General features: G+C 44.0%; 1 pseudogene; it reads right to left on the bottom strand.

The window, feature by feature from the left end:
• Positions 1-29,155: 29,155 nt before the first annotated feature.
• On the bottom strand, positions 29,156-51,473 carry LOC122665667 (annotated as a pseudogene).
• Positions 51,474-72,089: the final 20,616 nt, after the last annotated feature.

The raw sequence follows: 72,089 nt of genomic DNA, 5'->3' as shown, positions 1-72,089 counted from the left end.
TAGTCCACAGCAAGTAATATGTACAGGTTACCAAAAGAGTTAGGGAAAGGCCCTATGAAATCAATACCCCATATATCAAACACCTCAACCACCAGAATTGAATTGAGGGGCATCATATTTCTCCTAGTGAGACACCCTATAGCATGAAGGAAAAAGCGTCTTTAAATAGACTAGGCCAATAAAATCTACACTGTAAAACCTTGGCCGCAGTCTTATTAGGCCCAAAGTGGCCTCCACAAGCCTGATCATGGCAAAAAGATAAGACAGATGGTTGCTCATGATCAGGAACACATCTTCGGATTAGTTGATCCGGACAAGTCTTAAAGAGATAAGGATCGTCCCAAAAGAAATATTTTACCTGTGAAAAGAAACGATTCTTATCTTGGGTGGACCAATGTGCAGATGTCACACCCATAACTAGATAATTGACAATGTCAGTAAACCAAGGTTCACTAGACACTGCCATCAGATACTCATCAGGGAAGTTCTCGTTGACTGGAGAATCAACAGTCAAGAAATTAGGCAGCTAGGATAGATGGTCTGTAACCAAATTTTCACTACCTTTCTTATCCCTAATTTTCAGATCAAATTCCTACAACAAAAGGGCCCACCTAATGAGGCGAGCCTTGGCATCTTTCTGCTGCACAAGATATTTGATAGCTACATGGTCAGTGTAAACAATAACATGTGATCCAACTAAGTAGGGCCTAAATTTCTCTAAAGCTAACACAACAGTTAAAAATTCTTTCTCAGTGATTGTATAATTAAGTTGTGCATCATCAAGAGTCCTACTAGCATAATAAATCATATAGGGCAAGTTGCTGATTCTTTGCCCAAGAACAGCCCCTATAGCAAAATCAGAGGCATCACACATAAGCTCAAATGGCACTGTCCATTTTGGAGCTTGCATAATGGGGGCTGAGGTCAATGCTCTTTTCAATTGCTCAAAACTCTTATGACACTTAGGAGAAAAATCAAATGGACAATCCTTTGCTAAAAGGGAAGTGAGAGGTCTAGCTATCTGGCTAAAATCCTTGATGAATCTTCTGTAAAAACCTGCATAGCCAAGAAAAGATCTAATGTCCTTCACACTCTTGGGTGGTGATAAATTGGCAATGAGGTCCACCTTACATCTATCAACCTTAATCCCCTCTTTAGACACAATGTGACCAAGAACTATGCATTGCTTCACCATGAAGTGGCACTTCTCCCAATTCAAAACCAAGTTCTCTTCTATGCATCTTTTGAGAACCAAAGAGAGATGATGCAAGCAATTATAAAAGGTAGAGCTGTGAATAGAAAAATCATCCATAAACACCTCTAAGAAGTGCTCTACCATATCAGAAAAGATACTCATCATGCACCTTTGGAATGTAGCAGTGGCATTGCAAAGCCCAAAAGGCATACGCCGGTAATCAAAAGTTTCATAAGGGCATGTGAAAGTGGTCTTGTGTTGGTCCTCTAAAGCGATAGGGATTTGGTTATAGCCTAAATAACCATAAAGAAAATAATAATATTCATAGCCAGCTAGTCTCTCTAACATCTGATCAATAACAGACAAGGGAAAATGATCCTTCCATGTTGCCGCATTCAATTTTCTGTAGTCAATGCACACTCTCCATCCCATTTGGATACGGGTTGGAATAAACTCATTATTGGCATTCTCAACTACAGTGACTCCACCTTTCTTAGGCACAATGCACAGGACTCATCCATTGGCTATCAGAAATAGAATAATAATGTCATGATCCAAGTACTTTAGGATCTCTTTCTTGATTACCTCTTTCATCACAGGATTAGACCTTCTTTGGGGTTCCCTTGAAGGTTTGAAACTCTCCATTAGATGAATATGATGTTGAACAATGGAAGGGCTAATACCTTTGATGTCCCTATGGCTTCCTTATGGTCCTTTAAAAGCTTAATCAACTCTTCTTCCTCAATAGAAGTCAAATCAGAAGCAATAATAACAGGGAGAGTATGATCTGGCCCTAAGAAGGCATACTTGAGGGTGGAGGACAATGCCTTCAACTCTAATGTGGGGGCTCAATAATAGAGGGTTTGGGAATAGAGGTGGGTAGGGGTCCAAGGGGCTCCAAAGGTGGTTGGATGCTCCAAACCTCAGATAAGGGGGTATCATCAACACCCTCCAATTCCTACATACATTCTTGAATCTCGAATCAAAATCAATCTCAAAGAAAGTAGCAATATCATCGGGAAATCCTTGAAGCATATACACCTCTTCATCCATATCAGGCTGCTTGCCCAACCTGAACACATTGAAGTCAACAGAAGTATTGCCAAAAGATAATTTCATGAGACCATTCCTACAATTGATTAAAGCATTACTGGTAGCTAGGAATGACCTACCCAAGATGATAGGGATCTGGTCCTTGAAGTTGGCAGTAGGTTGGGTATCTAAAACAATAAAATCCACAGAAAAAATAAATTCCCCAACCTTCAACAGGACATCCTTAATCATTCCTTTAGAAACTTTAATCGACCGATTTGCAAGCTGAAGAGTGATTTTGGTGGGTTTCAGTTCTCCCAATCCCAGTTGTTGGTAGACATGAAAGGGTAAGAGGTTCACACTTGCACCAAGGTCCAATAAGGCATGATCAATAGTGGTATTGCCTATAGTGCAAGAGATGGTGGGGCTACCAAGATCCTTATGCTTGGCTCCTACTAGCTGTGAGATGAGAGAACTAATGTTAGCAGCCAAGAATGCCTTTTTGGGCACATTGGTGGTCCACTTTTGGGTGCATAAGTCTTTAAGGACTTTAGCATAAGCGGGGATCTGGACAATGGCATCCAACAAGGGGATATTTACCTGAACCTGTTTGAACATATCCAATATCTTCTCCACAGAAGGAGACTTCTTGCTAACCAACCTATTTGGGAAAGGGACAGGTGGGGTATAAATTCTTTTAGGGTTTATCTTTTTAACTTTCTCAACAGAATTATGTTTGGTTTTCTCCACCAAATCATCTGAAATTTCTTCAGGTTCATCAGATGAACCTGGAACAGTAGGCACTACAACGACCTCTTTAGAAGGGGGAGAGTCAACAGGAGTATGAGATGGTAAAGACTGAAGTGTACTAGCCTATTGATACTCACGGTCACTCCTTAAACCATATACAACATTAACTTTGCTGGAGAGCCCTTAAAGCTATTAGCCTTGTACAGCATTGAGTGGAGGAGCTTGGGTACCTTGTTGAATATGAACATGATGCCTAGGATTTGGCTCAGGTTGGCTAGGTAGCTTCCCTGTTTCCCTCTCATGCAAGATTGTGACAAGTTGGGTGAATTGCTTTTCCATGTTATTATGGTTTGTCATGAGAAGGATCATGTTTTTCTCCAGCTCAATTATTCTTGTTGTCTCTCTTGTATTGGTAAACCCTGGGGGTTGCTGATAAGGGGCAAGGAGAGGAGGCCTAGCAGAATTCATAATGGGTCCTAAATGAGGATGAGGGGGAAAGGGGTTAGGAGACATCCCTTGGTTTTGTGATGCAAAGTTGGGCCTTTGGACACCAAGTTGGTCTTGATGGTTAAAGTTGGATGGGCCTGCTTGGTTCCCTTGATTCCAAGAGAAATTGGGGTAATTTCTCCATCCTGGATTGTAAGTATTGCTATATGAGTTATTTTGGTAGAGAGCACTCACATTCTCAATGTTGGAATTACCCACAAAGGTGTTGGGGCATTCCTCCAAAAGATGTCCAGGTGTATGACACCAACTGCATATTGACACATGGTTGACCTGGTGAACTGGCATAGGCTATTTAGGGATTATGGACTCCAACCTTTTGATGAGGTTATCAAATTTGGCCTCTTTGGCTAGCACACCCTCAATGAGATACCCCTTTGTGGTTCTTTCAGCCTCTTGGGAAGATTCCCACTCCCTAGTCTTGTCAGCCAAATTGGTCAAGAATGTCCAGGCATCATTATCATTAGAAAAAGAGATAAAGCCTGCAGGACACATGGACTCTAAAAGTTGCTTGGTCTGAAAGTCAATGCCCTCATAAATAATTTGGCATAGCTACCACAAGTCAAAACCATGGTGAGGGCATTCTAAAAGGAGGTCCTTGAATCTCTCCATGAACTTAGAGAAGGACTCATGTGGTTTCTGCCTGAACTGGAGGATGTCACTCTTAAGCTTATTGGTCTTGTGAAGAGGGAAGAATTTTCTGAAGAAGACAATGGTGAACTCATCTCAAGTATTAATGGAGTTTGTTGGCAGTCCATAGAGCCACTTCTTAGCTTGGTCTTTCAGGGAAAAAGGTATAAACCTAAGCCTAACTGCATCATCAGTCAAATTTTGGACCTTAATTAGAACACAGACCTCCTCAAATTCCCTAAGAAAGAGATATGCATCTTTATTGGTCATCCCATGGAAGTGGGGTATCATGCTAATGAAGTTGGTCTTGAGTTCATAATTGTTTCCTGTAACAGGTGGTAAGTTGATGCAAGAAGGCTGTGCAGCTCTAGTAGGGTAAAACCTATCCTTAAGAGTCTTGGGTTGTTGGTCGCCCATGGTCAAAGGTGAGGTTAAGGGTAGTGGAGAAGGTGATATTCTAATAAGATGATTAGATGAATCACGAGTCCACACCGTAGCCACCTAAACAGATATGAGGTCTCCTTTAAAAAAATTAAAGAAAATAATAAAAGACTTAAGAAAAAACTACTAAAAACAAGAGGGAGCCCAAGGTAGATAATGCATCTATCCCTCAAGAATCGAAACAATGGTTCCAAAGCTGTAAGGATGCCATATAAGTTGATAGCAAAGGAATCCATATAGTCTTCTATAGCCACTTACGTGCGACTCCAAGTGGATTCTAATGTAGGGTGGAGGACTACTATACGTTTTTGTCTCTAAAATCTCTCACTATGTCGCTTTCCTGTTATCAAGAGTGGTCACCTCCAAAGATAAGTCACATGCCAAACCACCCAACCAAGTCAAGATGTAGCGTCATAGGTAACTTAATCCTATGAGGGACACCAAAAGATGGAGGGTTGGAGCATATGAAGGACTTTAGATTGGGCGCACACTATTTGAAACAGAAGAGAAACAAGAAGAGGTTTTCAAAAACTGGTTTTTTTTTTGTTTTTAGAAAAGAGGAAGAGAAAGAGAGTAAATTAAAGCACATCGAACTACTTAAAAATCAAAAAAATAAAGTGGTCAATAATCTCCCCGGCAACGGTGCCAAAAACTTGTTTGAGTTAAAATATTACAGCAAGCGTACGGGTCGAAGAAGCTACGGGTCGAACACAAGGAGATATACGCCACTCTATTTAACTAACTTGAAAGTAAAGCAAAGTGAACCGAATTAATTAAAGTATTAAATTAAACTAATGGCAATTAAACTAACGGATCCTAACTCACAAGCATCTAACCTATCAAACTAAAGCGAATTGAAAGCAATAAAAATGCAGCCACATATAATAACTACATAAAAATAATTAAGGGAATAAAAGTACATCCACAAACCACAACCATATATAAAAAAAAAATAAAAGAAACAGAGGGAGAAGAAGAAGAAGATAGAGAGAGATAGAGGAGAGGGAGAATGAGATTAAGGGTTTAGAGAATGAGATACCTTGATGTGCTTGAATATTTGAATAAACTTACCATGGCCTCTTCTTTTAAATCTCCAAGTCTTGTCATCAACATATGAACTTAGACTAGGAAGCTTTAAACTAAAACTATTACAACCATTAAACTAGACTTATGAAATCAAAACTATGAACTTGAAAGAACTAATCTTATGAAATCAAAACTAAAAACTAGAAAGCTAAAAATCACAATTTAAAAGGAAAAGAAGAGAAGAAATCTCACTAAGTAAATGAGCAACATTACAAAGGAGAGGGTAGGGGTATTTATATGGGGAAGAGAGGAGAAGAGAGAAGAGGGAAGTGTAAAAGAAATATTCCCTAAGAAAACAAAATATTCTCTTCTTCTTCCTCCTTTACATTGCCTTGAATCCCAAGAAAAAAGAAAAAAAATAGAAAGAGGGAGAGAAAAGAATCCTAGATACATAAACCTTCTATTTATTAAAAAGTAACTTTCTAATTCTAACTTTTGCTTCCTTTTCTTTGTAAATATCTTCTCCAAGCTATGAGATCAAGGCATCTTTGACCTTACAACCTTTCATAGGTGAGAAAATATCTTTCAAAATAAATCTATCCCAAGTAGAATTCCAAAAGTGCCCTTGAAAAGTTGGAGGACAGAGAGAGAGTGATGACTAGGATAGTGATGACTAGGATTCCACTCAACCAAATAACAAAATCCCCAATGTGTCCTCTAAAAATCGTAGGCATTAAATGCAGCCCAATAAATCGTGGACAGTAGTAGGCCTTCAAAAATAATGGAATCTAATGGCAGTGTGGGTTCCTCCATGTGGGTAGCAGTCCTTCTCTCTCTTCAAGAATGCAAAATTATAGAAACGGCCCTGTACTTGCAGTAGATCTCCACCATTGCTTAGAAATATCTTCTACAATGTCAAAAATGTCCTTAAACAGTGGTAGAATGACTATGGGCTTGCATTACAACTCCTTTGTGACCCATTATCCTTTCTTGGGCTGAAAAGAATAATTAACTGTATGGTGGGCTAGACGAATGCGTACTTGCATTTCGTCACGTCCAACTTGCTCTAAATTTAGTCCTCTTTACAGCTATGGAAAGAAAAATGGCAACTTTACGTGTAACTTGGGACATGCAGCTCCCGATAGTCCAGAATAGCCCAAAATAGCCCAAAACCTGAAAAGCACAAGAAAGCACCAAAGTAACTCTGTCCAATGTGGTAAAATGTATGCTTTATGCCCTAAGATTTCACACATAAATGTGCTCATCAAACATCGGTTCTCTAATGATAACACATAGTACAATTTCCATAAATATAACCATTCAATCTCTCTTTATAATTAAACATACAGTTTATACATGATTGTGGAATGAATACAGAAATTAAATAATAAATAATTACCACAAGGGCACCATTCTTGGGTGTACATCTACATCCAAGTCATAGCCACTGGCTCCACTTGATTCGCATCCAACGGTGCTCATCAAGAGTAGTACCTCCTGCATATGAACTAAAAAGGGATTGTGCAACGGGGTTAGCTACACCAGCTAGTAAGGGAGCAAGGGGGAATGCACATACATACACACAAGCAATTTCAATATCAGAATGATGCATGCTAATGTTAGATTCATTTTTCACCTAGCACACAAATTCTATCGGTCAAGTATATGCTACTGTGATAACTAGTGAGACACTGAGGGTCACTTAACCTATCGCCCCAGTGGTAACCTCAATTATCATAAGGGGACCTACACCTGTAGAAGCCATCAGACCACCCAGTGGCAAACCCCGATAGCCCTTACTACCCCTGACCTAGCCTCTCCCGTCTCCACAGACATCAGGTGCGCAGACTATCGAACACATAAACCCTTGTTGGCAAGGATCGTAACATAAGGGAACAAGCATCCTAGCTGCAGATATACTATATGCAAGTTCTACCATCCTGAGAGGTATTCTGGGTGCATCAATGTCCCATTCCATCTAGTACCCGGGTACCAGCACGGCATGGCACATACAGATCAGGATGGCATATAACAGTTTTCATAATTAAATAAATTGGGGTTCCGATACCGGTACACCCGGCACCGTAGCCCGATACAATGGTGAGCATAATATTATCACATTCATAACAGTTCACATTTGAGATAAATAATGCAATGCGCACAATGCTTATATTTTATATAATAGCATGCTTAAGATTTGTATATTATATATATTCAAACCTAACAAAATCACCTAGAACCCACTCACAGAATATCGGGTGCCACCCGACGTGGTTGACATGAATCTCATCGGTGCACCAGCTATCCATCGAGTTAGGTAGCCTAAAAATACAAAAGCAATCATTAAAGCATGTATAGAGGGGTCCCATGTGTTTGAGTTTAAAAATTATACCGCAAGCGTACGGGTCAATCGTAGCTACGGGTTGAACACGAGAAGATATACGCCACTCTATTTAACTAACTTAAAAGTAATGCAAAGTGAACCAAATTAAAGTGTTAAATTAAACTAATGAAACTAATGAAAATTAATGCATCCTAACTCATAAGCATCTAACAAAATTAAGGGATTAAGTTGGCGTCCTAACACATGAGCATCTAACCTATCAAACTAAAGTAAATTGGAAGGGATAACAAAAACGTAGCCACACTTCATAATCACATAAAAAGAAATAAGGGAATAAAAGTGCATCCACATACCACAACCATATAAAAAAAATAAAAGAAATAGAGGGAGAAGAAGAAGAAGATAGAGAGAGAGAGAGAGAGATAGAGGAGAGGGAGAATGAGATTGAGAGTTAAGATAGTAAAACCTGGATGTGCTTGCATGAATGTAACTGAAAAGCTTGAATACTTCATAAACTTACTTTGGCCTCCTCTTCTAAATCTTCAAGTCTTGTCATCAACTTAAGAACTTAGACTAGAAGGCTTAAAACCTAAACTAGAATTAAGAAATTACAACCCAATTGAAGACTTAAATTGAAATTAAAGCATAAACTAAACCTATTACAACCATTAAATGAAAATCAAAATGCAAACTAGAACTTAGAAAAGCCAAAAATCACAACTTAGAAGGAGAAGAAGAAAAGAAATTCTACTAAGTGAATGAACTAAAAATTACACTAAAAACTGAATTAAAATTGAACTAGAAACTAACTAAAAACTGAACTAAAAAATTAACTTGTTACAACCCAGAGGGCAAGGGGTATTTATAAGGGGAAGAGAGGAGAAGAGAGAAGAGAGAAGTGTAGGAGAAATATTCCCTAAGAAAAGATAATATTCTCTTCTCCTTCTTCTTTTACAATGCCTTGAATCTTAAGAAAAAAGAAAAAAAATAGAAAGAAGAAGAAGAGAAGATTGTTTACATAGACCTTCTATTTCTAGAAAAGTAAACTTCCAATTCTAACAAGTGCCTCCTTTTCTTTGTAGATATCTTCTTCAAGCAATAAAATCAAAGATGCTTTGATTTTTCAACCTTCCATAGATGAGAAAATATCTTTCAAAATAAATCTATCCCAAGTAGAATTTCAGAAGTGCCCTTGAAAAGTTGGAGAGAGAGAGTAAAGGTGATGACTAGGATTCCTTAAAGAATAAATAAAATATCCATTCTGTCTTTCAGAAAATGTGGAGCATGGGGTGCTTATATAGGCCTCACCATTGTGTTTCTTGCGAAAAATCACCCAAAATAGACCCAAATTTCGTCCAATTTGGAGTTCAGGAGCCCAAGATATCTCAAGTTAAAGTTGGACTGTCCAGAGCCCTCCAAATGAAATCTTTCGGGTACAGGAAATATAACTTTTAGCTATTGCGTTAAGGCCCCTAGAATCTGAACTTTCACTTCACTTTGTCTCCGGCCGACTGTCAATAATTACAAATAAACCCCTACAGACCATTTTCGTGCTTCGTTACAGAAACGGCCGTAACTTCTTCGTTTCAACTCAAAATTATGTGTCATTTGAACCGTTGTGAAGCTAACTCGATGGGCTACACATCCAAGCACATCCAAGTTTTTACTCTCTAAACTCTTAAACTCATTCTCCCTCTCTTCTATCTCATTCTCCTTCTTCTTCTTTTGTTTGTTTTTTTTTTAATGTGGTTGTGGTGTGTGGCTGTAATTTATCCCTTCCAATCCGCGTTAGTTTGATAGGTTAGATGGATATGTGTTAGGAAGCCAATTTAATTCGTTAGATGCTTATGAGTTAGGACGCGTTAATTTGTTAGATTAGTTAGTTTAATTTAACACTTTAATTTGGTTCACTTTGCATTACTTTAAAGTGAGTAAAATAGGGTGGTGTGTATCTCCTTGAGTTCGACCCGTAGCTACGATTGATCTGTACGCTTGCGGTTATTATTTTGTGCAAACAAATTTTTGGCGCCATTGCCGGGGAGATTATTGTCAACCTTATTTTTTTGATTCTTAAATAATTCAAAGTGCTTTATATTATTTTACCTTTTCTTCTAAAAAAAAAAAAAAAAAAAACAAAATCAGTTTTTGAAAACCTCATCTTGTTTATCTTCTGTTTCAAAGACGGTGCGCCCAATCTAAAGTCCTTATAATCAAACCCAACCTCTTTTGGTGTCCCTCATAGGATTAAGTTGCCTATGACACTGTATCTTGACTTGGTTGGGTGGAATGGCATATAACTTATCTTTGGAGGTGACCAACTTTGATAACAGGAAAGCGACATAGTGAGTGCCTTGGAAACAAAAACGTATAGTAGTCCTCCACTCTACATTAGAATCCAATTGGAGTCGCCCGTAGGTGGCTCTTAAAGACTATACGGGTCCCTTGCTGTCAACCAATATGGCAACCTTACACCTTTGGAACCATTGTTTCAATTTTTAGGGCAATGCACCAATTGTCTATTTATTCCCTCAAGTTTTCAGTGAATTTTTTTTAGTCTTTTATTTTTCTTTAATTTTTCTATGGGAGACCTCAATTTGGGATAGGTGGTTAGTTTAGAATAATGGGAGATACACTTCCACCTATGACTTTGGGGGAAAGATGAAACTATGCTAAGGTAACCATGACTTTGGGGGAAAGGTTTAAATAGGCTAGGGAAGCCAAAAGTAGTGAGATAGAGAATAATTTTGCACCACCCTAGTACAATTTTGTTCCCCAAACCAACTATGGGCTTTCAAGAAATTTTGATTGGTCACATCCCCAGGCTACCCATGTTATGGACAGATGCCCTAATCTTTATGCGGGGAGCTATGGTGTTGAGCATGTGAGTCCTCTATTTCAATACAATTCTTTTGGCACTTACAATCAGGGGTGGAGTGATCAACCCAATTTCTCTTGGGATCAATGGAATAACCAAGTTGGACCACCCAATTTCCAATACCATGGTTAGTTTGGTCCTCCAATGCCCAACCCTTCATTGAATCTCAATGGGCCACCTCTCCTTGAACCATATCACCAACCCCCTGAGTTTCAGAAAATGGGTGAGGAGGCCAGACTGAGTGAGATTGAGAAACACATAGCCCTTCTCACGACAAGCCACAATACCATGGAGAAGCAACTCTCTCAACTGATCACCATATTACAGGAGGAGGATGGGTACATTACCTAGTCAGCCTGAAACTAGTCTATGTTACCAGATTCCTGTTCAGAATGAACCACCCCATCCCCAGTTTAATGATGTTGAAAGTCCACCACCCCAGTTTGAGGTTAATGAGAGTCACTCCCAACACAATGATTTTCAAGATGATATATTTATTGAGATTGAGCCTCCTGAATATGTTATTGAAGCAGAGTTTCATGAGCTACCTAGGGACGTCCAACTTTTGCCTGAAATTTTTTATCTTAGTGAGCCTAGTGTTTCCAATGATTTAGAATCAGATTTTTATGATAACATAGAAACCCTGAAAATTTGATCTCCCCCTCTCTCTTTGGAAAACCCAGATAATTGTCACATGTTGATTTGTCCAAACCTCCTAAGTTTGATGATTTTATTGAGGAGGACAATGTTAGTCATGATGCTTTTGAAGCAAATTATCGTGATCCTTATTTGGCAAACCAAGTTCTGCAAAGAGTGGATAGTTTTATTGCAAGGATTGATTTGAGTAAACCTCCCATTTTTTATGATTATCTTGATGAGGTTACTGATATTTATGATCCTTTTGATGCTTACTGCGATCCATTTTTGGTTGGTTTTTCTAAACATGACATGTGTTCTACATTATAAACGGGAGAGAAGGGGAGGATTTATGGCATGAGTTTTATTGCCTTCATTTTCCACTGTCCCATGAAGACAGATTTATCTATTGGATACTTCTCAGTTGTGCTTAACTTCTATATTATTTCTCGCTTTACTAAAATTCATGGTCGAGTGTTTTCTAGTTCTGAAGCTCTTTCTACATTTGCCGGCCATGGATTGAGATTTCTTTTGATGCCCCAAGTACTTGTTGTAGAGCTCATGACTCTTCAGGATCCTCTTTTTTATTATATCTGGTAAGCCCCTTCATCTCCTCCCTTGTCCTTCTTCTTTATTTTCTGCATGCATTGAGGACATTGCATGACTTAAGTGGGGGGGGTGTGAGCTTGCTTATTTGGTAAATTTTGATTGTGGTGGTAGTTTGGTGTTGTGCATACGTTTCTTTGATTGCAAAGCGAGAGAGAGGGAATTAGGTGCCCTAGCATGCGAAATAATAAAGAAATCCCTTTTCAAGGACGGTAATGGGTATGTATCCGGTGAGAGGGATTGAGTTGGAAAATATGAGCGTTATTTCATTTGATAGCTAGATTCCTCTATGTGTTTTATGGACCCATTGATCTTTTGGCTAGTAGTTGAGACCAATTTGTTTATGGCAAGGTAAGGCATGAAAGTGAAAGTGAAAAAAAAAATATAAATAAAAAAGTGGAATTCCTTGGGACTAGACAGGGCATTGTTGCCTCAGGAAGCAGGGTGACTTGTTCGAAATTCCTTGGGAGGAAACTCAAAAAAAACTCTTGCATTAATGTCTCAATGTCTTTATGGATATATGCAAAAAGCAAAGCTACCAAGTATTTGGGTGTCTGGTGTATGCTCCACCATGTCATTCAAAGAATAGTAGTGGAGCAGAAATAGAGTTCACTGTTGTGAAAGAAAAGTTTTTGCCTTAATGCCTGAAAAGAAAGTGTGGTAAAAAATACTCAAAGCCTAAGTCTTTGGTTCCATTGATATTATGAGTGGTTTACTTGAAGGTGAGTAGTGTTCAGAAGATATGAGGAGATATCTTAATCTTGATGCATGCTTGTTACTTGAATTAATGTGGGGTGATAAAATTCAAGTGTGGGGGAACCTTTGGCTCCTTGATCTTTAGTTAAGCACTTTTGGGGATTATGTGCATTGTCCTACTTATGCCATGATTAAAATTTGCAGCATTCATTTACAATTGAATTTTGGGTGTATATTCACTATAAACATCTATGAAACAAAACTCGTCCACTAGGGGTAACCTAGGGGTTCAAAGGCTTGTTGCACATGCTAAGTGCAACCGTGATTCCTACGAAAGTGAGTTAGGATTTTCTGCATTCTAGGTTAGTTTTTCTTTTGCTTTACTTGAGGACATGTAATGTTCAAGTGTGGGGGAATCTGATGAGCACATTTATGTGTGAAATCTTAGGGCATAAAGCATACATTTTATCATATTGGACAAAGTTACTTTGGTGCTTTCTTGTGCTTTTCAGGTTTTGGGCTATTTTGGGTTATTCTGGACTATCGGGAGCTGCATGTCCCAAATTACACGTAAAGTTGCCATTTTTCTTTCCATAACTGTAAAGAGGACTAAATTTAGAGCAAGATGGACGTGACAGAACGCAAGTACGCATTCGTTTAGGCCACCATGCAATTGATTATTCTTTTCAAGCCAGGAAAGGATAATGGGTCAGAAAGGAGCTGTAGTGCAAGCCCATAGTCTTTTTGCCACTGCCCAAGGACATTTTTAATATTAAAGAAGGTACTTCTAAGCAATGGTGGAGATCTACTGTAAGTGCAGGATTGTTTTGGCAATTTTTCATTCTTGAAGAGAGAGAAGGACTGTTACCCACAAGGGGGGAACCACACTACCTACACCCTCCACAATTTTTGAAGGCCCACATGTTATCCATGATTTTTAGAGGGAGCATCAATGCTCCATGATTTTTAGAGGGCATGATGGGTATTGCATTAATTGATTGAGTGGAATCCTAGTCATCACCCTTATTCTCTCTCTCCTCCAACTTTTCAGGGGCACTTTTGGAATTTTACTGGGATAGATTTCTTTTGAAAAATATTCTTTCATCCATGGAAGGTTGAGAAGTCAAAGATGCCTTGATCTCATTGCTTAGAGAAGATATCTACAAAGAAAATGAAGCACAAGTTAGAACTAGAAAGTTACTTTTGTAAAAATAGAAGGTTTATGTAGCTAGGATTCTCTTCTCTCCCTCTTTCTATTTTTTCTCTTTTTTCTTGGGAGTCAAGCATTGTAAAGGAGGAAGGAGAAGGGAATATTCCCTATTTTTGGATTTTCTTCTCCTTCTCTCTCTCCCCTCCACGATTTTTAGAAGGAGAGAGCCCCCAAAATCGTGGAGGCCTCTATCCCTCTTCCCTTTTCTCCCTTCTTCTCTCCTTCCCCCTATAAATACCCCTTGCCCTTTGGGTTGTAACAAGTTAGTTCTAGTTCAGTTTTTAAGTTAGTTTTAGTTTAGTTTTAATTCAGTTTTTAGTTCAATTAATTAGTGAAATTTCTTCTTTTCTTCTTCTAATTTTTGGCTTTCTAAGTTCTAGTTTGATTTCATGCTTTCAATTCCATGGTTGTAATGCTTTTGATTCATGCTTTAATTTTATGTCTTCAATATGGTTGTAATAATTCTAGTTTAGTTTCAAGATTTCTAGTCTAAGTTCCTAAGTTGATGACAAGACTTGGAGATTTAGAAGAGGAAGCCATGCAAGGTTTGTTCAAGTATTCAAGCTCTTCAACTACATTCATGCGAGCAATTTCAGTCCGGTTCAAGCACATCTAAGTTTTTACTCTTTAAACTCTTAAACTCATTCTCCCTCTCTTCTATCTCATTCTCTTTCTTCTTCTTTTGTTTTTTTTTTTTTTATGTGGTTATCGTGTGTGGCTGCAATTTATCCCTTCCAATCCGCGTTAGTTTGATAGGTTAGATGGATATGTATTAGGACGCTAATTTAATTCATACCAATTTAATTCGTTAGATGCTTGTGAGTTAGGATGCGTTAATTTGTTAGTTTAGTTAGTTTAATTTAACACTTTAATTTGGTTCACTTTGCATTACTTTAAAGTAAGTAAAATAGGGTGGCATATATCTCCTTGAGTTCGACCCGTAGCTACGATTGATCCGTACGCTTGTGGTTATTATTTTGTGCAAACATAGTTAGCCCTTAGGCTTTAAATGGGTTTTGGTTAGGCCTTAGGTCATGTTTGGTCCAAGTCATAGACCATTCGGTCCATTTAGTTAGTTAGGATTTGTTTGGGGTGCACCCTAAGTCCATAGGACTTAATTGTCCTTTAAGGCTTGTTTGGTTTAGGTTTAAGGTATAAAACCCATTATTCATTTAGGTTATGCTTTGTGGGCCCATTTTCATGGTCCATTCAACCAGCAAATGGTAAGGGTAGAGGTCCATATAGTCCAAAGGTCCAATTGGGGTATCCGGGACACGGGGATGTGGGTCCCATAGGAAAATTACCAAAAGGACAAGTAACAGTACGGGTGGATCCTCGAGCAGATTTAGTTCGAGTGAGTCCGTTCGTGACTTCGGTGCTACTGTCAGGTTCTAAACTTCAAGGAAAGTTGCGGGACCTTGACCCACACTTCCAGGACTTTAAGGGGATAGTTATAATAATATTTTTGGTTTAGAGTCATTAATGTTGACCATTGCCACCTAGGCATTACCCGGTGGGTAAGGTCTAAATTACCCCGGGGCATATGGGTATATTTCGGGCGCAGGTGTAACATACCTAGTCTGGACGGTTTAATTAGAAGGTCAGTATTCTAAGGGCGACTAGGAGGAAGTCACACACTAAGGCGGAGCCGGATCTACCGAGAAGAAAGTCCCTCGCGTTCACATCAAGGTTCATCATGTCGTGACCACTCACCATCATGTCAAACTCACGGCGGGAGGGAACTTAAGGAGAGGTCGAGAACCAGTTCGCAGTAAACGTCCCGCCAGGTGTGATGGACAGTCATAAGAAGAGGAGTTAGTTAAAAGACTCCAAGATTTGGACGAGAAGCTAGAAGGGCTAAAGAAGCAGACGAAGGATGAAACACACTCGGTACCAGAACAACACCCATTCTCGGCAGAGATCATGTCGGTCACACTCCCCTCCCGGTTCAATCTACCTACCTTTAATCTCTACAGTGGTACCACGAACCCTAATGATCATATCAACTACTTCAATGGGATGTTGACCCTCTACAGGGGATCGAACGTGGTCTCCTGCCGAGCATTCCCTGCATCCCTCAAGGGTGCATCCACTTCATGGTTGTCAAGGCTTTGGCCTAGATCGATAAGTTCGTTCACAGAACTCTGCGAGCAATTTGTCACCCGCTTCCAGAGCAACGTCAAGTAAAAGAAGACCACGGTCAATTTGTTGAACGTGATACAGAACCTTAGGGAGTCCCTCAGAGAGTACGTCACCAGGTTCACAAAGGAGTCCTTGGAGGTCTGAAACCTAGACGACCAGACCCAGTATGCAACCTTAGCTGGGGGCATCAGGGACCTAGACTTGATCAAAGACCTGGCATGACATGAGACCAAGACAATAAAGGAGCTTATGGAGTAGTGCAATGAGTTCGCCAATATGGTCGAGGTACTACAGGCTCGGAAGAAAGTAATTGAGGCCAAGCCTCAGGACAACAAGAGATCGGCATCGGATGACCGTAAGGAGAGCAAGAGATCGAGAATCGATCATCGATGGAAGAAAGACGACTGCCAATCAGAAAGGATGGACCATCGCCCACAGAGGAATGACTGAGCAGGCAGCCGCGAGTTCACACCCCTAAATACCACCAGGTCCCAGATCCTCATGAAAATCCAAGACCGTGACCTACTCCATTGGCCACAACCCATGCTAGCAGGACCTAAGAAGCTCAACCCCAATAAGTACTGTCTCTTCCACAAGGATATTGGGCATGACACAGAAGACTGCATTCAACTGAAGAGGGAGATAGAGCAACTTGTGAAGGCGGGGAGCTTGAACAAGTATGTAAAGGGAGGACGTGACGGCCGTTTGGGCCAAGGAGGCAGAGGTCGTGATCGAGAAAGAGAAGAGCCGCAGAGCAAAGAAATAAGAACAGACTGAGATAGGGAGAGAGACCGCCCGAAAGAGAGGACAGATGGAGCAGATCCAAGTGGTACCAAAGGAGCCCCCATCCTCACCATACTGGGAGGACCTAGGCAGGAGTCTACGAAGAAGGCCGAAGCCCATGTTAGGTTCATGGGAGTAGTAGAGAAGCCAAGCAAGGTAGCCAAGACCGAGACGGTGATCTCCTTCTCGAACACAGACCTAGAAGGACTGAGCTTGCCACATGAGGATGTCCTTGTAGTACAAGTAGAGATAGCCAACCGACCCATGCATAGGATGTTGGTAGACACTGGGGCGTCCGTGGACGTGCTCTCATCAGAAGCTTACAGGCAGTTTGGGTTCGACGACGACCAACTCAAACCGGATCTAACCTATCTCCACGGGTTCTCAGGCCTTACCGCCTCCATCAGAGGGATGATGGAGTTGCCCATCACCTTTGGAGAGTACCCTCGACAGATCACAATCATAATGAACTTTATGGTAGTAAAGTCCGTGGTATCCTTCAACGGCCTCCTGGGACGACTATCCCTAATGGCCCTCAAGGGAGTCGTATCACCCATCCACCTGAAGATGGAGTTCCCAACAGAGAATGGGGTGGGCAAGATTCGAGGAGACCAAAAGAAATCCAGGGAGTGCTATGCGACATTCATCAAGAAGAATAATGGCAATACCCACGGGATGGCGCTATGCGTAGAGAACCTCATTGGCGACCAAAGAGACAAACTGACAGAGCGAAGAGGAAGGCTAGTGGAGGACCTCGTCCCATATCCCCTTAACAAGGACGATCCCTCTAAGGTAGTGCAGGTTGGGTCGCTGTTGAGTAAGGAACAGAAGGACAAGCTTAGGCATCTCCTCCAGGAGAACATGGATGTCTTTGCATGGTCGACCTCCGACATGCCAGGCATACCCCGGTACATAGCCGAGCACAGGCTACACATAGATCCAACCAGGAAGCCTGTGCAACAGAAGCAACGAAACTTTGCCCTTAATCGACGGGTAGCCATCAAAGAAGAGGTCCAGAAGTTGAGCCATTCGGGGTTCATCAGAGAGGATAAGTTCCTAACATGGCTCGCGAACATGGTCATGGTACCAAAACCGAATGGAAAATGGAGGATGTGCGTCGACTACACCGATTTGAAAAAAACATATCCAAAGGATGAATACCCACTCCCCAGGATCGACCTGTTGATCGATGCTACCACCGGCCATGAGATGCTGAGCTTCATGGACGCCTACTCCAGGTACAACCAGATCCTCATGAATGAGGATGATGAGTCCTACACAGCATTCCGGACAGACAAGGAGAACTACTGTTACCGCATCATGTCATTCGGGCTAAAGAACGCAGGAGCCAACTACCAGAGGATGGTCAACAAAATGTTCGAAGAACAAATCAGGCACAACATGGAGGTATACGTGGACGACATGCTCATGAAAAGTATCCAAGCCCAACAACACCTGACTGACCTAGAGAAAGCGTTTGGGGTACTGAGGAAGAACCAGATGAGGCTAAACCCCGTAAAGTACACCTTTGACGTGACATCAGGAAAGTTCCTGGGCTTCATGGTCTCAGTACGTGGAATAGAGGTCAACCTATTAAAGATCAAGGCCTTCCAATAGATGGCACCATCCCGGATGGTCAAGGAAGTACAGAGACTAAATGGAAGGGTCGTGGCCCTATCAAGGTTCATGTCACGGGCAGGAGATAAGTGCCTACCATTCTTCAAGACGTTGAAGAACCTCTGAAATCCCAAAGACTTCACGTGGATGGAGGAGTGCCAAAAAGCATTTGAAGAGCTGAAGAGGTACTTGGAGAGTCCACTACTGCTTGGACGGCCAGAGCCCAATGAAGAGTCGCCGCCACCCTGATTGCGGTAAGCGCAGTACTACTGAAGGAAGAAGGTAAACTATAGAGACCTATCTACTACGTCAGTCATATCTTGATGGACGCAGAGACCAGGTATGCTAAGATCGAGAAGGTAGCCTATGCACTCGTGATCGCGGCAAGGAAGCTAAGGCCATACTTCCAAGCCCACATGGTCGTGATACTCACCGACCTACCACTGAACAAGGTACTACACAAACCAGATGTCTCCAGACGATTGATCACCTGGGCGGTAGAGTTAAGTGAGCATGACATCAAGTTCCAACCTCGAACGGCCATCAAAGGTCAGGCCCTAGTAGACTTTGTTACCGAGTGTACCCTATCAGAGGTCGAGCCAGAAGCAGAGAAACCAAAGGAGCATGACCGAGGGTCATGGGAGATGTTTGTGGACGGTTCGAGTAGCACGGCAGGAAGTGGGGCTGGCTTCATACTGTCCAGCCCCAAGGGTTTTCGAATCCAATACGCCCTCTGATTCACCTTCCAGGCATCCAACAATGAGGCAGAGTACAAGGCGCTACTACCTGGACTCCAAGTAGCCAAGGCCATCCAAGTCACTCACCTAGCCATCCGGAGTGATTCCTAGCTTGTAGTAAATCTGGTGAATGGGGAGTACGAGGTGAAAGATGAGCGCATGGCAGCATACTTAGCACATGCTCGAGAGATGATCATGGAGTTTGCAAATTTTGAGATGGTTCGAGTACCGAGGGTCGAGAACACAGTAGCTGATGCCCTATCCAGGCTAGCAAACGATGAGCTCCAAAACTTGGTCAGTGTCATGTACATCGAAATACTGCATGAGCCAACGTACCAGGAGAAGTAAGTTAATGAGATCGAGGAAGGGCCAAGCTAGATGGACCCTATAGTCAATTATTACCTATAGAACGACGTACTACCAGGAGACAAGGTCAAGGCCAGAAAGATAAGGATGTGCACGACAAAGTACACGGTCATTGATGGTGTACTATACAAGAGGGCGATCACTGCACCATTACTCAGGTGCCTAGGACCCAAGGGAGCCAAGTACGCCCTGGCAGAGGTCCATGAGGGGGTATGCGAAAGGCATATGGGAGGGCGAGCACTAGCATATAAAGTCCTCCGCTAGGGGTTCTACTAGCCACGGATGTAGGAAGAGGCTATACAATATGCAAAAACTGATCAACAATGTCAGTTGTTCGCCCCGGTACCCCATCTGCCCACCATAAAATTGACATCCATCCTTAACCCCATATTGTTCTCCATGTGGCAGATGGACATCCTAGGTGACTTCACGACAGCGTCTAGGAACAGAAAGTACATAGTGGTTGCCATCGAGTACTTCACCAAATAGGTCAAGGCTAAGCCACTGGCAAAAATAACAGAGAATGAGATGGAGAGGTTTGTTCACGACGAGGTCATCTACAGGTTCGGGGTACCAAGAATCCTAGTCTCGGACAATGGGAACAGTTCAACAATCCAAAGTTCAAGGCATTCTACCAATCCTACAACATTGACTATCGGCCTGTCTCCATAGCTTACCCACAGGCCAATGGTCAAGTGGAGGTGACTAACAGAACACTCAAGGGAATCAAGAAGAGATTAATTAGAGGGAGCCAAAGGCAAGTGCGTCGAAGAGCTCCCAAGTGTCCGGTGGGCATACCGAATAATAGTACGAACGCCCACGGGAGGGAGCCCATTTCGATTGGCATATGGTATCGAGGCCTTGGCACCAGTAGAAGTCCTTGCCATGTCCCACCGAGTCCTACACTTCAACGAACGCACATACGATGACCGGCTCCGGACGAACTTGGATTTCCTGGACAAGGTTCGTGAGAACGCACTGCTCAGGAACGTGGCATATCAGCAGCGAATGGCCAAGTACTACAATGCCAGGGTCAAGGAGAGGCTTTTCCACCAGGGAGACCTAGTTCTAAGGAGGGCTAGAGCATCACAGCCCAGGAAGGAGGGAAAGCTATCGGCCAACTAGAAAGGACCCTACATAATTTCCAAGTAGATACGGCTAGGGACCTACCGCTTGAAAACTCTGGGAGGTAAGAAGATAGATCAAGCCTGGAACTCAGAGCATCTGAAGAAGTACTATTAGTAGAGTAGCAGTAGTTACGGCTTCCAGCCACAGTAGTTTGCATTGCAGCATCATAATAGTGGCATTCCGTTTTCAAGGTTTATTTGAAATTTTTTGAAGTTTTGAATTAAATATTTTGTTCTAAGCTACATCTGTCTACCTCTCACCCATCAGTTAAACACTTTCAAGCACCGAAGCATAAGGCCATCGAGGTCTAATGACCACGAAGGCATAAGGCCACCGAGATCTAATGACCACCGAGGCGTAAGGCCACCAAGGTCTAATGACCACAGAGGCGTAAACCCATCAAGGTCTAAGGACCGCTGAGGCGTAAAGCCACTAAGGTCTAATGACCATCAAGGCGTAAAGCCACCAAGGTCTAATGACCATCAAGGCGTAAGGCCACCTAGGTCTAATGACCACGAGGCGAACGCCACCAAGGTCTGATGACCACGAGGCGAAAGGCCACCAAGGTCTAACGACCATGAGGTGAATGCCACCATGGCCTGTGGGCCACGAGGTGTAAGGCCATAAGGCGGAATGCCACCAAGGCCTGTCGGTCATGTATGCGAAATAACGAAGAGCAATACACAAGGGAGGTGAGGATCCAACCACAGAAATTCAAAAAGAAGGTTATAAGAGAAGGAAACCTCATAAAGGCAGACCTCATATGCTTGGTGGGAGACGGCCCGATCAACTACCCTAGGGGCACGGAAGACAATCTCAGAAGGTATGTAGTACAATCGGTGAAAAGACACCAAGTCTGATGCGGTCAAAATGCTCGAGAACCGTCCCATCCTACTATCGGGGTCCATAACCGGGGATGCCACCCCAGCATCATCTCTAAGAGGACTACCATCTGGGCCAGGACTATCAACGACATCCTCCCCGTCACTAGAAGTAGGTCGGGGAGGAGGCAAAGGAGGGAGAGTGTCCAGGCCCAACGCAGACAAGGACGTCGACGAGCTAGAGGTTGACCCACCAAAGGCACAACCCTCATGAGAGGTGTCAGGATCAGAATCACTTGACATAGTCGTGGAGAAGGGGGACTTACTTAGGCAACGCTCCTCGGCTCCCAGGGTAAACACCCCAACAGTATACGGCCACATGCATAAACACACAACCAAGGAAGTGTCTTAGAGACCAAATGGCAAAGGTATTCAAAATGGACGATAGCAACAACGCAAGGAAAATGTACCAAGAAGGTTGAGGTTTGAGGTCGAGGTTCGAGGTCCGAGGTCAAAGGTCGAAGTTCGCGAGGGGTCAAGGTCAAGGTTCGAGTAAAGATGTGTCTGTGGCAAAAGACCAATTTGAGTCAATACAAAAAATAAAAAAAAAATTTGCCACGACTGAGGGCCGTGGGCGACAGGCCATGGACATGGGCGACTGGCCATGACCAACCAGCCACGAGCGACCTACCATGGGCGACTAGGAGACAAGTGAACGTGAGCGGGCACAGGCCAAGGGACCAAGTGACTAAGTGACCAAGTGATCGAGTGACCGAGGCCAAGTTACCAAGAGGCCAAGTGACCAAGGTACCAAGTGACCAAAGTACCAAGAGGCCAAGTGACCAAGGTACCAAGTGACCAAGAGGCCAAGGTACCAAGAGGCCAAATGACCAAGGTACCAAGAGACCAAGTGACCAAGGTACCAAGTGACCAAGAGGCCAAGGTACCAAGAGCCCAAGTGACGAAGTGACCGAGGCCAAGTAGGCGAGTGACCAAAGCCAAACGGATGGGCCCGACGGCACCTTGGCACATGGACGAGGCCGACGGGAGACGAGCGACGAGTGGCTAGCGAACGGGCAAGCGGCCGAGGCGACGGGCGACTAGCTGAGGGGTGAGTGACCGAGCTGACGGGCAACTGCCATGGGTGACCAAGCCACGGCGAGCAAGAAGAAGAAGAAGGAAAAAAAAAAAAAAAACAAAATGGCCAAGGGGCCATGGACGACCAAGCCACGGGCGAGCAAGAAGAAAGAAAGAAAAAAAAAAAAAAGAAGGAAAAAACCCCAAGGGGCGACAACCCCAAACAACCCCAAAAGGGCGAGAACTTGGATGGCCAAAAAAAAAAACCAGCAAAGGGCGACAAGTTTTGGGGGAGAGCACAAGGAGAGAAGAAAAGAGAAAAAAAAAAAAAAGAAGGAAAAAACCCCAAGGGATGAGAACTTGGATGGCAAAAAAAAAAAAAACCAGCAAAGGGCGACAAGTTTTGGGTGAGAGCACAAGGAGAGAAGAAGAGAGAAAAGAAAAAGTAAGAGAGAGAAGAAGAGAGAAAAGGAAAAGTAAGAGAAAAGCAAGAGAGAGAAGAAAGAAAATAGAGAAGTAAAAGAAAGAGAGGAAAAAGTGAAAAAAAAAAAAATTTGCCAAGGCCAAGGGCCATGGGCTACTACTGGCCATGAGCAACCAGCCACGGGCGACCTACCACGGGCGATCGGGCGACGAGTGAACGCAAGTGGGCACAAGCCAAGGGACTAAGTGACCGAGTGACCAAGGCCAAGTGACTAAGTGACCAAGGCCAAGTGGGCCAGTGACCGAGGCCAAACGGCCGGCTGTGGACGACAGGTGACTGGCCGACGGGCGAGTGACCGAGGCCAAACTATCGGCCGTGGACGACAGGCCAGTGATCAAGCCAACGGGCGAGCGGGCGATTGACCACAGGCTATGAGCGACCGGCCGAGGGCGACGAGCAACCGGCCGCAGGCAACGAGCAACCGGCCGCGGGCGACGAGCAACCGACCGCGGGTGACGACCGAGTGGACGCGCAGAAGAGCAAGCAAGAACGAGAGCAGTGATCATGATCGAGGCCGAGTGATTGGGACAAGGCCGAGCGAATGTGACCAAGAGACTAGTGACCAAGGAAGGAGAAGGCTAAGGCAAAGAAAGAGAGCGAGGAAAAGGCCACCCTACTCATTGAGACCTAAGAACAAACACTTGGGGGTACATGGCATAGTTGCAAGCTCCAAAGCAAAAATCAAGAGAGAAAAGCAAAAAGTGTGAGAGAAGACAAAAAGAAAAGAAAAATGTGGAAGAATGGAAAAAGTGTAGTGGGAGGGATTGGAACCCTCTACCTCTCCCACTTCACTAAAAGGTTTCACAGGAACATCCTCCAAGAGAGCTTATTTTCATCAAGCCCTTAACTGACGCAAAGACAGGAAAACTACTCTCTTGAACACTCCGTTCCAAGAGAGTGGGAGGCAAGTGATAAACCAAAATTATACCAGCCAATCTTGAGCTGCCATGTGTCCTGGCCCAAGAGGGAAGACCATCCCAAGCCTGGCCACCTTATGTCTCACATGATTGGCTCAGAAGGCAAAGAACCAACAAGGACGTCCAAGGTCCAAGACCAAGTAGTACACGCAAGCTACTAACATCACCGACGAGATATACATCACCTCATCAGTTGAAGGTACCACCTACCAGAGGTACAATTCCAGACGAACTCATGCACCAAGGACCTTATCCAATATACAAGGGCACATGCATGTCTATCTACCGAGAACATCTTCCCTACTAGGACTCTACCTCCCATGGGGGAGCAACCAACCAAGAGATGAATCCTATCAACTAGGAACATCTATCTACTACGAGGACTACTCGTTATCAACTGGGACTCTCCACACCGCCACACTTCACTATAAATTCCAAGGTACTCTACCCCATCAACCCATCTTGAATTCTAACTATTCATCTATTTGCTCAGAGAGATCTAACTTAGATATCGGAGAGTCCTAGGCCGGAACCACACCAGTTCTCCCTTGTCACCAAGGTCCTTTTGCAGGTTACGGCACTCAAAAGGACCACTAAGCGATTTCTTGATGCAACACAATGATTCATGGATCTTGCATCTAACTATGTTTCCTTGCTCATCAGGTTCGGGTTGATGATGCGGTCCCCGATGATGGAGAGACGACATAGAGCCAGCACAAGCAAAAAGATCCTTTCCATGCTACTCCTGTGACATGAGGGCTTCGATTCTCAACTTGCCTAAATAGTCTTCCACCTCATTGACAAATGTTTTGAGTTCAAAAAGTTTCTAAGCGTCGCAGTCCATTCAAAGTCCCTCTCCATCAGCGTCAGGGACAAGGCCTATGCTTTTTGAAGCATAATAGCAGTTGTAGAGAGAGAGAGGGTACGGGAGAAAAGAGTTGAAGGTTGTTGTTGGCTTGAGAGAGATTGCGCGGAGAGGGACAGTGAGAGGGAGAAAGAGAGACAGTTCATGCGGAGAATCTAAGATTTTATTAAGGAGATAGAGAGAGTAATGCGGGATTTAGAGTCGTGAGAATGAGAGAGAGAGAGAGAGGTTGAACCGTTGAAGGAAAGGAATGAATGAAATTAAAGAGGTTAAATGAAAAAAATTTAGCAGTCGTATTTCTTATTTATTATTTATTAACCTTAATTATAATTAGAATTCCTTATTAATATTGGATTTCCTTTCATTAAGAAGATTCAATAAAATATTTAGATTTATTTTCAACATGGGGATTAAATACTATAATTGTAAATAGAAAGTATATAACTCCTTGTTTGTGACGACACAGAGAGAGAGAGAGAAAGAGAAAGGGAGAGGAGAGAGAGAAAGAGAGAGAAAGAGAGAGAAAGAGAGAGAGGTTGAACCATTGAAGGAAAGGAATGAAAGATATTAAAGAGGTTGCAGGAGAAAATTTAGGAGTTATGTTTGTAGGGTCTTACTTTAATAAAATTTTCTTTATTAGGGATTGATATGAGAGAGAGACGCTGAATTTAATATGGGAAAGATTCTTATAGAATATGTGAGTTGGATTTAAAGATAGGAAATAACGGACATAAAATAAATAAATAAAAAGGGTACTAACAATTTAGGCAAAATAAAAAAGATTGACAAAAGAAATAAGGAAAGGTGCTCGGGAAGTGGGCAGGGTGTCATGGGCAGCACCAAGGCCGCTACCTGCCCGGAGGACGGACGTAGAGGATCAGAATTCAGTAACAAATGGAGAAATCTATTATTTTCCCTTTAATAGATCAAAAAATAAGACAGTTTGGATGTCCATATCGTTTTTATGGACTTCCTAGGATCTGGTTTTTCATGAGACCTCTAGGTTGGTCGATTTGACTCAGCTGATCCTCACTGTATTAAAATTAGGGCTGGATATTATACCGATTCTGGCCGATTGTGACATGGAATCGTTTGGTGATTGATTCATCCATCGATTCTGATCTTTGAAACATTGAGAGAACTGTGCATCTATTTCTGTCATTTTCATTTTACTCCAAAAGGAAAAGGATGTTGTGAAGAAAAAAGTGTTCCATTGCGCAAGAAAGACTCATATTTCCATTATGGCTGGTATTTCTCTAGCCGACACCATGCAATGAAAGATTTTTCAGGAAAAAGAAAAGGCCAAGAAAGACATTTTCTAAGAATAAAAAGGGCAAATAATTCTCTCTCTAACATCCATTAAGGATATGTTTGATTGGCAAGAAAAGAAAAGATAAATTTGCAGATGTTTGAAACTGAGAAGAGAGAAAGACAGTCAAATGCTAGAAACCATATCAAACCAATGATTTCAAGCACCTGAGAAGCTTCTTTGTTGAGAAATTTCCAGGGCCAGAGAAATATCGTACAGCAAGGACAGAGTATCATATAGGTAGGGCACACTCAATCAAGAGGATTCAGCTCCTCTCCAGCGCACATCATGCGGTTGGGGGGCTTCGATCCACACCATCGCATGCATCCCAGTGCAGTGGCATGCAGATCGAGGCCTCCCCAGCTGGAAGATGTGTGCTGGACATCATCCCGTGCGGGAGTGGAGCTCAACCCCAATCAAGATATTCATATAGCTTACTTCGCCCCCAGACATTGAAACCAATAAGATATTTTCTAGCAACAGGGCTACGGCTGCGGCAGAGCCGCGGCCTACACAAGTGTAGTGCAGTTGTCCTCTTAAAATTTTTTGATGTTCAACCTTGCTCACAGACAATCAATAAGCATTGTTTTATCTTCTTTTTCATTTAATTTGACTACTTCTCTGTACAAGATTCTTCAAACAGCAAAGATAAAAATAAAGAAGAGCTGTTTACTTAAAGCAATAAAGCATAGGCAACTCAAACACACAGGAATTAAGTCACTAAATGCATGAAAGAAAAACCATTATGGTGGCAGGCTCAAGTAATCAACTGTGCTTACACCATGCAAATCTTTCTTTTTAAGACATAATTTACAGCCCCCCCCCCCCCCCATGATTTTGTGTATTGAAGAAAGAAAGCTTGTAGCTTGTTGCTGTGTGACACACTCATGATGAGAGACCACTGGTTAGTGAGTGACTGACCAAGGCCATAGGTGAGAGGCCTTGGTCATATGCCCTTGGTTGGTTTGTATAGCCCTCTGATTCCTGTTAATGGGATCCCTGTTTCTATGGCTGTGTTGGATTGAACCCATCAGGTGAGAATGTGAGACCATAAAGTTTTATTTCTCTTTTCCTTTTCCTAGTTTTAGGCTATGGATAAAGTAGTAAAATTGCATCAGAATATCACTAGCCAATGAGTACATAAGGACCAAAAGATTCAGAAAGACTAAAAGAGCAAAATACAAATACTAGCAATTGTTGGTTCACCAATTCTTACTTCACACCCAAATTAGTGAATCCTTCAAGTCCTTCAAGGGTCAGAAAAGGAATTGGCGATCTAATGATTTCCAAGTGTTCACCAGAATTAAAACAATGAAAACATTCAGTTTAATCAGTGAAACACCTGCAAGGACCAACCTACTAATGTGAGATGTAAAGAAAAGGGATGGGAACAAACAATAATTGAGGATATTTTGGGCTAAAAACTATCTAAATATCTCTATCATTGTATTCTTTTGAGCTGTTGATGTGATTGTAAGCACGAGCATATCAATTGGAACTTGTGGCCCAAAATTTTAAACATGATAAGGATATTTAGCATTGGGCCATATCCTTCTGTGTACAAACAATCTATACTTCCAAGCACAACATTCACAAATGAGGGTCATTTCACTCTATAACTAAGAAAAAAGGTCAAATTTGTACCATTAAGATATGGGCAATAAATAATTATCTGATATATATTTGAGCTTTATGAATCTATATTTTCCATATAGAAGTGTATCAAGAGCACATTTCACCAGGTTTGTTTGGGAGAAAAGTAGTAAATGAAACAATAAGAATAAATAGAAAAAGTCTCAACACATCTTTCCGGTTTAGGGAAGGTTATCATAAGACCATTCAACTGTTCTTTTACTAGGTAATACACCAGGAAAGGAGAAGAAACACAAGCCCATAAAAGAAGACTGTACAAGGGGCAGGAGATATACTACTTTGTTTGCAATCAATGTGTCAAAAACAACAGGGTTTTAAAAAAACACTAGGAATTGGGTCCAGCTGATTCAGATCAGACTGTGTTCCGGATCAACTGAAATCGGCTAGTATTCAGCCGGAATCGACCATAAATAACATTGTCATGCATCACAGATCCAATATGATTTAATCACCCAAATGCGTCATTACAACTGCATACATAACCTACAGAGACTACAACCTTGAGTTGTAATGGATAAAGCATAATAATAAGCCTCAGCGACGGCATAAAGCATAAGCCGTCTTAACCACACAAACAGAGAACATGCAAACAAGCAGCAAAAATACCAAATAGCAGAGTAGCACACTAGCAAAGAAAGAGATAAGAAAAGATGACTAAAACCCAAAGCACAAAGAGATACACAATGAAATTAGGGCAAGAAAAGGAAGCAAAGAAGCAGAACATCGATGACACCTACCTATAAACAACACAGAAAACTCAAAAACAGAGAAATACACATCCAGAAACGAATAGCATAAACACAAGATAAGAACAAATTCACATCCATAACATAATGGCAAAAAAAGAAAATAACAAAGAAGATAGATATAAGCCAAAGCACAAGAAATATAGGTAAATGAACTACAATTAAACGATGGAAACATAGATAAGATCCAAGAAAAAAGGGGGATGAGACACCGAGCTACCAGATTTGGAGTCTCCAGAGAGATCCTGGAGGAAATATGAATTTAAATCTTAAGTTTCAAGCCATAAGTCCAAATCGAGAGTTTCAAATTGCATTGGAAAACTTACTACCTAATGATGGGAAAATAAGATACCATTTTTTTTTTAACAGGAAGGGAAAAATCACTAAAATACTTAAGTATAGGTTAACAATTAGTCACACCAAGTCTGAAGCAGAACTCAATTCATAAACCCATAAAAAACCTAACTGATCATCAATAACCCCATAAAAAACCTAGCAACTTAGTCATTTAAATATACAACTTACTTTTCTGCATCATTTACATATGCTCCCAAAAAACAAAAAACAACTAATAACCTTACCATAACCCCATCATTTTGTTAAATTGGATGCTTCCTGAATCAGCTTAAACTGCTCCCGCATTAACTCCATAAGCTTGAAGAAGAGATTATTCTCTTCCATCCGCAGTTCCCTCCATTTCTGTTCCAGTTTGTTCAACTTTGAGCTACACAGCAGACAGCAACCTTCTTTCACAAAACTGTCCCCCATTCTCGGCATACTCATAATCCATGCCTCTTTCTGAGTCTGGAATGACTCAGCCAGATGTGGATACATAGACCAATCGATTTCCTTCATTTTTCCATTGCTGGAAGTATATTGTTGACAACATCATTAGCAGCGTCAGAACCCCATATTTTCTTCGATAACTCAAAAGTCTTGAGTTCATGAGGTTTTGAGAAAAACGGATCCCCTCCCTCTCTTCCCCTACCAGCACTATTCATATACTTCTTCCTCAGTCTTCTCATTTTATCAGACAATTGATTCCGGGTGACATCAACATGGAGGGATTTCTTAATGGAATCATGAAAGGCTTTCATATCGGTAAATGGATCCGTGCCTTTCTTTGAGTAGTATTCGAGCATACCCTTCAAGATCGCAAGTTCATCATCATTGGTCCACAGCCTCTGAAACAGCTGCTTCTTTTTACCGTCACCTGGTTTCTTCTCAGCATCATCCTCCTCATCCACGGCCTTCTCCTTCTTCCTTCTCTTTGAATCCTTATTGTCATCCTTGTCTGACTTGATAGGGCGTTTAACCGGGACAGTAGACTTAGAATGGGGGGCTGACGCAGGGGAGGGCTGCGCGGGAGACTTCTTGGACTTGGGGCCATCGTCCATGGGTTTGGAGGTTGATGGGGTAGGCTTCTTGACAGAAGATCTTTTTTCTACTGATGCCGGAGGTGCAGCCTTAGCTTGCTTGTTGTCGTCTTCTCCTTCTTCTTCTTTTTTTTCATTGTCCTCGTTCTCCCCCTCCTCCTCCTCGTTCTCAGATGAAGAAGCAACTAGAGGGTCTTCCACAGGAGGGGCGTTTTGGAGGCATTTCTCTCTCTACTCTTCACGAAGAAGCAACTAGAGGGTCTTCCACAGGAGGGGCGTTTTGGAGGCATTTCTCTCTCTACTCTTCACAATTGCATAGAAATACGGGGCAAGTAAAAATGTTTTTCGAACGACGGAGACTGATGGTCATTACCCTATTAAAAAGGTCATTCTAATTTACTATGATACCCTTCCAATTTATCAGAATTTACCTCTTTCCTTTTGACGATTTATATTTGAGAGTTAATGGCTAAATCAATTTCCTTCAATTAATAAGTAGGTTGGAGGTTGGAACGTTAGGATTTACAACAAATTGTAGTTCATTCGGATTGCTATCCCGTTATGTGGATAAAAATCCTCTTGCAACGCACAATGGACGTTTCCTATTTTGTAGAGATATTATTACAGCTGGTCTAAGAGATTGACTATATTTGAATTTTAAATATAGCAAATGGTTATGTGTATCACTATTAACCCAATCCCAACTTCCCAACTAGCAGCAGGGTTTCCATGGTTTTATTTATTTTTCCTACGGTTTTGTTTATTATTTTAACTGGGATTTACTCCTTTCCTACCGCCACAACGACTTTCAAGGAAGCTTCTCTTTTATTCCATTTTCTTTCTTTTTTCTTTTTTTGTTTTTAATTGTAGGTATTGTTTTGGTCTATAACACTTTAACTAGTGTTTTATATTCAATTTCTTTCAATTAATAAGTAGGTTGGATTTACAAGAAATTGTAGTTCATTCGGATTGCAATCCGGCTATTGCAGTCAAGGTTCGTAATCCAAGTATCGGACTCGGGATCGGTCAAGGCTGATATCAATTCGATATTGATACGGATATGTCATAATCATTCTAAATCGGTCAAAAATGATCAAAATCAGGGTTTTATGGGATCGGTTAATGTATCGGTATGATAAATATTAAAAAATTAAACAATGGGCAATTTACACATACCATCCCTAAGGTTTAACGAAAGTATGATTTTACCCTCCAATTTTAGAAAATTCTGCGTACCCCCCTGAGGTTTACAACTGTTAAAAAATAAAACCCATTTTGTCAGTTCATGACTAACAGTGTTAAAATCAAGGGGTAAAATTACAAAAATACCCCTTCAAGAAAAATAAAACCTGCAACTCATCTTCCCCAAATCGATTGGGGAAGATGAGTTGTAGGTATCCTTGTACAGAACACCGTGGTTTTGGAACACCCGGCTGCAAGTAGTGGATCTCGCCAGCTCTAGATGGGCTGCCTCAGGAGGTGAACGATCTTTGCTAGGTTTTAGATCTCTCTTGGAGGTCTTGATCACTCTCTCTCTCTCTCTCTCCATTCCTGATCTCCTTGACACACTCTCTGCATCCCCATCCTCGGCAAAGGCCTGCTGGATCAAGCCCCCCTATTCCCAATCCCAAGCAAAGGTTGGTTGGAATCCCTTTCGTGTTTCACCGGCACGACAAGGGCTTGATTAGCGCCTCCCATTGCTACTAGCGCTTGACAGAGTTGCGGTGAAGATCGGCATTGCAGGGCTTATGCTCAGTAGTCTGCAACAGTGGTCATTGCTACTGTTGTTAGGGCTTCCAACGTTTTCAATGTTTCCTCCGGAGGTTCTCCAATCTCAGTAGTCTGCAGCAGAGGTTCACTAAGCTGCTTGGTGGTCTGATGCTGAAATATCTGTTCTGATATTGAGACCTCCCTGGCTTTGTTTTGTGATTGCTATGGAGTGTCTCTGAGTTGCCCTACTTCAACGTCTCACTATCTATCCGAGATCTGAGAGTGAGGTGTTGGGGTTATTCCCCTGGCTCTAGGTAGCTTGAGGTAGTGTTGCTGCCTGCATCAGCGTTGAAGGAGCTAGCTTGTGGATTTGTTGGATTTGTTGAAGCCACTGGAGTTCCGCTCAACGTCTTTCCCTCTGATCTGTTGCACTCTGTTGGGTTACATCTACTGTTGAGAGATCGAACCTCAAGCGCTAAGGACCGGTTGCTATCTGCCTTTGCGGCTATGCAACTCATCTTTCCCAATCGATTTGGGGAAGATGAATTGCAGGTTTTTTTTGTTTTTTTACTTGAAGAGGTATTTTTATAACTTTACCCCTTGATTTTAACACTGTTATTCATGAACTGACGGAATATGTTTATTTGTTAACGTTTGTAAACCTCAGGGGGTACGTAGAATTTCCAAAACTATGAGGTAAAATCATATTTTCGTTAAACCTTAGGGGTGGTAAGTGTAAATTACTCTTAAACAATTGAAAAAAAAATAAATAAAAAAGGTAGAAAAAACGGTAATCACTTCTTCTTTAATCCTATTTTTTAGATTGAGCTTATCTTTTCCCCCTCCTCAATTTCACCCATTACGCCATTATCTAAAAAACTCCAGGTTTTGTGGGATATAATCAATGTTAGAGAATTTGAGGCTATATGCTTAACAACCTTAAGAAAATTTAAACGCCATTTTAGGGAATAAAATCTTTCCATAATAGATTCCTAGTCCAAAACGGTAAGATCCCCCCTTTTCACTCCTGGATTTGAGGCTAAAACCTAAAACACCTTAAGCAAATCAATGTTTAAATGGAATAAAATATTTCCTTATTCAATTCCCTAGTAAAAAACGGTAAGATCCCCCTTTTTTTCACGGATTTGAAACCCTAAACCTATGAATCATAGCTTAAACGACTCGGTGTTACACCCGCACCCCAAATATACCCCTATACCCCGGGGTAGTTTAGACCTTTACCAAAGGCAATACCACGGTGGCACTGGCCAACACCTGTGACCTCAGACTTAAAATATTATTATAGCTATCCCCTTAAAGACCTGGAAGTGTGGGTTAAAGCCCCGCAACTTTCCTTTAAGTTTGGACCTTGACAGCAGCACCGGAGTCATGAACGGACTCACTCGAACTGAATCCGCTCGAGAATCCGCCTGTGCTATTACTTGCCCTTTTGATAATTTCTCCCGTGGGACCCACATTCCCATATCCCGGACACCCTAATTGGACCTTTGGGCCATGTGGACCCCTACCCTTACCATTAGTTGGGTGAGTGGGCTATGGAAGTGGGCCCACAAGGTCTAACTTAAATGAATAATGGGTTTTGTACACCCTAACCTAAAACCAAACAAGCCTTATAGGACAATTGAGTCCTATGGACTGGGACCGAACCCAAACACACCCTAATTAACTAATGGACCTAATGGTCTAAGACTTGGGCCAAATATGCCCTAAGACCTAAATCAAAACCCATTTAAAACCTAAGGGATTAAAATGTATTCTAAGGACCCCTAACCAAACACAACCTAAGGTCCCTTCTACCCCTTAAAGATAAGAAATCCCTCCCATTCACTTATCTCTCCCCCTCTAAGCCAAACCGTGGAGGAGAAGAGACAAGAGAAGGAGGAATAGGAGAAAGGAAAGAGAAGAAGTAGAAGTGGGAGAGGAATGAGAGGGGAAGGGAAGAAGATGGGAGCTATGCCAAAATGGCTGGCTGCCCCACATTTCCTCCTCTTGCTGACCGGACATAGAGAGAAGAAGAAGGTGAAGGAGAAGAGATGGAAAGGAAGGGAGAAGATCAAGGGGGCTCACCTAGCCTTGTCCTTGCTGCCTCCATTGAAGGTAAGACCCCAAACCCTTGACACTTCTCTTTCTCATTTCCTTTTTGATGATTTCCTTGAGCATTGGGCTGACCTAGGGTTCCATTTGGAACTCAAGGTGGAGCTCGGTCCCTAGTTGGAGCTCTAATGGAGTTAACCTAGACCTAGTTTGAGCTCCCATGAGCAGCATTTGCAGCCATTGCTGCTAAGCTTTGATTTTGAACCTTGAAACCCAACCCTTGGACCAGTTTGAGACCAAACCTTGTAGGATCCTGGATCCATGAGGTAAGCCTAGGAACTAGTGGCTCTAGGAAGGGTTAGACACCCCTCCCCTGACCTTGAGAACTAAGGGAGCTCCAAGCTTCAAGCTGGAGCAAAAGCCCTTTGAAATCTCGGATTGGATTATCGGCAGACGCACGATCGGATCCATCAATTGTGGTATCGTCCGTCAGCCTGCCCAGTGTAAACCCTGTGAGGTGGCCTAAGCGAACGAAGGCACGGATTCACTCTAGTTGCCTCCGCCCGAGGCCAGTTGCTCTCGGGTATGTCTCAAGGATCGACCGAATGAAGGGGCGAACCCAAGAAGCACATCTTCCCGTTGATCCGCTCCCTTTCTAGTGTGCCTCAGGTGTCGAACCGATGCACAATCGGATCCAAGTAAGATGTTCTGCTCATGGGTCCACTCTCTCTGTTTTTACCTTTTGGCCTGAACGGAATCAGGGACGGACTCATCTCTGTCGAAACTATCCGTGAGTCCGCTGTCTTGGTTGAAACTCGATGTTAACCTTGGGGGCCTAGCATGGGACCCTTCTATACCTGTTTTAATGATTTCTTTTGTATGTTTAGGCTGGTGCACCGGTGAGATTCATGTAAATCACGCTGGATGGCACCCGATGCCTAGAGAGATTCATGTCAATCACGCCGGGTGACACCCGAGTTCAGTGAGTGGGTTCTGGGTGACTTTGATGGGTTTGAATATATATATAATATGCAAATCTTAAGCATGCTATTATATAAATATAAGCATTGTGCGCATTGCATTATTTATTTCCAATGTGAACTGTTATAAATGTGATAGTATGCTCACATTTGTATCGGGCTACGGTGCCGGGTGTACCGGTACCGGAATCCCAATTTATTTAATTATGAAAACTGTTACATGCCATCCTGATCTGTATGTGCCGTGCCGTGCTGGTACCCGGGTACTAGATGGAATGAGACATTGATGCACCCGGAATACCTCTCGGGACGATAGGACTTGTATATAGTATATCTGTGGTTAGGATGCTTGTTCCCTTATGCTACGACCCTTGCCAACAGGGGTTTATGTGTTGGATAGTCTAACCACCTGATGGTTGTGGAGGCTGGAGAGGCCAGGTTAGGGGTAGTGATGGCTATCGGGGTCTGCCATTGGATGGTCATGATGGCTTCTACCGGCGTAGGTCTCCTCGTGATAATTGAGGTTTCACTGGGATGATAGGATAAGTGACCCTCAGTGTCTCCCGAGTTATCACAGTAGCATACACTTGACTGATAGAATTGTGTGCTAGGTGGAAAATGAATCTAGCATTAGCATGCATCATTCTGCTTGATATTGATTGTGTGATGTATGTGTATTCTCCTTTGCTCTCTCACTAGCTAGTGTAGCTAACCCCGTTGTACAACTCCTTTTTAGTTGATATGCAGGAGGTACTACTCTTGATGAGCACCGTTAGATGCGAATCGAGTGGAGCCTATGGTTGTGGCTTGGATGTAGATGTACACCCAAGAATGGTGCCTTTGGGACAATTATTTATTATTTAATTCCTGTATTCATTCCACAATCATGTATAAACTGTATGTGTAATTATTGGGAGAGATTGAATAGTTACGAACATTGTTATTGTACTATGTATTATCATTAGAGAACCAATGCTCTATAATTTCACATATTTTAATTTAATTTCACTTTTGCTAACTCTGTGATTGGAACGATTAATTTCGTTGGGTATGTTCCTTTCTGTTATCATAATGTGATGACAGGATGGACTGTGGCTTAGAACACTGTATTTGTGATCCTGGTAGGTATTAGGATGATGTGTGATTGTCCCAGTCACCCCCTATTGCGGCAAAATATCTTACATCAGGATGGGAGCGTGACACTCGGGATCAAGAATAAATATGGGTTTTAAAACCCAAAAAACTGGCACGTATCGGATCGGATCAGCCGATCCAACCGAGTTGGACGATCAAGAAAATGATTCAATTAAAACTGGTTGGATCGGTCTAATCTCGAGATTGGCCTCAATCGATATTGATCTGATCCGGCCGATATCGGCCGATCCGATCCGAGATTACAAACCATGATTGCAGTACTGAACGGTTTAGCTTCATTGCTCAATTGGGGTTGGGGAGCAAACACCCTCATCTAAAAATTTTAGTTATTAGTATCCCGCTTTGCCTCGGTTCAGTTTAGCTTCATTAGCGGATCTCAAAATGTGTTTGCAGACTTCCTTGCTTCTGGTGCATCCAGATAGGGGTTTCAATTCTAGGCTTGGCACAATAAGCCTAACCGAGCCAGTTTGGTTAAAGCCCAGCCTGAATATTCCCAGTGTGGGGTTCTAGCCCACCGGTTGTCCGATTGGTTACGAGCATAGTTGGAAAATCAGGTTTTTTGACTCAACTCATTCTCTTCAAAACCTGGTAAGTCAAGCGAGTCAAACTTGGTGAAAAATGAGTCATGTTTTTCTTTTTTTAATATTTATCCAAAGTGAAGAATCATGTTCCTTTTAATAATTAATATAATGTAAATAAAATCAAAGCTGGAATGCATAACGTTTGAACTTTTTACAAGGAAAACTAAAGTGGGTAAAATGAGGGGCATTAAATGCATTATTTTCGAAGCAAAATTGATTGCACTTCGTGAAACAACAATTCTCCGTTCTCTCTCTTATATTTTCCAAGTGTATGGTCTCTTAAAAGTAAGACGCATCTTTAAGACTTCATTAAGACTTCAACCAAAGGAAAAAAAGTGTGATACACGATGTAGCAAAAGGTAGAGTGAAAAGTGACATAACTCGGTGGTTTTTTTGTGACTCGGACAAAATTACGAGTCAAGGGAAAAATCAAATTGACCAAGACCAAGTCTGGGCATTTTTAAGGCTAGGCGAGTCTTGAAGACTCTTGACCAAGTTTAATGATTTTTTTACTCGACTCGGGTGACTTGCCCGAGTTAAAACCTAGTTTTCCAACTATGGTTACGAGCCCTGACCTAACCCATCCAGTTAAGGCCCGACCGACTATGAATGTGTAAGAATGTTTGGCTTTCCCACTGCATCATTAGTCTAATTTCCAGAGTTAGATTGTTTGATGTTATAGATGAACTTAGTCAGAAGATGAGTGAGTTAGTTAAAAATGAGGGTGCAGTTGGTTCTTCAGGTACGTGTTAAGAGTGTAAGCGTCCAACTTTGGGTTGGAAAATGATTGAGCCTAACTGGCGCTATCCTATGATTGATGTGCATATTTTAGGGTTACACCATTTAGAGCCTGTTTAAAGAGTAACTAGAGTTAAATTGGTCCAGAACCCAGTTAAGGCCCAGTTTTAATGCACCATTTAGAGTTCGAGACTGATTGAGCGTGTTCAGGCCTGGCCTGAATACTTAAATGGTTGGATACAGTGGTAGCCTGCAAAATTGGTGAGGCCCGACTGAGCCCGATCGATTGACACCCCTACATCCAGATGTTGTTTTTCTCATGTTTGGTTGCCCCCCCCCCTTCATTGTATACCCAATCCTAGTTTCTACTAGGAGATTCTCCCATGTAGCGTTTTCTTAATAAAATTTAGAGTTCTTAGCCAAAAAAAAATTTGTACGAACACCATCACCCTCATAAATTAGGATTATTTTAAGACATGTTCTTAAATTAGAATTTCCAAAATGAACATTTAAATTAACAGTCGAATGTTTGGTAAAATAGTATATGAGTCAAGAGGTACTAGTCAAAATTGAAATAATAAAAAAAATAATCGGCTTGACCTTAGCTCTCATGACTTTAAAACTTAAGAATTATATAATACATAAGGTTAGGATGTGGATTTGTTCGGGTTCCAACGGTTCCTACTTGCTCTAACAGTTTTGAAACCATTGAAAGACTAATAACTTACTCGGAAGATCTAGAATCGGAATAATAACTTAATCGATAAATCCAATACCAAACCATTAAGCTATTGGTGGTGTTGCGTGTGAAAACCTCCATCGTCCTGTTCGCCCTCAGATGAGCCTGCAAAAAAGACGAGTGAGCGCAAGAGAGCCAGTGTGGCTCCGGCCTAGGAATCTCCGACCCTCAAGTCAGGTCTCCAGTGCAACAGCGTAACAGCTAGTCAAAAGTGAGATGAGCGTTTGAGCTCCATACCTGAGTATTTATAGAGGGAGATGAGGCGGTTGGGAGAGTCCTAGTATGGTAGGAGTTCTTCTCTTGGAAGGCTCTTCCATGTAGAGCGGAGTGGAGAGACATTTTCGGGGTCGGACTCTCGTTAAGGTAAGAGTCCATGTAAAGTGTGATTCTGTATTGCGCTTGGATTGTGGATCGACCCTTATCCTACGATTCTCGGGTGGTGCTAACGTGGCCTCGTGATCTCCGGTGGGGGTACTAAGGTGGCCTCTACGGAGAGCTCGGCCTCGACTTATGTGACCTAAGGGTCATCATAAGTTGTGTGTATGGGCTCGGCCGCACTATGGTGCTCCAATCACGGCTGACTTGCGTAGGCTCGGGTCCAGGGGTTGGCGAGCATGCAGATCAACCGTGAAGGGGAGATCTCTGGGTCAGCATTGATCTATCCTCCTGCCGCGCACTCAATGCTTGGTTGACTTCTCGGTGAGGTGCGTGCTTGGTTGGGTGCTCAACCCCCGAGCGGCAAAGTATCAAATCTGGCGATGATCGGGTCGGCCCGGCTCCACATGGCTCGGTTCGGTTCATTGATTATCCTCGGCTCGGCTATGTGTCAGCCTTTGATTGGTGGGTGATTTATGCCTTATCACAGACCCCCCACTCATTAGGGGTCGGCTCGGCACTGATGAGTGAAGTTTCTTGGTCCATTCGTCTGAAACCTCCTTGCAGCCGAACCGAGCTCCCTTTGTCGGTGATTTGACATTCTACGGTCTGACAGTTGGGGCGTCAGTGCCACGTTAGCAGGAGTCATTATGGCAGGCTCAGGAATTTGAATCGTCCTTTGATCTGGACCGTTGATTCTTGCTGAACTCTCCTCAGCCGTTGGATCGCTTCAGCACAAGAGTTATAAATAGGCGACTCCTCCTTGTTCATTCTTCACTACTTTAAGTTATTGACCGCTTGGCTAGCTCGGATTCCTCAGCTCTCCAGTGCTCGGCGCTTTCTAGTTCTTGCTCAGCCCGTCTTCAGCTCTTCTTCAACTAGTAAGTCTTCTCCGCCCAGTATGTCAGTTGGTAGTAGTCATATGGGCAAGGTGTTCGCCGGGGCGGCAGAGGGCGCTAGTCCGAGCCGAGAGGTCCCAACTCGTTCTCTCACGATAGACCTGTTAGGCTCGACCTCGGATGAGCCCGCTGTAGCGGAGCCACGTCAAGCCGACGTCGCCGAGCTTCCCCTGCCCATGGAATCCGGCCTTGAGGCCCAGCAGATTCCTGAAGATCGAGCTGAGGGCTCGGGATCGTCTTCGACAGATGATGAGGAGTCAGACGAGGGAGGTTCTTCCCGAGGTGAGGTCGGTTCAGTTCGCTCGTCTGCTGACGCTCCTGAGCCTGAAGAGGGGAGTATTGGCACCTTCCCGATTACAATTACTGATGCCGACCTACGCCGCCTCAGGGCGACCTATGCCATCTCCGAGGACATCAGACTCCGAGCTCCTTGTCCTGGGGAGATGGCCTGCTTCATCCAGCCCGGCGAGGTAGCCTTGTACGAGATCTCATTCAAATACGCCTTCAGGCTTCTTGTGCTCGGCCTGGTGGATCAGATCTTGGACCACTTCCACCTCTCCCCAGGTCAGCTGGTGCCAAACTCATGGCTGGTCTTGTACGGCTTCCACGTCCTCTTCTGCGAGATGGGCCGAGCTGCGAGCGTGGCCCTCTTCTCTTAGCCCTACTTTCTGAAGAGGTCATCGGAGAAGAGGTGGTACTATTTCACTCACCGAACTGGGAAGAGTACGACCCTGAGAGGCCACAAGTTTTTGGTCGGGACGCCAAGCTTTAATAAACACTGGAAGCCTTGGTTTTTCTTCGCTTCCATCCCAAACTGCCCTTTCCAAACCGAGTGGAAGGACATCCACCTGAACTACGTCAATAGGACTCTACCTCTGAATGAGAAAGAGCCGACATCGCTCGATCCAATTCATCAACACCCGCCTTTCGATGTCCTCTAGCTTCAGGAAGAAGGTTTTCTCCAAAGGTGGAACCTGACTCCGGGTAGGGTATCCGAGCTGAGCCCGTTTCTGTCCCCCGAGCTGACCCATTTACTTGGTCTTTTTTCTTTTTGGTATGCTTCTAACGTTCTGTCTTTCTTGCAGTGGCGGCCACATTCCCCCAATGGATTCAGCTCGGCTCAGAACGGAGACCATTACGGGCAGAAGGAGGAAGAACATCGAGAAGAAATCTCAGGGCGAGTCTTCCAAGGCGCCGAAGGGCAAGGCGACGTTGCTGAGCGCAGCTAACACGATGGTCGGCCTCGAGGCCGAGAAGGATAGAGCCCTGCTGAGCCCTTCCCGAAGAGGGAAGGGTCGAAAGGGCGAGCTGAGCCCGCCGAGGGACATCAAACGCCAGAAGCTCTCGATCAACCTGACGGGTGGTGGTCCTCCGCCTGTGGCCTGACTGACTGACATCTCCCAGTACGTCTTGGGGAGGGCCTCGACCAGTAATGTTCCAGTTCGACTGAGCTGGTGGCTCTTCCCCGGGGACTTGGCCCTGACGTCGGCCGCTCATGCCAAGGAGTGGCTTGACACAAGTCGGCTCCCCAAGGACAAGGAAATGCTCGAGAAGTTATCCGATCCCGAGCTCCTCTCCTCCCTGTTCTAGGACTTTAACATGGTAAGCTTTCTGCTCGGTTCTTGGAATGGATCTAACCTGTGGAGTCCGATCTGACATTTGGTCGGATGTTTTCTGGCAGGGCTTCACCAAGATGGTAGAGACCTTGCTCCGTTTTGAGCGACTTCTAACAGCGAATGATTCTCTCGAGGTCCAGGTCGACCAAGCCAATAAAGAGGCTCGTGAGCCTGTCGTGGCGCGTCGCGAGACTATCGCGAAGCTTGCCGAGGAGGAGGAGAAAGTCAAGGGCCTGGAGGAGAGGGTGGCGAAGCAAACGGAGGAGGTCGAGACCTTGAGGGCTCAGCTCGGCCAAGCCAAGAAGAAGGCCAAGGATGACCTGGCCCGGGCTGGAGAAAAAGCCGTTAGCGACTACCTCATGTCAGCGGAATACACCGAGGTGTGTCATGAGATAAGGAAGTTGCCATACGGAGAGGGCTATGACGCGGGCCGAGCCGACCTCCTGAAGGAGATAAAGGCCGCCTACCCCACCCTCAACCTTTCTCGATTTGATGACGACGCGACCACTGTGGTCGAGGAGTTGGGAGACGAGGCTGGGGTGGAGGTTAACCAGGCCGGCCTGGCCGAGACCGCTCCTCGGGATTAGGTTGCCCCTTTCGCCGAGGATGTCACTGACAAGGAGGTTGCCACCGAGGACCCTGCCGCCAAGGACCCCCTCCATATCGCCGAGCTCTAGGCCCCCTTTTTTCTCTTTGATGTATATGTCCCCCTGTGCGGGGTTTTGAACAAATTTTTCTCTTTTTCTCTTTTTTTTATTTATTTATGTACAGGGCCGAGCTGCCCACTTTTTGTAACCTTGCTGAGGTGTCGGCCTTCAATGAATAAAACGTTCTTTCCCAAATTTGCCTAAGTGTTTGAGCTCGGCAGTTTTTTGCTTTCCTTTCTTTGTGAATTTATTTTGAATGTTGACATTGAACAGCCGACCCGGCCTTGTAGCTGAGCTCGGGTCGGATACCCTTTGAGTGGCTACGCTGTCGAGCCGACACTATGGCCGAGCCCAATGCCTTGAAAATTTTGCTTGAACTTTGGTATTCGTTCAGCTCGGCCAAGTCTATGTGGACCGGTCTTATGATTTTGATGCCGACCTACGAGGGTCGGTCTTGGAGGTCGGCCAGATCTATGAGGACCGGTCTTACGACTTGGTTGCCAACCTATGAGGGTCAGTCATTGACGTCTGCCAAGTCTATGAGGACCTGTCTTACGACTTGGTTGTTGACCTATAAGGGTCGGTCTTTGACGTCGGCCAAGTCTATGAGGACCAGTCTTACGACTTGGTTGCTGACCTATGAGGGTCAGTCTTGGAGGTTGGCCAGGTCTATGAGGACCGGTCTTATGACTTAGTTGTCGAGCTATGAGGGTCGATCTTCAAGGTCGGCCAGGTCTATGAGGACCGGTCTTACGACTTGATTTTGGAGCTTGAAAATATGCCAAGTGGTGGAGAAAGACTTTGCTTTATTGAATCAAACGTCAGGGCCAAAGGCAAATACAAATATGCTCATCATAAATCGTGCCGAGCAAAATACTTTAAGGAAATTACTGAAAAAATTTCTTCAAATTTTTTGAGTTCCAAGGTCTCGGTACCTTCTTACCCCCCGAAATCTGCAAGCGATACGTCCCTGGGCGAATCTGCTTGGAGACTATGTACGGGCCTTCCTAATTTGGTGCTAACTTTCCTTGCTGCCTTGGCTAGGACGTGCTGAGCTTTCTAAGGACAAGGTCACCCTTGAGTCGTAGTACTTTGCCGTCCTCTGTTGGTATGTTGTGTTCTAGAGTAGGGCATTTCCTCGAGCTTCATTGAGAAAGTCAAGGTTTGCTCTCAGCCCATCTTCATAGGTCTTCTCATCGAAATTGAGCACTCGGTATAACGATGCCATGACCTCGACCGGGGTGAGGGCCTCGGTCCCGTATGCTAGCCGAAAAGGGCTCTCCCCGGTTGGTGTTCTTACAGTAGTCCTATATGCCCATAGGACACATGGGAGCTCTTCCACCCATCTTCCTTTGGCCTCATCCAACCTTCTCTTGATGCCGGAAAGTAGTGTTCAGTTGGACACTTATACTTGTCCATTTGCTTTTGGATGAGCTACTGAGACTGGTCGGAAGTCAATATAGAAGTGTTTGCAGAACCCTTGGAAGGCCGGGTTGTTGAATTGTGCGCCATTATCTATCATGAGCACTTTTGGTAGTCCGAACCAGTAGATGACCTTATCTCAAAAGAATTTCTCCATGCTCTTCTCGGTGATGGTGGCCAAGGGCTCGGTCTCAACCCACTTAGTGAAGTAGTCGATGGCGACGACCACGTATTTCTGATTTTCGAAAGCTGGGGTGAAGTCTCCAAGTATATCCATCCCCCACATGGTGAAAGGAATTGGACTCAGCATAGAGGTCAGTTGGTTGCAGGTTAGCTCGGCACTGGTGCGAAGAGCTGACACTTCTCGCACGTCTTCACATACTTCATGGCCTCTTCTTGCATTTTTGGCTAGTAGAAACCTTGTCGCAATATCTTGTATGCTAGGGCTCGGCCACCCATGTGGCTCCCGCATATTCCTTCGTGCACCTCGGCCAGGGCGTACTCAGCGCCCTTCGGCCCGAGGCATCGGAGAAGTGGCACTGAGATGGCTTTCTTATAAAGCACCCCGTCGATCATGGTGTACTTGTCAGCTCAGATTCTGACTTTCCTCGCTTCTTCCCGATTCTCCGGGAGCTGGTCATTCTCCAAATAGTTTACAATGGGATCCATCCAAGTCGGCCTGTCCTTCTCAATGTGTTTGACGCTTTCCTCTTGCAAGGATGACTTCTCCAGAATCTCGATGTACACTGATTGACTCAGATTCGGGAGGTCGGCCTAGGCCAACCTAGACAGGGTGTCTGGCACGATGTTCTCTTTCCTCGGTACTCGGGTCATCTCAAAGTACTCGAGCTTGGAAATCAACTCTCGTGCTCGGCTCAAGTAGGCTATCATTCTTTCGTCTTTCGCCTCATAGTCTCTGTTAACCTAGTTAACCACAAGTTACGAATCTCCTCGTACCCTCAATTGCTTGACACCTATGGCTTTGCTGACTCGGAGTCCCACCAGGAGGGCCTCATACTCGTCCTCATTGTTTGAGGCTGGGAACTTGAACCTTAGGGCATATTGGATGCGAAAGCCTTCGGGGCTCACCAGGATCAGCCCAGCTTCGCTTCCTCTGGGGTTGCTCAAGCCGTCAACGTTCATGGTCCAGGTCGGGTCGGCCTCAGCTTCTGTATTGGCTTCTTCTGCTGTCTTCTCTTCCTCAACCTCGAGGTCGGGCATTGTGCACTCGGTGAAGAAGTCGGTAAGGGTTTATCCTTTTATCGTGGTCTTCGGGCGATAGCTTATATCATACTCACTCAGCTCGACTGCCCAAGTGATCAGCCGACCTGACACGTCGGGCTTGTGCAATATTTTCTTAAGGGGCTGGTCAGTCAGCACCACGATTGGATGAGCTTAAAAGTATGGCCTCAGCTTTCTCGCGGCCGTAACAAGAGCAAATGTTACCTTCTCGAACTTGAAGTATCTCGTCTCGGCGTCGACAAGAACATGGCTGATGTAGTATATGGGCTTCTGAGCTCGGCCTTCTTCCCTTACCAACACCGCGCTGACCGCCATCGGGGTAGCGGCTAAGTAAACTTGAAGCTCTTCTTTTGGCTCAGGTCGGCTGAGAAGAGGCGGGTTCTCCAAGTATCTCTTCAGCTCTTCAAAAGCTTGTTGACATTCATCCGACCAGATGAAGTCCTTTGGGTTTCGAATGTTCTTGAGGGCCTTGAAGAACGGCAAACACTTATGGCCCGACCTCGACATAAATCGTGCCAACGCCGCCACTCGCCCGTTTATCCTTTGTACTTCTCGGATAGTCCTTGGAGGGCCCATCTCTTGGATGGCCTTGATTTTCGCTGGATTGGCCTCGATGCCTCTGACGGAGACCATGAAGCCGAGGAACTTTCCCGAGGTCACGCCGAATGCACCCTTGGCAAGGTTCAGTTTCATTTGGTTCTTCCTTAGCACGCCGAAGGCTTCTTCTAGGTCGGCCAAGTGGTGCTCAGCCTTCAAGCTCTTCACTAACATGTCATCCACGTAGACTTCCACGTTTCTTTTGATCTGCTTGCGGAATATATAGTTCACCAGCCATTGATATGTTGCTCCAACGTTCTTCAACCCGAACGGCATGACCTTGTAACAGAAATTTTCTTGGTCAGTTCGGAATGCCGTGTACGACTCATCCTCCTTATGCATCATTATTTGGTTATAGTCGGAGTACGCGTCCATGAAGCTCAGCATTTCGTGCCCCACCGTGTCATCAATCAAGAGATCAATCCCAGGTAGCGGGTACTCGTCCTTTGGGCAAGCCTTGTTAAGGTCGATGTAGTCGACGCACATCCTCCATTTCCCGTTCGGCTTAAGAACCTTAACGATGTTCGCCAGCTAAGTTGGGAATTTTTCTTCTCGGATGAATCCTGATCGGCGTAGCTTCTCTACTTCTCTACTTCTTCCTTGATGTTGGCTTCGTAATCAAGGGCATAGTTCCTTCTCTTCTGTTGAACCGGCTTTTGGCTCGGATCTATGTGTAGTCAATGCTCGGCTATATGCCGAGGTATACTGGGCATGTCGGCGGCCGACCAGGCGAAGACGTCGGCATTTACCTTCAAGAAGTTTCCAAATTGATTCCTTTGTTCCTCGATCAACAATGACCCGAGTTGTACTGTCTTCGTTGGATCTTCATCGCTGAGGGAGAATGGGATGAGGTCTTCTACAGGTCTTCCGCGCCTTTCTGTGAGCTCATCCCGCTAGTCTTCTAGGAGGTGTTCGATGCACATCACCATTTCTCGGACGTTGCCTTTATTTTGCTTGACGAATGTGGCATAACACTCCTGAGCTTTCTTTTGATCACCTCGAATTTCTCCAATGCCGTTCTCTGTAGGGAACTTCATCTTCAAGGGTATCGGCGAGACGATGGCTTGGAGAGCGGTCAATGATGGGTGACCGAGTATGGCGTTGAAGGCCACCACCGACCGCACTACCATGAATTTAACTTGGATCGTCGCTTGACATGGAACTTGTCCGAACGTGACCAGTAGGTCGATTGAGCCCTTGATGGTGGCGGCGGCTCCCGAGAACCCATGAAGTGAGGTGCCCTCCGGCTTGAGGGCTTCATCGTTGAAGCTAAATTGTTGGTACGAGTCTAGCGACATAAGGTCCACGGATGCGCCCGTGTAGACCAATACGCGATGAACGGGTCTCTTTGCAATTTCCACCTGCACTACCAAAGCATCATCGTGCGGTAAACTTATATACCTTCCAGGTCGGCCTCGGTAAAAGAGATTGTCGCCTCAGACTTTGGCCTTTTGCCTGGCATCTCGACGACTCCTACGAACCGCCCATTTGCCTTGACCGTCCGAGTGGACTCTTGTCCGAGCCCTCCAAGGATAATGTATATGGGAGCTCCCTTGTCACTACTCGACTCAGATCCATCATCTTTCTTCTCAGCTCGGGCTTTATCTTTGTCATGCTCGGCCCGCCTATTTTCGGGCCTCGGCTCAACTCTCCTTTGATCGCAATCTTCAGGTGGCCGACCCCCACATTCTTCTCGGCCTCCTTTGACATATCAGTTCAAGTGCCCCACTTTTATCAGCTCTTCAATTTCTCTTTTCAACTGATAACAATCCTCGATGTCGTGACCGGTGTCCTTGTGGAATTGACAATACTTGTTGGGATTCCGAGATGACCCGGCTTGCATTGGTCGGGGTCGACGGATGTATCCGCCGTCTTGTATTTGCATCAAAATCTCCTTACACGAGGTATTCAGTGGGCTGTAATCGGGACTCTAAGCTCGGTCTGATCTCTCGGCTCGACGATCTGTCCTGGGCCGCTTTTCCTCCTTGTGGACATCGATCGTTGGCCTTTTCTTCTCGGCTAGGCCTTCATTTCCCTTTCGGGCTTGGAGCACCTCGACCATATTTACAAACTCATTACACCTCTCTAAGAGCTCGGCCAGGTTTCTGGTCGACTTTCGGGCTAAGTCCTTGATGAGGTCCATGTCTGCGAGACCGTTGCTCATCGCAATATGGGCTGTGGCCTCGTCCAAATCCTTGATGTCTAAGGATTCTTTGTTGAAACGTGAGACGAACACTCGTATCGACTCGCCAGATCGTTGCTTCACGCTGAGGAGGTTGACCGTCGTCTTCTTGTGTTTCATGCTACTCTGGAAGAGCGTGACGAAGGCTTGACAGAGCTGAGCAAAGCTCGTTATGGAGTTCGGTGGCAACCAGGAGAACCATGTGGTTACCGCGCCCTTGAGAGATGAGGGGAAAGCCTGAAAAGAGACAATCTCGGTTCCCCCGTACATGGTCATCATCCCGTTGAAGTAGTTGATATGATCCATCGGGTCGGTCGTCCCGTCATACCGGTCGAAGGGAGGTGGCTTGAACCCGATCGATAGTGGCGCGGTCATGATCTCGAGAGGATAAGGGTGTCGTCCGACCAGGGAATAGGCGTCTGGGGTCGCCTGTTTCTTTAATCCCTCCACCTGCTCGGCCAAGTCTCGTAACCACTTTTCTGGCTCGGTTTCAGGTGCTCGATTGTTCGGCTCATCCACCTGATGCCAATTGTCCCGTTCATTCGGTCGAGGTCTGCCATTTTATCCTTCAGCTCGGGATCAGCTTACTTGGTCATCCCATTGAGGTCGGCCATTCTGGTCGGCTCAGTCAGCATCACCCCTCCTTATTCTTCTTTCCATCTGGAAATTGGACCCACGGGGGCTTCTCGGCTGCTCTTCTCGAAGAGGTGGCGGGCTTCGACGTCGGGGGGCTACCTCCTGCTGTTCTCGGTGTGCCCTCGACTATTCGTCCTCTCTGAGCAGGCCCAAAAATACCGATCTCCTCGCTACCGATGCCGCTGGTTCAATCTCTTGCCTGGTCTTTGGGCTCCGATGATACTCCTGCTTATCCCCCCAAGCACTCCTATTGGGACCCGGAGGAGGAGTTTTCTGACGAGGCGGATGTGATGATGCGGCTTAGCTTGGCTCGGCCCGATGTCGGCCACCATTCTGCTGTAAGTTTCCCTCTACACGGACTGGGGCTGGAGGGGGCGCGATCAGTGGTTGACCCATCAGCCCACCCCGGGCCATCTGGGTCATGAAAGTATGCAGCATCTCGTTGGTGTGGAGCATCTGCAGTTGTAAATCCATAACTTGCCGGTTATTCGCTGGGGCTTCGGAATCCAAATTCTCCGGTAAGGGTGGCGGCAGTGGTAGGCTCAGCCCGTTCAAGTTTGGCTCGACCTGTGTCCGGATAGCCGCTACTGTGTCCAACACACCTCCACCATTCCCACCCTCCGGTGGGGCAATTGGATTGGTTGTGGCACCCATGCTGGGCTGCACACCCCCTGCCCGAGGGGGCCTTCCGGTCGTGCCTTTCCGTGATGCTTCAGGGGGAGGTGATCGCCTCGCCTGCGTAATCGGCTATAGCTCATCTCCACGGGAAGTCGAGCCATGCTGCCCTGATCTCGTATGCACCATTGTTCCTGCTCTTGAAGTTGGTAGAAACGACGATAGCTTGCTGACGTTGTTCCCACAGACGGTGTCAAATCTATTACGTGTGAAAACCTTCGTCGTCCGGTTCGCCCACGGATGAGCTTGTAAAAAATACGAGTGAGCGCAAGAGAGCCGATGTGGCTTCGGCCTAGGAATCTCCGACGCTCAAGTCAGGTCTCCAGTGCAACAGCATAACAGCTAGTCAAAAGTGAGATGAGCGTTTGAGCTCCATACCTGAGTATTTATAGAGGGAGATGAGGCGGTTGGGAGAGTCCTAGTATGGTAGGAGTTCTTCTCTTGGAAGGCTCTTCCATGTAGAGCGGAGTGGAGAGATATTTTCGGGGTCAGACTCTCGTTAAGGTAAGAGTCCATGTAAAGTGTGATTCCGTATTGCGCTTGGATTGTGGATCGACCCTTATCCTGCGATTCTCGGGTGGTGTTGATGTGGCCTCGTGATCTCTGGTGGGGGCGCTATGGTGGGCTCTGTGGAGAGCTAGGGCTCAGAGCTCAGCCTCAAAGCTCGGCCTCAGAGGCTTATGTGACCTGAGGGTCATCATAAGTTGTGTGTGTGGGCTCGGCCGCACTATGGTGCTCCAATCGCGGTCGACTTGCGTAGGCTCGGGTCCAGGGGTCGGCGGGCATCCAGATCGGCCGTGAAGGGGAGATCTCTGGGTCAACATTGATTTGTCCTTATGCCGCGCACTCAATGCTCGGTTGACTTCTCGGTGAGGTGCGTGCTCGGCTGGGTGCTAGACCCCCGAGCTGCGGAGTATCAAATCTGGCAATGACTGGGTCGGCCCGACTCCGCACGGCTCAGTTTGGTTCAGTTCATTGATTATCCTCGACTCGACCATGTGTCAGCCTCTGATTGGTGGGTGATTTATGCCTTATCAGGTGGGTCACTTCTGGCTCCTAGCAGGTCGCTTCCAATTCAATTCCCGGTTCTGGTTTAAAATTGACACTCTTAGATGTAATCCAAATCATCCCTAGTCCATCATTGTCTGCAGCCATGATTGGACCAACTACCCATTTGCTCAAAAAAACCCTCAGATTCTCTCAATGGGTAGAAACATTGATTAAAGTTACATATCGGGGGTTAACGGTTTAATGGTTTAGATGGTTCTAAATTGTTTAAAACCAGCGGCTACTCAATTCACAATCAAACCAATCTAATTATGATTCAGTTTTATTTTTCAAAACCAAAAGTGGATTGATTACTAAACAGTTTATTGATTCCAGATTAAATGGTTTAGTTCACTCTCGAAAAATGGTACCAATTTAGGTATTTTAGCTAAATTTAGGGGTAAATTTGGAATATACTATTTTTGGAGGTTAGAATCAGTAATTTTATTATAGAGCACTGTCGTAGGGTAATTCTCGGACGAAAGGATTACAAGAGGTAATGGAAGGTTGGGGGAGAAAGCCACCAGAAACGGAATAGAAAAAAAAAAAATAAATAACCGGGAGGCACCTTTAACTAGATGGTGAGTCTCATGTACAACAGAGAGAGAAACTAAAGTAAAAGAAACATACGTAAAAGGACGAAATAAAACTAAAACATCATCTACAACAACCATAGTGGCTCAGTCCAAAGAAGACGAAAAACGCCTAAGGGCCAGCACAACAGGACGACAGTTCGAGAGAACCATTAGGTGGGTTAGTCTGCAAGTTGCATCCGAGAAGCAAAACGTCACGAATTGTCTCAGCTTCAAATAAAGAAACTGATGAACCAAAACTAGCCTTAAACCTGGTGCCAAGGAAGCGACCATCAAAGTCATGTATCAAAGAACCACAACCACCCCTGCATAAAGAGGGAAGCCAAGAACCATCAGTAAAAGCAAAATAGCAAGATGGGGAGGGTGGTCGGATGGGATGATTGAAGGATCATGAAGAAAAGCCATCACAAGCGGCAATACTTTCTCTACATACCAATTTGCTGAGTCACAAAGGGAAACTTCCACTTCTCTAGTTTCGAACCACTTTCAACTAGGTAAGTCTCTTCACCCTTTTCTTGTGTTTTTGACGGATTTATCACTTACTTTCCTTTTATTAGTTTTGCATCCCCTAGTGGAGTGTGATCCCATCTTTATAGATGATGATCACACACTCCACTCTTGTTGTATCTCGTTTGCATGATTATTTCAATCCATGATCCCCATCCCTTGTAGTCTAAGACTCCCCCTACTGTTTGCATGTATTTGTGTGTCTTGCTTTTCTCCCTATCCGTCTCATGCACCCTTAGTTTAAATCTTGTATGTTCATTGTTATGCCATGTGCTTTGAGTCTCTCAATGCTTTCATGTTATAATTTTCCTTCATGACATGCATGTAATTTAGGTTTTAGCCTTTCCTTCGATATTTCCGTTGTATCTTTTATTTTAGGAAAATTTCCGTCTATCACCTCTGGGGTTTCAAACAATTATGCCTACCATCCCTGGGATTTCAAAAAAATACTTCCGTATCCCTTCCGTATCACTGAGTATTAACTCTGTTAGGTTTAAAAGGAAATGACAATTTTGCGCTTGCCCTCTTCTTCCTTCTTCCTCCTTCTTCTTCTTCTTCTTCTTCTTCCCTTATTTCTACTCCCCACCATTATTTCTACTCCCCACCACCGCCACCACTACCACCGACATACCTTCCACCTCTACCTCTACTGTTATACCTATCGTATCCACCACCTCCACTACTGTAACCACCACCTCTGCTTCCAAACAATTACGTCTGGTCTCTAACTCTGGGAATCAGACATCTGGTCTCTAGAAAGGGTTAAATTCAATTTCATTTAGGCAAAAGTGAAAAAGGTGGGATTGAGTGTTACTCGATTACGAAATTTAGGCATGATTGAAGGAAAAAAGCAAAAGGGAAAATAGAGAAAAAAAAAAAAAAAAAAAAACAAAGAAAGAAAAATTCCGGGAATTGAAAAACAACCAAGAAGAGTGGCGATCAACACGGTGGGACTGGTAGAAATCAAATACCCATATCTCTCTCTCTTCCCCAAGTTCAACGGAAACTCAACATTCGCGGCCTTGTGGGTGATTTTTGTTCAAATCTTCAAATTATCCAACCGAGCTTCATCCCCATTCTTGAAACGTAACATGTTCATTCTTGCATTCATATGTCCAGATGAGCAAACAGGGCAAGGTGATTGTAATGGATTAGACTTGCAGGTTAGGGTTTAAATGGGCAGCCATGGATGTGATTTGCAGGTGGGCGATGGATTAGATTTGCAGGGTAGGGATCGGTTAGACTTGCAGCTCTGCCGTTTGAACAACACTGTAAACCCTCAAAACAGAGGCAGTGAAGGAGGCGGCAACAACACTTGTGGTGGTGGTGAACCCACCCAAAGAGGCTTTGCTGGTTCCATGGTCATCGCTCGAAGTAAATATATAACTACAAATTAAAACCTCTATTATCCTCTCGCTGTCTCTCAAATTCTCAATTTATTTCGTTTCCATTGTGTTTTTAATAGGTTTGTGGTGAAGATACCAGATAGGATGGCGGCAGAGCAAGCGGCGTCGGTACTATGTGCAGGGTTGACAGCTTACAGCCCACTGAGGCATTTTGTGTATAATCACAGTGGGGTGAGAGTAGGGATTTTGGGACTCAGAGGTTTGGGCACATGGGGATGAAGATAGCCAAGGTGATGGGTCACCATGTCACTATGATTAGCTCTTCTGATAAGAAGCGAGAAGAGGAATTGGAGCATCTCGGCGTTGACGTGACGCCTACCTCATGAGCTCTGATACTGTGGCAGCTGTGGTGGGGGTTACTAGAGATGATAGGAGGACGATGGTTTTGGTGGCAATGGGGGAAGGGGAAGCCGTGGGGGGGTTACAAGTTTTGGAAGCGGAAGTGGTGGTTGATACGGTGGTGGCGATGGAGGAGATGCAGGGGTGGGGGCGGGTGGGGTATGTTTATAAGGGTATTATGGGCATTTAGATTATATTTGGGCGATGACATCATCACTTAACTGTTCTAATCTAACGATAGGGATATGATTGTAAGAATATTTCAAAATACAGGAGGTTTTTGAAATAGATGAAATTCTAGGGGTGGTAGACGTAATAGTTTGAAACCTCAGGGGTGGTAAACGTAAAGTTTCCTTTATTTTATCATGCACCCACAATTGCTCCCACAGCCGGTTTTGCCTTGATCTTGTCATCTCTTATGTGCCATAGATGCTATAATGTTCATCTTCTTTACTTCATGTATACTAACCCTTGTCATGTAGCCAAACCTCCAGGTATGTCTCCACAACCTTCCTCCATATATTACTCTTTATTTCTACTTTTCTTGTACCTTACCTTCTCAGTTAAAAGCATGTTACAACCCTATCCAACCAAGTAATAGGAAGACCGGCTTGACCGGACGGACTGGGGTGCCCAATTTCCCCGAACCGTAACTTGACCCATTCCTAGACCAATGAACCGATCAGTCCCCAAAAGGGCATAGCATGAGAGTCATTATATTTGCATCATGGGTGCTAGACATTCCTCTAGATGGCGACTCCAGCATTCAATTCACCTCTCTGTTCCCCCCAAAGAGGGATGAGGTGGAGGACACGTGAGGATAAAAAATCAGGCTCCAGTCGATAAAAAATCACCCCTAGGAAAATAAATTGAATTAATAAAAGAGCCCCAAATAGAATCAGGCTCCTGAAGAAGACACCAAACTACTTTTGCAAGCAGGGCTCTGTTATAAAGTCTAGGATCTCCAAATCCCATACCCCTTGTATCTTTCGAGTTGCAAAGGCACTTCCAAGATATCTATAGATTTTAATTGATTTCTCTTTATCATCCCAAAAGAAATTCATAGACCCCTTCCAAATCTGAGATAAAAAAATTTGGGACCAACCATGAAGCTGGTTACTAGCATGATCACTAGGCTCCTGCAATAGATCCGCTTTGCACACCCCAAAATCAACAAGCAATCTGAAGTACTTTCAAGGCCCATCATTATATGGGATCTTCAACACTCTTGAAAACCATCTCTTGAACCTGGGGTGAGTATTAAAACTGAATGATAAGGATGATTTCTTGAGGTTAATTGCTTGACCACTTGTCCGATAGTATAAGTCAAGACAATCCTTCAAATATTCCCATCTTTGTTAACCCACATAATGGAATCATAGATAAGATAAATAGACTTTACAACCAATAATATATTTCTTGAGACTATAAAGTAGAGACAAGATATGATATTTAATTATAAAAATGTAGGCAAGAGATCAATGCTTGGACATATTGCATTGCACTAGCGTGGGGCCAATGAGAATGCATGCTAGAGCATCAATATAAATATGATTTTTAGTTTCATGAGGGGTAGGGCTGTACTTTTACATGCTACTGTATTTAGACGCAAAAGCCACACCACTACGGATTGTTCTTTTTCCCTAAAAATGCTTGATAAAAGTAAGGCTGTTAAACGGTTTGCTTTCGGTGTAATTGGTTTGGTGCAAGGTTTTTAGGTGAAACCAAAACCGAATTGTTTATTAAACGGTTCCTGCTATTGAAACCAAAACCATTTAGTAAATGGTTTCGGTTTCTTATACAAATGGTTTCAATTTATCGGCCCTTAATGGTTTCAATCACGTTTTAGATACTTGGTTCCTAAACGGTTTGCCTGTTTTACACCAAATTTAATGCTTGTTGAATGTACTCAACACGCCACATTGAAATGAACATGATTCTATTTCATAGAGAAGCCAAAATTTTCATAGAAACATTGAATACTATTATACTAATTAATGTATTCGAATGAATCCAACCCATTTATTTTATTACAAATTCCACATAAATGTTTCTACTAATCTTTTTTTGGTAGTGATACACCACTTTTTATGTATCCAATCTCTACCTTACACGTGGCCTCCCTTGGGCTACAAGCATACCGGTTCTCAAACCAGAACTCAAAATGCCACGCTCATGACAGTTATATCGGCCAGGACACATCAGCAAAGACAATTGTAAACTTCCAAGTGGGTACACAGTGATAACCGTAATTCACGTGCCCCATATGGAAAGATCCCAAGATTTGATGAGAGAATCTCGGTTCTTATAAAAGTTTCCTAATCCAAGCATGCAGGGACCACCTTACCAGAAAGGAAAGCTTCTCTGGCAGATCGGAGTGAGGAAATAGGAAAGGGATTGGGCATGAATTTGTATAAATAAGAGCCCTAGTGCTCCTATAAAGGAGAGATCCATTCATTCTTTTATCAATAAAGAAAGAAACTTTGCAGTGCGATCTTCATTTTTCCCACTTCATTCCTAGCCCAAGCCTAGCTTTGAAAGTTGTACTGCCTGAGAATCTTCCTCCAACAAGATTCTCTGTGCAACATTTTGGCGCCATCTGTGGAAAACGAAGAACAGAGACCTGCGAAGTTCCCACCATGACTTACACCAGAAATCTAGCAAAAGTCACAAGGGCTGCCGCTGCCGCTACAGCAGCCTCTACTCCAACTGTTCCTCCCACCATCGCTCAGGGGGGAACTTTGGCCGAACCTACAGGCTCTCGCCAGGCAACGGAAGATCCTATCCTCAAAGTGAATGAGTCACAGTAGGAGGAATCTCAGCCAAGACTTCCAGGAGACCCACTGTGGTACGTGACTATGGAACCGTTCGACGTGCTGCAAACTCACTGGTAGGACAAGATGGAGCAGATGATAGAGCTGTAGCGTGATTTCTTACAGGGGATCCGGATACCCCCACGTTCACTGTAGGACAGAGAAAGAACTCCTTCCCTGGAGCATAGTGAGAACCATAGTAACGCGAACAACGCCAGGCGGAAGGACAAAAAAGTACCGGGGAACACCACGAATCAGGGTTCCCAGATGACCAAAGTCAAACAAGCTTTGAATGACAAAGCCTTGGAACTACAGGATAAGATCCAGGAGGTCATGAAAGGAAAGAATCTAGCCCCTAACCATGACTTCCACTTCACTACCAACCTGGCGTTCACGGATGAGATCCGATTGGAACCCCTGCCAAAAGGATTCAAGATGTCGACCATAGAACAATACGCAGGCACGACGGATCCAGAAGATCACCTGGAAACTTTTAAGTCCTTGATGTTCTTTCAAGGTGCCTCGAACGCCATCATGTGCAGAGCGCTCCCCTCCACCTTAAAGGGGGCGGCGAGACAATGGTCCTTGTGCCTCCAACCCCGCTCCCTCTTCAATTTTGTGGGCCTAGGGCTAGCCTTCCTGGCTCACTTTGTAAGCAGCAAGGTCCACAAGAAGACTGCCACCAATCTTCTGGCCATAAAGCAACGCCCTGATGATTCAATCAGGAACTTTCTTACAAGATTCAATAAAGAGGCCCTGGAGGTGCAAAACCTAGACCAGATGGTGAAGTTTTAGGCGTTGCGTAGTGGCATCCGAGATGTTGAGTTGAAGAAGTCCTTGATCATGGATGAACCAGGAGATATGTATGAGGTTTTCTCACGCTGTGAGAAGTATATCAATCTGGCTGAAGTTCTGGCTACCGAGCAAGAAAAAGAAGATAAACCCGAGAAGAAGGGCAAAGAAAAGAAAGACGGCTAGGTCGGGGAGAGCGGTTCAAAGCGCGACAGAGATGAGAAGGAGGGAAGGAGAAAAAGAGAGGACAAGAAGGCATGGGTTCCCAAAAGTGACGTCGAGCCAGAGCCTGTTTACACATCCCTCACCCACAATTGAGCATACATCTTGAACGAGATAAAGGACCAAGTGACCCTACGTTGGCTGGCTAAAATGGTGAAACCCACGCATGAGTGCAATAAGAATACTGTCAATTTCACCAAGACCATGGCTACGACACTGAGGACTACAGGCAACTAAAGGATGAGATAGAAGCACTCATCCAGAGAGGCCGTCTAGGCCGGTTTGTCAAGAAAGATGGCAATGACAAAAGGTAAGACTATCGTGCTCGGGAGCCCGAGTTAAAGCCTAGATCACCTGCCCAGTTAGACAGAGAAGACCATACCAGAGGAAAACAACATGCTGACAATGCCCCCGTGAGGGAAATAGCCACCATATATGGAGGCCCAGGGTTTGGAGGCGAGTCCTCCAACTCAAGAAAAAACCATGTTCGTAGTGTATTCCAAACAGAAGTACCGGATAAGAGGAGGAGAATCGAGCATCAAATTACCTTATCGGATGAAGATTTATCTGACATCCAGTCTCCCCATGATGATGCCCTGGTGATTAAGATGACTATCGCCAATTATATGGTAGGAAAGATCCTTGTGGATAACGGTAGCTCAGTTGACATCATATACTATGATGCATTTGAGAAGATGCTCTTGAAACCCGAGATGCTGAAAAGGGTTGAATCCCCTCTGTACGGATTTAATGGGGCCCCGATACATGTGGAGGGGTCAATTGAACTGTTGGTGATAGTAGGGATGGAGCCCAGGCTCGCTACAGTGAGGATGAACTTCCTGGTGGTGAAGGTAAACTCTACCCAGAATGGAATACTGGGGCAACTACCCCACACCTGGTAATGAAGTTCCCAACTGATAGGGAATAGGGGAGTACCGAGGAAGTCACGTAACTGCCAAGAGATGCTACGAGGGATATCTGAGAGCCAAGGGTAAGGAGCCACAAATGCTCTTAATCAACCTGGACGATAATCGGGATACCACCGAGCATGAAAGAATAAAGCCAGCGGAGGATTTGGTCCCCATAAAGATTGTTGAAGGAGATGCAAAGCGTACTGTGCAAATTGGGGCAAGTCTGAGTGGCGAACAGAGGAGCACCCTTGTGAGTTTCTTGAGAGCTAACACTGATATATTTACATGGTCGACATCCAACATGCCAAGGGTAGATCAGGAGTTAGCCAAGCATAGGCTCAGCGTGTACCCTACTTCCAAGCCCGTTTTCCAGAAGAAGAGGACCTTTACCCCAGAGCGACAAGAGAAGGCAATTGAAGAGGTAACCAAGCTGTTAGAAGCAGGCTTCATAGAGGAGGCCATCTATCCAGAATGGCTTTCTAATGTTGTAATGGTGCCAAAGCCTAACGGCAAATGGCGAATGTGTATTGATTTCATTGATTTGAATAAAACATGCCCTAAAGACTACTACCCTTTGCATCGTATTGATTTATTAATAGATGCAACGACTGACCATGAAATGTTGAGTTTCATGGACGCCTATTCAGGATATAATCAGATTAAAATGTACAAGCCTGATATTCTAAAAAGTTCCTTCATCGTTGGAAGGGATACATACTGTTATACCCGTATACCCTTCGGGTTGAAAAACGTTGGTGCCACATACCAACGTCTGGTAAACCGCATCTTCAAGAGTCAGATAGGGCACAATATGGAGGTATATGTAGATGATATGCTGGTGAAAAGCTTGAAGGCAGAACACCATATCTTCGATCTAGATGATGCATTTCAGGTCTTAAGGGAAAGCAAAATGAAGATGAATCTGGCAAAGTGTGCCTTTGGCGTAACCTCAAGGAAGTTCCTCAGGTTCGTGGTCTCAAGAAGGGGAATAGAAGCTAATCCAGCTAAGATCAAGGCCATACTAGAGATGCACCCCCAGGCAGAGTCAAAGAATTATAGGAGTTGACAGGGAGAGTAGCGGCACTAGGAAGGTTCATCTCTACTTCCGGTGACCGCTGCCTACCCTTCTTCAAGGCTTTAAAAAATAGAGCATGGGAGAGAAAAATGAAGGGGACCAAGCTCACTTTTGAATGGACAGATGAGTGCCAGACAGCGTTCACAGAGTTGAAGAGATATTTGGCCAAACCACCACTCTTGACCAAGTCGGAACTAGGAGACACACTCTAGCTTCATTTAGCCATTACTACAGTAGCGGTAAGCATGGTATTGGTCCGAGGGGACGAACGGGTACAGAGAGCCATATATTATGTCAGCAAGTTGCTCCTAAATGCAGAAACCAGATATAGCAATGTGGAGAAGTATGTCTATGCTCTGATAATGGCTGCTCAGAAGTTGAGACCTTATTTTCAAGTTTATACCATAGAAATAATAACAAACCAGCCTTTGAAGAAAATCCTAGCCAAGCACGACCATTCTGGGAGGCTAGTAGCATGGTCGATAGAACTAGGAGAATTTGATATTCAGTATAACCCTCGCACTGCCATCAAAGCCCAAGCCCTTGTAGACTTTGTCGTCGAATGCACCTTACCCGAAGAAGAGGTGGCACCAGATACTGAAGCTAGGGAGATGACAGAGACTTGGACCTTGTTCGTGGATGGTTCATCTAATGCCAACGGGTGTGGCACTGGACTGATATTGACAAGTCCAGGGGGATTCTTAGTGCAGTATGCACTAAGTTTGAATTTCAGACCACAAACAACAGAGCAGAATATGAAGCCCTAATTGCAGGTCTGAATTTGGCCAAGAGTTTGGTAATAAGGAACATCACCGTGCATAGCGACTCCCAATTGGCAGTTAATTAAGTCAATGGAGAGTATGAGACGAAGGACCACGCATGGCACAATACCTGGGCAAGGTGTGCAACTTAATTAATGAGTTCGCCAGCTTTCAAATATTGTAGGTACTCCGAGCATAGAATGCCTCGGCTGACGCACTTTCTAGACTAGCCACCTCATAATTTCAAGACCTGGGCAGAATCGTATACATTAACATGCTCGGTACGCCAAGTATAGAAGAAACCGAGGACTTACTACCTATTGAGGTTGAACCTTTCTGAATGGACCTCCTAATAGCATATCTCCAAAGGGGCTCAATCCCAACAGACAAGGAAGAAGCCAAAAAAGATAAAGATGAGAGCAGCGGGGTATATGATGATTGGGGAAGTTCTTTACAGAAAGGCATATGTCATACCCTACCTGAAATGTCTCAGGCCAACTGAAGGAGAATACGTTCTACAGGAAATTCACATAGGTTTTTGTGGACGACACTTGGGGGGCATAGCACTCGCTCATAAAGTCATCAAGCAAGGATACTTTTGGCCATATCTAAGTAAGGAAGCAATGAGTTTTGTACGCAAATGCCTCAAGTGTCAAACGTTTGCACTAATCACACGCCAGTCGGCCACGGAACTCACTTCAATCTCAAGCCCGTTACCTTTTGTACAGTGGGGCATGGATATCCTAGGTCCTTTCCCAAAGGCATCAGGAGGGAGGTAATTCCTAGTTATGGCCGTGGATTAGTTTACTAAATGGGTAGAGGCAGAAGCTTTGGCAGTAATTTCAGTTGTGAAAGTGTGGAAATTCTTCCTGCACTCTATCATATATAGGTATGGAATTTCAAGAACTCTCATCACTGACAACGGGAAGCAATTTGAGCAAAAGTTCAAGGAATTCAGTGATCAATATGAAATTTAGCTGTGAAAGACCTCGGTACTGCACCCGCAATCCAATGGCCTGGTAGAAGCCATGAATAAAATCCTACTGGACGGAATCAAAAAGAAATTGGAGATAGCCAAAGGACTATGGGCAGAGGAATTGCCCAGCATTTTATGGGTGTACCGAACAACAACAAGAATCACAACAGGTGAAATACCCTTCATGCTGGCATATGGAGCCGAGGCAGTAATCCCCGTGGAGATAGGGGAAACGTCAATGAGGGTGCAGTTATACAATCCAGAAGCTAATAATGAGGAGTTAAGAGCAAATTTAGACTTGTTGGAAGAAATCTAAGAAGCAGCTCGGGTAAGGAACGCTGCTCATCAATAGCAAACGACACACCATTATAACTCGAAGTTGAAGCTCAGAAAATTTCACCAAGGAGAATTGGTGCTTTGCAAGGTAGAAGCCTCTAACCCGAGGTCCATGGGAAAACTAACACCCAATTGGGAAGGACCATACAGAATCTCCAAACAAGTTGGGCCAGGAGCTTTTCATTTGGAGACTTTGGAGGGAGTACCCATACCACGGTCTTGGAATGCAGAAAATTTGCGAAAATTCCATTAATAAGGTCAGTTCCCATTTGTTTTGAATCAAAATAGAAATTGTTTCAAAGTTTCATGTGGCTATAACCAATAAAGATTTCAATGCTTATTCAACAATTTATGGCAACGATTTATTCAACGGTTTATTCTTGCAATCAAACTCTGGCATCATTCTTCTAAGTAAATTTAATATGTTATTACTAACGATGTGCCAATGAAGATCATGGTCATCCGACCATAATGGTGAGTTGGACTATAGGGGCGTTTTCCCAATGAAGATTATGGTCATCCGACCATAATGGTGAGTTACACCATAGGGGCGTTTCCCCAATGAAGATCATGGTCATCCGACCATGATGGTGAGTTACACCATAGGGACGTTTTCCCAATGAAGATCATGGTCATCTGACCATAATGATGAGTTGTACCATAGGGGCGTTTCCCCAATGAAGATCATGGTCATCCGACCATAATGATGAATTGTACCATAGGGGCGTTTCCCCAATGAAGATCATGGTCATCCGACCATAATGATGAGTTGTACTATAGGGGCGCGTTTCCCCAATAAAGATCATGGTCATTCGACCATAATGGTGAGTCACACCATAGAGGCGTTTCCCCCCCCCCCCCAATGAAGATCATGGTCATCGGATCATAATGGTGAGTTGCACCATAGGGGCATTTTTTCATGAAGATCATGGTCATCCGATCATAATGCTGAGTTGCACCATAGGGACGTTTCCCCAATGAAGATCATAGTCATTTGACCGTAATGGTAAGTTGCACCATAGAGGCATTTCCCCAATGAAGATCATGTTCATCCAACCATAATGGTGAGTTGCACCATACGGGTGTTTCCCCAATGAAGATCAAGGTCATCCGACCATAATGGTGATCAGTTGCACCGTAGGGGTGTTTCCCCAATAAAGATCATGGTCATCCGACCATAATGGTGAGTTGCACCATAGGGGTGTTTCCCCAATGAAGATCATGGTCATCTGACCATAATGGTGAGTTACATCATAAGGGCGTTTCCCCAATAAAGAGAATGGACACCTGAGCATGACGATGAACTACACAGCAACAACAAAAAGGCTCGAGAGTTCAATTCATTACTATGGAGCGAAAGACCGAGCATAAAAAGAGAAGTTCAACAGAAAGAACCAGAACAGAAACAAATAAAAAACAAAGTTCTTTATTGACATTTCAAATGGTGGTACAAATACATGGGATTGTTACAAACATCAAATAGTATTACAAATACAAAGGTTAAACTGTGCTCAGTTCCACTTGGATTCTTCTCCTGAAAGAAGAAAGCAGGGTGAGATTGAAATGTGCCTAACCCACAAGCCCGATGTGCCTTGTCTTGATCCTTTCGAGAAGAGCATTGAGGAGTGAATGAACCAGGGGACGAGAAGTATGAGAAACGAGTAGCAACAACAAGAACACCGGGTAGTGTATGACCAACCCCGACATTCATGATGCAGCACGACCTATCCCAAAGGGACCCGAGAAGCCAAGGAGGGACTGCTTCGCCAAATGAGAATAACCATCTGGGCATCTTGAAGCTCCTCCAAAGCCTAAATGGCCTCCATTCTCGATCTCCTCTGCCTGCTAGAGACGAGGAGGTTGAAGACGACAAGTGTGCCACCGGTTTAGGTTCTCCAGCGCACTGCTTATGCAAAACCCCCACACCTCGAACTCTGAAGAGGTTAGAGACTGTAGGAAACAGCCCCCTCAAGACTCTCATTCTCTCTGCGATAGCATAACCCCTCCAAGCATTGGCAAGGGCACACCACGCAGAAAGAAGGCCCAAAAGCCTGAAAACCCAAAGGGCACTATGTGTCGATTGGGGATTGAAGCTGTAAGGACCAATGCCGATTGGAGATCGGAGCCAAAAACAATTGCACCTACAGAAGAGTCAGCCTCCAAAAATATACATCCTGTATAGCCATAAAGGCAACAACAACTAAAACACCAGAGAAGAATAAGAGCTTCAACAGAACTATAGGAAGAACATCTACAGAGAAGACTCATAACTTCACTGTGAATAGCAGAAGTGGAAAGCAGAGGCAATATTTAAAGGGCAAACCGACGGTTCAATCCAAGAGAGGAATATCAGAGGGCAACCACCAAAATTAAGAGGAATAACTGCCAGGGCCACGTGGCTAAACCTCATTGTACCTATACCTTTCAAAAATTGGGAAAGGGTTCAACTACGAAGGCAACAATTTGGCTCCAACTTAAGTTCCATTAATGGTACAGTAAACGAAACATTGAGTACGGCCCAGGCAATAAATGTCTTATGTTGGGAATTACAGATAAAATCCCCTGGAAAAAGTTCTTCTTTATTAAGGCAATTCTTGCCAAAAGGAAGGGCGAGCGAAAAAAAAAAAAAGAAGAACGAAATCATTCATCAAGACAGAGAAACTAAGCAGCATGAGCCAGACAAATACCGAGCAAGATGATGATTCCATAAATAAAATGTTACAGCTATTGCTGCCCGAGGTACAATGAATTATCTACAAATACACACGCGTAGGGCGTGGAGGATTAAGGGGCAAAGGTCCAGGAACATTCTGTGGAGGAGGAAAGAACAGTATCGAGAGGGAAGATGGATCTAACACCACCTCCCGTACAGGAATCCAAGGATTAAAGCCCAACTTAATCTTCCCCCATTTGAAATGGGGGCAGCTTCCCTTATCTTATCATACAAACGTTGGGCACCTTCTAGTGCCTTATCTTTGCTGAAGCGCTGGAAGGCTGTCGACTTCACAACGTGCTCTATAGTAAGGTTGGCAGCAGCATACTTCTCGGCCCATAGATAATCAGCAATGTTATCTACAATATCCCGAGCAAACTCCAATCTTTCCAAATCTTTCTCCCAGCTTTCGAGGGACTTGTAGTAATTTAGTTCACTTTCAAGATGAGAATAGTGCTTCTGCAGGACAGCATTTGTGTTTATATACGCTGTTACTTGAGCTTGTAATTTCTTCTCTCGCTCCACAATGTCAGATTGTGTGCTACCAGGCATGGGAAGATCGTCCTATAGACAAGGTATAAAGGTAATGGTCGGATAAGTGCAAAATCAAAGAAATAAACACGAGATAAGAAATATGAAAAGCGATGAACCCAGAGGCAAGTTACATTTTTGGTGAACACAAAAAAAAGAGAGCAACACATGATAAAGAATCAGAAAAAGGGGAAGAGCTAAACTACAGAAGCGTCTTTGGGGTCCTAAGTATCCGGGGCAGGAACGGCGCCCTCTGTGGGTAGTAAGGAAGGATTGTCCTCTCCCAGCTCAATACTCTGCTCGGTGACCTGCTCAGCAATGATGACAGCTGCCTCAGTCTGCTTAGAAGCAATGGTCTCGGTCTCCATCACAGCTGCCGAAGAAGTTGACCCCCCAACCTCAGTACTAACCACCGGGGGAATCACAGAAGAAGGATGCGACCAGGAAATCTCCAGTTGACCCCTAGACAAGGTGGGGATGTAAGCACCTGATTCTAGCTGAGTAAGCATGTACTGTACCTTGGATATGCCACTAAACTCAAAGTCCGGCTACTTTTCCTTCACCTACACCCAAATGGAGTGAAACACTTTTAGATAAACCTTGGAGGCTGTCTTCAGATGCTCCCTGGTATTAGCTTCCGAGCGGAGATAATCCTCCATTGCCTTGGCACAGGGATCCTCAAGTTGGGACTTTAGACTGGTAATCTCCTTCCTCTTATCCTTGATCAGCTGCTCCTTATCGCGTAGCTTTTCCTCAGTCTTCTTATAAGAAGAAGAAAGACCCTCTACCCGTTTCTCTGCCGCTGCAAGCTTCACATCTACCTTAGCTCGGGCCTTCTCCACAGCCTTCTTCCCCGCCATCAGATCCTTCAGCTCGATATCTAAGAAGTGAATCCAATCATTGTCTTCACAGTTAGTTCTCGTCAGCTCTCGGGACTCTTTCTCCAGCTCGCTGTACACGGAGGCAATCTTTCTCTTGCGCTCCACCAACCCAGAAGCAAAAGTCAAAGCCTGGAACAAAAAATCTTTTATTAGTAAAGACCACCAGAAACCCAAAGTTTTATAGAAAGAAAATCACCTCATAAACCCACGCAAGGGTAGATCTCTCTAGGGTGTCGTCATCCATCTCCGAGAGCTAGGTCCTGATCAGCTGAAGGAACGCAGTTTAAGGCCAGATGCTCGGTAGCCGGTGTGTTGCCAATCACCTTCTGGTCGGTACAAACTGACCATTTGGGGACAAAAATGTCCAAGCTTATCTTTTCCTTCCCCTTATTCTTCTTAGCCACTTCCAAAGGCAGGGGATCATTAAAGATTACGAGAGAGCCCTCCCCCCGTGTTGCATGCCCGGAGGATGAAGATGTCTTCCTCTTGCCTGAATGCTACTCTTGAATTTTAAGACCCTAAGAAGACGGAGGAGGAAGTTTCTTGGACTCCTTCCTCGAGAGACCCTTGTTATACTCGATCGAAGGCTCTTTTCTTTTCTTGCTCTTATCCGAGGGAGGGAGAACAGTATCCCCGGCCACCTGGAGATTCTCAGTCTCCATGAAACTGGTGAGGGAATCCAAAGCAAACTCCACTGCAACAAACATGAAAAAGAAGGTTAGTGTAGCGTAAAGGTCCACGGGAAGGAGACAGGAAGAGGCAAATTTCAGAGGTGTTCACCCCTCTTCAAATCATTCATGTCCAGAGCGTCGATAGCATCCACTTCCACACGCTTCTGGTCAATCACCATCTCTTTTAGAGTAGACAGGTCGCAGGGTCAAGGTAAGGGGTTCTATTTCGAGCAGAGGTGTCGGGGTAACCCCACACGATAGGGCATTTGGGCCCCTTGTATGAAGCCCAGAAGAATCTCTGTTTCTAGCCATGAATGGTCGACGGGATCTTGCCTACAACAGGAACGTCATGTTGACGGAAATAATACCACCCGAGTGACCGCTATTTGAGTTCAGGGTGAAGCACCTGATAAATAGAGCGGGAGAGGGATGTCTTCCTAACCGAGAACATCTAACAATGAAGGCTCCAACACACCGCCAGCAGTTGGGGACCAGTTGGCTTGGGGCAACCCTGTAATTCCTAAGGAGAATAGAGATAAAAGTGGGAAGCAGATAACGGAGCCCCGCCTCAAAAGCATCTAAGATAAGGCCAACCTCATTGGGTTGCGCATGATTCAACCTATTCTCGGGAGAGGGAACCCTGAGGTCAACAAACTCTGGGATCGAGTAAACATCTCGGATCTCCGTCAGATTATATTCTGTCAGTATGGAAGGGATTTCATCCACCCCTTTCCCGATGGTGGGATCGAACTGGGGTTGGTGAACGAGATAACCCCTTTTTGCCGATGATTTCTTGGAGCCGCGACTGGAAGTGCTGGCCGAAGCACCAGATGAACTTTGAGGAATCAAAATGAGAACCCTAGAAGCTACAACACCCTCCATGGATGACAGGGGAGGAACCCTTCAGTTTCTTCTCAGAACCTCTCCATGAAACAACTTCTCGCCCTCTTTTAACAAATAGTCCACCTCTTGATTGGACTCAGGAACCGAAGTTTTCTTAGATTTTCCCATCTCTCAGAATGAATAGAAAAGCAAAGCGAATAAAGAGAAAGAAAAAGCAAGAAACTTACTTGAGCAAGAAGGGATGCAATTGAAGAAATGAAGAGGCACTGAGCGAGATGACTTCAGGAACTCAAGAGGTTTTTTAGCGAGAAAACTTGAAGACGATGAAGAAGGAAAGACAGGGGAAGTCAGAACATTTTATACTCTTGGGGGTAGTAGAACAAAGCTTCCAAATCTAACCATTCGTTTTACTTGAATAGCCAAGATGGCAAGATGAAGAAGAAGAGGAGACACAATTCAAATTTCAAGGATGAGAAAAACTACCTCTACAAGAAAAACACCGGGAAAGCAAGAAAGTTTAAATTTAAACTTTATGACATCCCATCAACTTTCCCTCAAAAGATGTGAAAACCGGAAGATATTTCGCACCCATGTGCAAACATGGGCGAGTGGCGGCATAATTATAAAAGACCTACGGAGGGAAATGTTGTCTAAAGAAGAAATATGATCCAAAGGACAATACGACTCATTCACAGCCTGCAAACACCACCGAACATATAAACCAAGCTGCATTCGCGTCTACATGGGATACCTAGGAAATATCCTCCCCATACCTCACTTCAGGTAAGGGGAGTATGGGGAAAATGATACACCACTTTTTATGTATCCAATCTCTACCTTACACGTGGTCTCTCTTGGGCTACAAGCAAACTGGTTCTCAAACCAGAACTCAAAAAGCCATGCTCAAGACAGTTATACCGGCCAGGACACATCAGCAAAGATAGTTGTAAACTTTCAAGTGGATACACGTTGATAAGCGTAATTCACATGCCCCATATGGAAGGATCCCAAGATTTGATGAGAGAATCTCGGTTCTTATAAAAGTCTCCTAATCCGAGCATGCAGGGACCACCTTACCAGAAAGGAAAGCTTCTCTGGCAGATCAAAGGGAGGAAATAGGAAAGGGATTGGGCATGAATTTGTATAAATAAGAGCCCTAGTGCTCATGTAAAGGAGAGATCCATTCATTCTTTTATCAATAAAGAAATCAAGAAACTTTACAGTGTGATCTTCGTTTTTTCCAATTCATTCCTAGGCCAAGGCTAGCTTTGAAAGTTGTACTGCCTGAGAATCTTCCTCCGGCAAGATTCTTTGTACAACAGGTAGAAACATTTCTACCAATCTATGTTGGACTTCACAACAACCTATTTTTAAAGGCACTAACGGGCAATTATTGTCATTACATATTACTAATATTTGTTTCGATTTAAATGATTCGGTTTAAACCATTTAATTAAACGATCCCAATTTTAAAACTACAATCGAACCATTTATTAAAGGGAAAATTACCTTCCCTGTATTATGGCCTAATTACACCTTCCTCCCCTGCATTTTCTCCAATTACACCCAGACCCCCTCTGGCTAATGGTGTTAACCTACTGTTAGTTTTAATTTTGGAAAGACTATTTTACCCTTGTATTAAAACATCAAATAAAATTACACTGCTACCCTTATCTTCATCTTCAACCTAAAACAACCAAAACTATCTTTCCTCTTCCACCACCAACACCACCACCACCGCCACCACTGCCACTACCTTTTGAACTCTTCTTGAGATCGAAAACCACTACCGCTTCTTGAGATAAAAAACCACAAAAAACCCTAAACACCAAAACCCCCAACTCCAAAACCCATACAGGAAAAAGAAAAAGAATGAGGATAACTCCTATCGTTTCTACTCTGTTATCCCATCTTCTGAACCTCCTTGCTCGTCCTTTGCTGGAGATTCCATGGCAGGTTGTACCCTCGCCGATGAAGCTGGAGGTTTTGGTCTCTCTGAAACCCTTTATTGTAGATTTCGTAGAAAAATCGGGTTCGTGGCCATGAGCGTTTTAGGAGATAGAGCTATCACCTAGGCGTTTGGATTTGTTTTTGACACATCAAATGATCCCACTAATTAAATGTGACCTAGAAAGCTGTAGAATGGAACTCCCCACCCCCCCCCCCCAAAAAAAAAAAACTAAAAAAGAGAAAAAGAAGCAAAAAGGGCTTAGCTAGCTATAGCTCACCTGGAGTTCCTGGAAGATTCCTCTTCTTCTTCACCACTAACACAGGGGATTGGGAGGAGGGTTAGGGTTTGGGTTGGTTTCCTGATGAGCAAAACCTCTGATGGAAGTGGGAGATGGGTTGTTCTCCCCTTCCAATGCCCTACTCTTGAGCAAAAAATGGGTACTCTATTGCCATTTAACTCTGAGAAAACTACTCTCTGAAACCATAAAACCTCTCATCTTTCTAACTTGAATATGTGATAAAAAAAATCTGTTGAACTCTATTGTTTCTGCAACTTTTTCTTCTCTTCCATTTCATCATCGGAAGATGCCAATGGGATGAAGCTTCTTAATCTTGACATGAAACAATTCCATACAAAACGACATCTCCGAAGCCATGCTAGCATCTATTTTGGACCCCTGAATCTCTTAAAAGTTCTTGGCAGGGCTCTCGAGTGAAGCTCAAAATTGGATTTCCCAACATTTACTTGGAACCCACTCTGATTTTTGTTTTTCTAATCAAGCAAGATCCAATATCTTGCAGCAGCAACAACAACGAACAGACTCTTCATCTTCAAATCCATTTTTGTATGAATTTTGGGTTTCTTCTGTTGTTTCTTGTTCTTCGCAAAGAAAACCCAGCTTGTTATAATCACACTGTGATGGCTGGGCTGTAATCTAACGTGACTCATCCAAGGGAGAGGTTGGAACTTGGAATTGAAAATTTTTCAAATTGTCAAAATGTGAGGTCTTCTATCACCGAATTCGAATTCTGTCTGTCCCTTTTTTTTTTTATTCAACGATGAATCCCTCCAACTGGAGCTGGAACCGTCGGTGTTGATGGAGTTGCCTTGAGAGCTTACACTGGCAGAGTTGAAACTACCGTCGATGGTGCCATTACTAGTGTTGCTACTGGGGTTAGGTTTTTAAGCATGGTCGATGCGGTTGCAGCAGCAGATGGTGATGAAACTGGTGCGACCGAAGTAGTTGGTGTGGTAGTTGGCGCTGCAACCGGGGCTTGATCATTGACCACGACAATGCAGAGAAGTAGGAGGAAGTGTTAGGATTTTCTTTGGGCTTAATTAATTATGCCATACCTATTGGTGTGGGTCCACAGGCATAAACTCTGCTTAGGAATAATTTTAAGGATATTGGGGGTATATTAGTCTTTTCCATTGTGGGGGTGGATTGGATTAGGGTTTTGTATTTATTATAAATTCATGGTCAGGGTCCCTGTAGCCTTTTTAGTCTCATTCTCTATTCTTCCCACAAAAAAGAGAGCCAAAGTGGGAGGAGAAGGTTGTGGAAGATCCAGACCGAGGGACATCAGTTATTGTTCAAGGTCGAATCGAGCTTTGGAGCTTTTTCTTGTTATTGTTCTTCGCCAACACACGTGGGTGACAGGTACACTTGTTTTCCCATTCCTTTATTCGATTGTGCTCTAGATCTCTATATGGAGAAGGATTCGGGTTTGACAAAACCCAAGGTTGTTTTCTAACAAGTGGCATCAAAGCCATCCATACAGACCTAGAATCGATTGTTTGTTTGTGTGAGCACTTGAATCGATTTTTAATGATGAAGAACGATTTTTTTCAAATTTTTTCGAGCGAACCCGTACTTGTTTTGACTGCTGTCAAAATTTTTCATCGATGAAATTGGAAAATTTTTATACTAGGTGATGATAGGGCTCGGCGAGACGATCATTTTGATGGGTGGATCACCACCGCCGGCGGCCGGACGCACTGTCACGTAGCGGCCAAAGTGGCAGGTGAGATCCACTCTCCGGCTGGTTTATTAAATAAAAATTAATTATGACATCATCGTGAGGTCGTAGGGCGTCAGCACAATGGCTTGCAGGTCACGTTTGACCCGGTCAAAGATGGACCCAACCCGATCAACTGACCCAACCGAGACCTGTTTTATGACCCGATTTTTTAACTCGAGAACCCGTCTGGGTGAACCGACAGTCTAGTTTGGTCGAACCAGATCAGTTCGGTTTGTTCGGCCCGATTCGCCTTGAACCGGTTCGGTTCTCTCTTAAAAATAAAAGCAAAAAACTAGAAACTTCCAGAGGCCCGTGTGGGTTCGTTTGGATGAATTTTGAGGTGCGGTTTTTTTTGGGGTGTCTGTTTTTTCATGCTATTCGTTTTCATATGCAATTTGGCATATGTTGAATAATAAGAGACCATGATTTTGGCAGTTTTTTTATTTTCCTACAATCTTGAATGCATATTATAATGGGCGTGGAGCATCGGATTGAGCTCCGGTTTAGACCGTTGTATCCGATTTTCTGAGATCTATTGGGTACCTTATTTTGAGTACCGTTGACACCGTCAAAGATGTATTTTTATGGTTTTGTCTATATGGACTTGATTTTCTCAAATTTTATTTTAATTATGACGGGCGATAGGTGTCCCGATTTTGGGGTTTGAGGTACTTAAATGTATCAAAGTGACTTTAATGTTAAAGATAATTTTGTGCATAAGTTTTGGAATTCCCATTTTGGCTGCAGAGGTTAGGATTGCAAATTTTCATGATGGGATTAGGCGGGACCCACCAAAGTGGCATGCCTGGTCTTTATTATGATGTTTTGTAATTCAAGGATCTATAATTGTTTTTGCAGCAAGGTAGAGAATGATCACCCAAAGGTGATATTGTCAAGGTTTACAAGTTTTATGCACAAGGAATGGAGAAGCATGGCTTAGGGGTTTCTTATTACCCAGAGGTGGAGGAGATTTTTGAACGTCATTGCCTTCTCGTAGTAGTTGCACTAAGAGAACCAGTGCATTTTTCGACCCAAAGGTTGAAAAATGTAGTACGGTCGGAACTCTTGTTTGTTAGTTTTAATTGCTGGCATAGTTCAGTAGGTGTGGGTATAATCACACCAAAGTGTTGGTGACATTTATCCATAGGTGATGTCACCTAAGTTAAAGAAACACATATTGGAAAGGACAGTACTCCAGGGATCTCTTCTGTCCAAAGGTGATAGAATTTTTAAGAGTTGTTATTCCTTTCGCGGTAAATGCGAGTGCATAAGAGAACCAGTGCATCCCTTGCCCAAAGGATAGGGTTATAGTAACAATTGCAATTCTTATTTGGTTTTATTGTTAAGTGCACTGATTATGTGATTGACTGGCCTGTTTATTCATATCTAATATCTTGTTGATTGCTTCTTTTTTCATGCATGATGTCATATTTGGGAATAGTTTCTACTGTTCTTACTTGTATTGGAATAACTATAAAGGAAAATAAGTTGTGGACCTAGAAGAGAATTTAGGGTCAATGTCCAAACTTAATATGTTTAGAAACACTCCAGGAGATAAGATCAGGAGAAGAAAATGGGAACATGGGAGAAGGTAGTTGTGTTCACTCATGATGAAACTTAAGATTTAGTGGTACTGGGCCACACAAAAATTCAGGCAATTGTTTCAAAAGTTTGATACAATTTACTTGGTGGTTTGTTATTTGTTTTAGTTAATCAGTGAGAATTATTACTTGTTTTGGTTAATCAGTGGAAACATGTTTTATTATGTTTAACTGTTATGTTACATGCTTAATTTGTGAAGCATGAAAATTGTGAATAAACTTGTTTATGCTTGTTTTGTTAAGCATGGATATGTAAATGTTTCAAGGCGGTAATGCTAAGGTTTCATGGTGGTAATAACCAAAGACGATATTTAACCAAAATTAGGCAGTACGCTAAAGTTAGATGTTAACAAGGTTGTTGGGGTTTGCTCAATGTCGGTTAACATCAAAGAATGACTTGTTAAGTACATGACAACAAGATTGTGATCACATGGTAGTTGACATGGCTTTATTTTCCAATGTGATTATGATTGACAGATGGTCTTCTGCTGTTGTTCGATATGAATCGATTTGTTGGCTGAATCAAGGATTCAAAACTATTACTCGCGGTGTGACTCACTGGCCAAGCCAGTAGGGAAGTGAGTATAATTAATGTAGCCCAAGTGGGAGATTGTTAGGATTTTCTGTGGGCTTAATTAATTATGTCATGCCTATTGGAGTGGGTCCACAAGCATAAACCCTGCTTGGAAATAGTTTTAAGGATATTGGGGGTATACTAGTGTCTTCCATTGTGGGATAGATTGGATTTGGGTTTTATATTTATTGTAAATACATGGTTAGGGTCCCTACAGCCTTTTTCGTCTCATTCTCTATTCTTCCCACAAGAAAGAGAGCCAAAATGGGAGGGAAAAATTATGGAAGATCCAGACCGAGGGACATCAGTT

Source organism: Telopea speciosissima, chromosome 6, assembly GCF_018873765.1.
Source record: "Telopea speciosissima isolate NSW1024214 ecotype Mountain lineage chromosome 6, Tspe_v1, whole genome shotgun sequence".
In the NCBI taxonomy this organism is placed as follows: Eukaryota; Viridiplantae; Streptophyta; class Magnoliopsida; order Proteales; family Proteaceae; genus Telopea; species Telopea speciosissima.
The sequence above is the reverse complement of the archived record's forward strand: the minus strand, read 5'-3'. Positions and strand labels throughout refer to the sequence as shown.